Source organism: Cupressus sempervirens, chromosome 3 (genome assembly GCF_028749045.1).
Source record: "Cupressus sempervirens isolate cs-2001-9-10 chromosome 3, ASM2874904v1, whole genome shotgun sequence".
In the NCBI taxonomy this organism is placed as follows: domain Eukaryota; kingdom Viridiplantae; phylum Streptophyta; class Pinopsida; order Cupressales; family Cupressaceae; genus Cupressus; species Cupressus sempervirens.
This window is the reverse complement of record NC_143120.1, coordinates 707,651,655-707,723,743: the sequence shown is the minus strand read 5'-3', so window position 1 is coordinate 707,723,743 and position 72,089 is coordinate 707,651,655. Positions and strand designations below refer to the sequence as shown.

General features: G+C 32.6%; 1 protein-coding gene across 1 annotated transcript; it reads right to left on the bottom strand.

The window, feature by feature from the left end:
- Nucleotides 1-37,204: 37,204 nt before the first annotated feature.
- On the bottom strand, nt 37,205-46,231 carry LOC149568712 (immune-associated nucleotide-binding protein 1-like). The gene is made up of 5 exons (XM_089816763.1): nt 46,018-46,231; nt 39,293-39,567; nt 38,114-38,278; nt 37,867-37,944; nt 37,205-37,390 (listed from the first exon to the last, which is right to left on the bottom strand). Exons 1-5 carry the CDS (start codon nt 46,226-46,228, stop codon nt 37,205-37,207), a joined length of 915 nt encoding a protein of 304 aa, XP_089672889.1. The 5' UTR covers nt 46,229-46,231.
- Nucleotides 46,232-72,089: the final 25,858 nt, after the last annotated feature.

Below are 72,089 nucleotides of genomic sequence, written 5' to 3'. Positions count from 1 at the left end.
ATGATCATTTTTGGATCTATTTAATTATTTTTCTAGATCTGAATTATTTTTCATCTCTGCAATTTTTTTCCCCCAATCAAAGAATTTTTTTTTTGCAGAACCAGGCTACCAGATCCTGGCTCTGCAATTTTGAAATTATATAATTTTGCAGGGTATTATTTAATTAATGGGCATATACCATATTCTGGGCATTAATCCGTAGACCATATACCATATTCTGGGCATTAATCTGCAGACCGCAGAGCGAAATCCATACTGCAAATCTAGCAGCTAATTTCATTACACCGTCTTCCTCACCAAAACTGGTGTATAACTCACTAGACATGAGACTTCCACATCGGTGTGGTTCTTTGTTTACCATCTGTAGGCACTTTGTTTTAAACAACATCAAATTTGTTACTCCCATGCATGTGAGATATTACCAAAACATTCTAGCCATTGATAAATAATCCATACATTGGAAAATGAAGATCTTGGCGAGTTGGACACTGATCGCAGTCGTACTCTATCAACATAAAAAAACATTTGGCGAATGCTATTTCATAATCTTGTCACCCGTAGTGCTAGTGCAAACCCCATATACCTGCCACATGGGCTAATACAATCAGGCCACATGGGCACATATTTACTGCAGACATGGAACAAACCAAGTCAACCCTGCATAGAATAGTGTCTGCTAGCCTACTCAGTGATTGTGTAGTACAAGTCAAAACCACACATAAAGCACAGTCAATGCTTAGCTGTACACACTATCAGTGGACACATCAAAATTTGAGTCAACGAAACATGTCTCTATTGTACACTATGTGTAGGCACTATTAGCATTCTATACCCACATGGCAACATAGAGCCAGCAGGTTTGTACAGTAACCGTACCAAATTGTACATTTTTGTATAGGCTAACATTATGCTGATATCATCAAAGGGCCAAGTGCATTGATGTCATCTAGTTTAAGTGCCTAAATTTGACGGTTGTCTAACCATCATTCCAAGCAAAATTTGAACTATTGTGATGGTCATATGACTGTAAAATTTAACCCTATCTTTTGCTGATGCAACCCCTCTCCAGATTGATTTTGGTTTTTGCAGTCTGACTTTGAGAGGCCATAACTTAGACATCTGGACTCCAAATTAGGTGGGACTTTTTTTGAAATTGGGTAGAATTTCCTCAAGTTTTTAGTAGTGTAGCTCTTTTCTGGTTTTGGTGCATGGATTGTTCAGAAATTGCTTTTTTTGGTGACTGTACCTACATAATCTTGCATTTTACAACTTCAAACACTTCGTACGAGCACATATGGAGTTGAAAATAGGTTCCATATTTTTTGAAAGTGCATTATTTTTTGTGTACTTTCTAGATCCACAATCATATTGTAGGGTTGTGTGGAAAAAAGTGTCACTTTTAGCAATAGGGCCTTTCTATGCTTTGTATTGCTTCATAATTGTAGCACATTGTAAAGCTCCAGATTTTTAATTCATTACAAAGTTGTAACAAGAAAAATCAAAAGCCCATGAAGGCCAAAATTGGCAAGTGGCCTATTGTAATTGCACTACTGATAAAGCGCTCAAAGCGTCTATTTTGGGGGAGTTTCTTGATTTAGAAAAAAGGCGGGGGAGGGTGTTCTTGGTGTTGTGTTCTCTCTTTTTTGCACTTTTCTTTCATTTTCTGCATTATGGGCAACTTTAAGTTTCCAAAATTAACTCATAACTATGCTACATGGTCCATAAAAATGTGGTATCACTTAATGCATAATGGAGTTTCACAATATGTAGATGGTACTCTTCCTAAACTAGCAGGTGATAAAGTTTTAGCAAGTGATATTTCAGCTTGGGTAGTAATGGATAGGAAAGCCCTAGGTGATATATGTTTGGGGGTTGATGATAAGATCATGTACCAAATCAAGAAGTGTTCTACATCTAAGGAAGCTTGGGCTACCCTTGAAAACCTTTATGGTAAAGTGTTTGAAGAGGATGTTTTCAAAATTCAAGATGAACTTGTCTCCTTAGATCCTAAGTCATATGATTCCATACAAGATTTCATCATCAAGGTAAATGAACTAAGGACAAAGCTTACTGATTGTTGGAGTTCTATCAAAGATGACAGACTGATCTATCTTATTCATAACAAGCTGCCATCAAAGTATTCCAAATTTGTATCTTATTTTAACACCTCTAAGACTACCTTAGGGTCTACCTACAAGAAAGTCACTTTTGATGAATATGCTAATTTGTTGGATACTAAAGAAAAGAAGTTGAAATCAATGGGGATTCTCAAATCACCTAAGTCTAAAGCATTGGTGACCAACAATAAGAGTTCTCAAAATTCAGCTAGACAGTCTTCAAATAAAGGAAAGGGTAAGAATAAATTAAAGAAGGACAAATTAGAGGATGCAGAAAAGACAACACCCCAATCCAATAAATAAGTAAATAATTATTTTACTTATTACACTTACTTAAGTTTACTTAGTTTAATGCATTATTGTATTATTTTATTATTTATTTAGGTAAGACACTTAGGAGTTTGTGTACTCTCATAGAAGTCCGCAACTCTAATTATGCACATGGTGTCTACAACACTAGAGCTCGCATCATTCACTAAGTTGTCATGTTGACAACACAGTTATTCACACTCTTCATTTAGCACTTGTTGTCTACACCACTGATTTACATGCTACACCATTGTAGGCTTATCCTCACATCATCACACTTAATTCCGTACTTAATGGAGGATAACCCATATTTGGTGGACATGCGCTTGGTTGTATGAATTATCATGTTGCTAACTTCTATTCATTCTAAAAGCTCTCCAGAGGCCTTTATATATAGGCACTCCTGGTGTACTCTTAAGATGGCTATATGGGATATTGAATGAATATTGTCATTCTGATCATACTCTCTCTATTGGTCTAATGTGTGCTTGTGTTGAGTTCTTAATTCTTGGGTGAATTCTAGCCTAAGCCAAATTCTTATAGTTATTGATCTGACAATTTTTTTTTAAAAGGTGGAATAAACAAGGTTCTGAATTAAAAAATCAGCTCATTACATCTTTTGAGGACCTTTTTGGAAAAAAACATTTTTGCCACTACCCTACTTCTCAAAGGAGCATCGAAACATATAAAGACTATGAGGGACCAATATAGAAGGGGTCTAAAGGATAACCCAAAGTATGACTATCCTCCTATGAATCCACCAATGGAGTGGAATGAAATAATAGAAGATGCAAAATAGATAAGGCCACGTGATAAAGGAAATGAACCAAAAAAGGGCAAAAGAAGGTATGTCATGATACTACTAAGTAGAATGTAATCATGCACTAATTAATTAGTGATCTTTGTAAATATATAATCTAACATGTTTCAAACTTTTCATAGACTATAGGAAATGTCAAAGGCCACAAAAGCAAGACTACAAAAGGTTGGCCAATACAAACTTGGCTCTAGTGGCTATATGAATCTTTAGTCTTGACTTGTAATTGGTAGCAATAGAATTTCATATTATTATTATTTTATATAATGTTGCAAATAATTTTGTTTAGTCAAATCATACATGCAAAATTAATGATATTAAGCAAAACAAATAGGGCACAAAATTCAATGTAGAGCCCATGGATGAACATAAAAAAATTGCCTTGAAGTAAGGCTATAAAGTCGTGGCTACATGCCTACACCAAGAATCTAAAAGCCATACCCAAGAATTTGGTGCACCAAATGAGACATAGATAAATTGGTCAAATGAAAAGTAAATCAAATTGAATAGTTTATAAATTACTTTTTTGGTGTTAGTTCCAACATGAATTGATTGCATAACAATGCACATAACATTTCACTGCAGCCTCATATCCTATCACAAAACCTGCATGTGAAGAAGGCCATGATGTACATCATAGTGGTGGAGGTATTAATTTGCTATTGGAAATTAATTACACAATTATGAATACACTTTAACATCTTCAATTATAATTTGATGTGTAACCTTTTTTTGAATAGTTTACAGCATGTTGAACATCATGGTGAAGGAGTGGAGCATGTTCAACATGTTGAGGTGGCGGCGTATCAAAATGTTATTATACATGATGTGGCATTGTCAGGTATGAAAAATGCATGTTATGTTTTATTGGTTAATTAAATACTTGTAATAGTTAAGAAAAGAAAAATAGTATGCCAATTTAACTCATTTACTTGTTATTGCAATAGAGCCCCCTCTAGTGTAGTAGCCTCCTGCTCCTCAAAATAAGAGGAGGCATCATAATTTGACATTACATGTGCCACAAGAGGAGAAGAATGAGGAAGATATTGATGCTCCTATCAGCCTTTACCTTAAGAAAGATAAGAAAAACAAAAAGAATACATGTTTTTTTTGTTAAATGCTCTTTGATAAATTTTGTTGGATAATGAAAGAATGTTGTTTTAAGTAATTATCTATGAATATTGTTATGTGTTAATGAAGTCTTGATTAGTAATGTGTCTTAATGAATTTTATATCATATTAATGAATGTTATGTGATTATATTGATTGAATGTTATAGTTCATAAATGGATGAATGAATGAATGAATGAAGTATGTAATTAGATGATAATGAGGAGTTTAAATTTATGTTAGGGGGAGGGGGGTGAGGCCAAATGAGCTTCCACCTTCTTGTGGTTGGCCTTATTAAGTAGAGAATATTAAAGTATTCTCGAAACCAAGTGAAGCTCTAACTAACATACCAAGGATATCTTCATAAATAGCTAAGAGTTACTTTTATTTAAGATAGAGTTCTGTATCCATTCCTTTATCAGTCACTACTCTTTTAGGCTCCTCAGTTTCCTACTCTATCCTTTCTTTACTTCAAAACTATTACTAAAGTGATTCTTTTTCCAAAGTAGAAATTATTCTTGATCATCTTTAGCTTAGTTACCAAGCAGTATAATCTTGATCTTGATACCTCTACTTTCTTCAACTATTGTTCTATTGTATTCATTAGGTTTTCATCCCGTAACCATAGTTTTTCAAACTTGAAAAGATATTTTTTTGGTAGTGAATCCTCAATGATATTCAGCTAAAATGCAAACTAGTTTGAACTAGAATGAGGGAGGATATGGGCTGAGATAATATATTTAAAGTTTTCCCTGCTCCCTTTAAGGAAAAATCTATCTAATTTTTCAGCAAGTATATATCTTGTTCTTATTTTTCTTAATCTTATATTTCACCAATAGATAGGTTATTTCTCTCTCTTTTTCTTTTACTACTAGTTTCTTTGATTTGACAATATTTTGCATTACATGTTTAAGTTATTTGAGGGGGGAGAAGATTTAAAGTTTCCATTTTTTATCTTCTTGTTGGCGATGTTCTACCTTTAAATATTGGTGATCGAGTATATATGTAAATTTTTTAACATTATTATCCTATACATTATTTTATTAGTCTATTTCAAAAATGAGTTTTTTCTTTCTTAGACATTTATCATTTCTTTTTAGATCCCTACAGATGACATTCTAATTGAAGGGCATTCCTTCTCAATTGATGAATCTAGTATGACTGGGAAAGAAAATTTATATGCAAATCTCTCTTCTATTGTGTGAATGGAATGTTTTCAAGGTGATAGATATCTTATAAGTTTCTGATACCAATTGCTAGGATATTTTCATCATCTTAACTCCCTATTTTGAGTGCAGATTCACAAAGATCAAAAAAATCCATTTTTGATGTCTAGATGTAACATGGCAGATGGCTATGGAATAATACTAGTAAGTATTTATCTTAAAGAAACAGTGTTATGCTTTCTAATTGTGTTTAATCAATTGACATATTTTACTAGCTTATCATAGGTTATTGACCTATTGGATCAAGAACTGCAACAACAATCAACCTTGATTAAGTACCTTTTTGTAATTATTTGTTAACTATATTTCTATACTTTAATTAATACGTATACCAACTTTCTTTAATGCTCACCATTTTTGCTCACATGTATACTTGGCTCTAGGAATCTACAAATACAATACACCAATGTAAGTTGCAAAATAATCTATTGAATATCAATACAAATTTATGAAGACAATATAATAAAAATTTATGAATATCAATATTCCATTTTACATTCTCTCTTTTATGCTGATTTACTCATTCTTTAAATCACATTTGGGATTTTCCATTTATTTTAGGGGAAGTAGTAGCTTGGCATTTGAGGCTATGGATCTGTAGATTCTTTTGAGGAGTTCAAAAGATGTTGATCTTTAATTATTGGTGAGCATATAATAAATTTTGATATATATTTCTAAATATTGAATATATGAATTAATAGTGTCTATTTGAAGTACACATTCACTACAAAGGTGTTGTAGAGATAGTATTGGATCTCTGCATCACATGGATAGACAATAGTGGTGTAGCGCAAGAAATATTCTTCCAAGATTTTGTGTTGCTAATTATTCTTCACTTGTATTCTTTGTGGAAATGTTTGCAATTATCTTCTATCCCACTTTTAACCTTTGACCTCACAGTAGGGCATCAGTACCTCTTGTAATGGTTATAATTTATGGGTGATTATATGATCATTTGAACAATACATAAGGTGATAATCTTGTCATGCTTGCTAACTGATATTTCATTGTTAACATTACCATTTATTGTAGATTGGTTTGGTAATTGATGCTTTGTTTGGTTATCTCATCAGTGATAATAATTGTTGGATGGTCATACTACTTGTCTTATCATTTTTCTTGCTAACTTTATTATCTCATCTTTGTATGATTAATGATAAGGAATTGTATTCATATATGATCAATGGATGGATGCTATGATGTGATAACAATGGGTAGAATCTATGCAGAAGTAAGTTAGCAAACTTATCAATTATTAGCTATTATGGATTCCTTTGGATGTAAATAGTTTTATTGATATTGTTGAGAATGACTCAAAAACCAAGATGTTATCTAAGAGAGTGTGAAATCAAAAGGAAACCCACAAAAAAAATTAGAATGAAAGAGAACAACTTTGTGGTTTGTCATAATGAAAATTTGAACCTATATTGTTTTGTGTTACAAATAAAGTTTGTTAAATGTCTTCTAATGAACTATAGACTTATTTGACTTCTCAAACAAATATAGGCAAAGAAAGTTTACAACCAAGCTATTTATTTTTAAAAAATATCAAATATATTGGTGAATTGATGACTCATTTGGAATCTATAGCATCATTAGTGGTATAATTCTGTTCAATCATCAAGTTGTTCGTTAGAGTGCAATGGAATTTTCTTTAATGAAAATTATGGTGTGGCATGCTATTTGTTCTCAATATTTTGTTTCTTATTATCGTTGAGACCTTAATCACTAATCCAAGGATATGAATGTTGGAATATATGATTTAAAGGTACATGTACCAATCAAAGTGAAAGCATTTGTTATTGTAGTTTCCACATCATTAGGACAGGTTGCAAGGTACCCATAATTTTCTTCTTTTTGAATGATTTTCTTCCACCATTCACATGCTTCTTTGATGCCCCCCTTTTCCTTACTTTCAAACATGTGATCATTTAAGCTTGTGAGAGGCCATGTACTACCCACACATTCTAGTCCCCATGTTAGGTTCATATGCTACACATTTCATGCACACTATTAGTTTTCCCATTTAACATAGTAGATGACATTGTAGTTTATTCTCGTTGTCACCTTTCCTTAATGTTTGAGAGTGACAATTTGATATCTTGAGATTTTACTTTAATATTCATCAAATTGATGTTTCGTTGTGGGATCCATTCTCTTTTCGATAATAAGATTTTATTGAATTTCTTTTTAAATTACAACTAGTGATCATTTTTTAGTAATTCTCCTCTAGATTTTTTAAACTGATTTTGCTAGTTATATCTTTCAGGAAGTCTACTTGTTCTCTCTATGTTTCAACAATTTGAAGAAAGTACATTTACATTTATTGTGAAGACAGCACAAGGTGAGCCCTTGTGTCCCTTTTAAGAAAGTTATCAACTATTCTATAGATACAAATAGTGGCCAATAAGATTGTATTATCTTTTTATCTTCTTTATCCATGTTTGGTTAGCAGGCAATTAATTGTCAAAAATTATCATTATTGTATATCCTTAGATAATTTTGTATCCATGTTTTATATACTTTTTATGTAATACAAACAAGTTAACCTTCTCCTTGGAAGACAAGTTAAATGTTTTAACATTTAGTTGATCGTGTTTATACAATATAACAATGATAAAATACTCTTTTTTTTTTATCATAGGTAAATCGTCATGGGGGAATTCATCTTTAGAAAATGTTCTATGCTTGGGCTTAAAGTTTGTCATCATGATTGGTATGTATAGTTTTATGACATCATATCTGTTGTTGGTCAAGTTTCCACAAAATCGCAATAGATGATGCATCTTTTGGTATAATTTATTTATTTATTTTTAAATTTTTTTTTTCTATTTTGAAATTTATATTTCTGATTTTTTGGTGGATACCTAATGAAGACTATTCATATGAAAAACTTCACTTTGCATCACATTTTCATGATTGATGAAGTTTCTCTGCATATTAGCTTTCAATATTTTATGTTAGAGCATTCAGTCAAACTAAAATGGTAGAATCTATTACTATAAATCAAAGGAATAATTATATTCTTATACAAAAACAATGGAAGTTTTATCACCATGTTGAGATATTTTGAATGTTTTTAAACTTATAGTTCATATGGGGCTTCATATTTCAGGACTTTTCTTCATCACATTTGGCTAAGTGGAATGTTATATTTCTCGTACTATTGCTTTACCAAAAAGAGAGAGGAACAAATGCATTATCTATGGATTGAGCCCTACTTCAAAGTGTGAAACAAAATTTAGCTCTCTTGCATCCATTTTTCCATGGAGATAAGCAGAAATACAATGCAAAATTACCCCAGAAAAAGAACAAACCATCAAGCAACCTTTCTCTATAAAAGAAAGATAATTTTATAATATCTCTATGAATACTTTTCCCTCTCAGGATTTCTTTTTCTTGCAATGAGGGTTCACACATCCCTCAAGCATGCATTAAAATCCAAATATGACACCAAGGTGATGAGTAGTGTGCAAATTTAATGGTAGTTTAGTGCAATCATATGCTATTGATCATTCTTCCTTTTCAATTGTGGTTTGAGTGAGGAATTGGGATATTTGAGTCCCATATTTGTCACTTCTCCTAGTTGAATATTGTGAGTGAATACATGGAAGAGGCCAATAATGGCTTAATTTTATTAAGTGGTCCTATTGAGGTGTAGGTGGAAAAGAGTGTAGAGTGTTGCTCATATAATGAGTGCCTATCCTTGAATATCCAAGGATGCTATACACAAATGTGTGGGCTGAAGAGTTAAAAATATTGAAGACTACTTTGAGCTCCTATATTATCACTAATCACTTAGAAAAAATAAGCCATGTTTTAGTAAAAAAAAAGTGTGTAGGCCTCCTATCATGCAGGATGTGGCCTTTTGTATTAGCCTGTCCTATACTCATTGTTACTATTTATGGTTCTTGTAGAGTGGTTATCATTATAGTTACATTGCATACTTGATCTCATCCAGTATTTTATGCAACTCTGCCACCTTAGTAATAGTGATAATAATTCTATAGAATGTTCTTTTGGCTTGCCAAACAACCATAATTTCATGGGCGGAGTTTAGCTTTTTCACAATACTAAAATATAGTAATGTTAGAAAACAATAAAATTGCTTACATAGTGAAATGATGAGAAAAAGGTCAAATTTTGGTTTATAGTGATGTATCTAATTCAATTACCAAACTCCATAAATTCCTATCAAAATGATCAACATTGAATTGAACCATGCCTTAAACATACAATAATTTATTTAATTCCATCTATTAATATGTTGTAACTTTATTAAAATAGTTATTGCAATTGAACGACACAATGCGTTATTGCAATTGAAAGGCACAATACATTTTGGTATGAGATATTTAGCAAATGATGAACTAATGCTACAGGGAATTATGGGTTTTGACTAGGTAGGAGATTTTATAGTGCCTCTCCCATTTGACTTCTATATGTCATCCCGATAGATGCAACCTTGTTGATCTCTCCTTGAGATGGGATTGTGATTGGGACCATGAGTAGTCTATATAGCTGAGGTGATTGGATGTATGTTATTGTATTAGTTGCTTTGTTTATGCTTTTGGCTGATTTTTTAGGTTATGATATTATTTATGGTTTACTAAGGTTTGTGCTAGTGGTTACTAGGATCAATGTGGTATCATGATGTTGTTCTGTGATTACCTAGAGATGTGTGCAGAGATTACACTGTGTGCTATTGCCATGCTACACTGGACTAGGCTCCTATAGCAATGGTTAGTCATGTTTATGACTATGTTTGCTTATATGTTTTAAGTGCATTTCTTGTTGTGTAAACTATTATTATTAAATGCTTAAATAATTAGAAATGGATTATCCATGTTGGATTCATTGGTTATGTGCTGTGAATATTTACCTTGGTATATTTTAATTTGAGAGATACTTGTTACTCATGTTATGTTTTACATTTGAGATGACCTGAGGGTCAAATGTTATACTTTGATTTCAGTATCATAGATGTTAGAGAACTATGTTGTTCAGTTGATCATATTGCATAATCATGCCATTTTGAGATGACAGTGTGTTTTATGATGATATCTGGTTATCTAATATTTGGACATATCTTTGATTATGTTATGTGATGGATGTAATGCTATGGTTATTTACTTCATTCTTGCATTGTTATGCTTTATGCGAATGTGAGTGATGTAAATAGATTATTTTAGTATAATTGAATAAATGGTTAAATTAGCTTATTTAATGCATTTCTTGCTTCGACTATGTTATTATATGCAATTGCACTTGATAGCATTGTTTAGTGTGCAAGATTTATATCCCTGGTAGTGGCATATAGAGTTAGTGGATCAGCCATTCATATTTTACCAATGCCGTCCTTGTATGGTTGATGTATCCTTATTTTAATTGTTTAATTAATCCTTTCGATGATTATTAAATCTAAACTCATTTGCATTTTTTGATTAAACCAGTAAGCATGTTTGTGCATTTAGAGGTTTGCATTGTCACGAAAGTTGTTAAGGAAATTCTGTGATTTTGGGGTTTTTAGGCTTTATTTTGTTTTATTTTGATTTTTGGAAGCTTTAACATAAATGAATTACTATTACCAGGAATAACATGTTTTCATTTGGGTCAATTCAGGGTTTAACTAGGTTGGCTGGTTATTTTCCCTAATCAATTATTCACTCGAAAAGTGAATAAATATCCAAAAAAGAATTTAATTCCTCACTTCTCACTTTTGAATTAAAAATTTTGGGAGTAAACTCCAAAATCCTCTTCATGAGGATTTATTGCATTGTTCGTTGTGGGAGCTATGGGTGTGGGATCATCGCGAGATCAACCTCATTGGATCTAGCTCAGGGAGACCTTGGATTGTCAACATTTTCAGCTACTTTAGTGGGCTTTTTATTTTATGGTTTAGACTTTCATTTTTCCCTTTTGGCTATGAGGTGGGGCTCTCCTATTTTATTGTTTCTACTCCATTTCAGCTTTTGTTTCTAGTAACCATTTGTTAGGAGGCTAAGAACTAGTGTTCCCCTCCATTTTTGTATGCTAGCTCTACTCGATTGGGCGGGTATCATCATTTCCCTTTTCTCAGGTTGAGGGTTTAGGGTTTTGCACTATTATGCTAGCCATTTTTTCATACTAACTCCAAACCTAGATTTTATTTAATCTTTGTGGCTTTTGTGCCCTAAGACCAAATGGGTTTTAATTTCAAAGTTTTTGAGTTTTGAGGTTTTTTTGCCTCAGTTTGCGTGCCACCCAATTTTCTTAGGTTTTATTGGCATGATGTTAGTCATGGACTTGGATTATCCATAGGATGTTAGTCAGATCATTGTTTCACTTTTATGTTTGCATTGGGATACATGTCACATCCATAATCCCGACATCATGTTTGGTTGAGTGATTTTATACCTGTTGTTATGGTTTATTTTGGAATTCTGCTATTGTTTTGTGGACACTAGAATTTTCATAGAATCCATACTCCTAAATTGAGTTTGGTTGAGTGAGTTCATGATGTTTGGTCTTGTTGCATCATTATGATTCGTGTAGAGTCCATACTCCCAAATTGAGACCGATTGAGTGATTTCATGATGTATGGTTCTATTGTTCATTGGGATTTGTGTAGAATCAATCCTCCCAAGCTTGTTTTTAGTTGAGTGATATTTTTCTTGTATTCTCATCCAGTCCTTTTTATGATCTTTGTGATTCTGGTGTGCCACACACAAGTACGTGCTCATACATTTTTTGGGTGACTTGTGAAGACTGATCTTTTGTGGTACTTACAGGTGTTATGATCATTGGGGTTGGGTTGGGAATTTGTATTCCTATAGGAACTCATTGTTGGATGAGCATGGGTAAGCTGGGGTAGCATATGGAGGGGGATTCTATCTTGAAACCTGGCTATAATGGTACCATAGGTTGGGAGAGGGAGCATTAAGTAAGTGATTACTAAATAAAATGAGTGTGTGGTAATAAAACTTAAGATAATGAAAAATGTTCTATGCTTGAGCCTTTAATTGAGGGAATCGAATCTGCATGATTCAAACTTGAGCTTTTCGTTGCCAAGCAACTCTCCATGATGTCAGCCCCTACTTAGTAGCCATTGATTGTCTGACCAGGACCTATAGTTTATGCATTATCTATGTTCTTCATTTTAGTCATCATACTATCTGGCATGAGTGTTAGTCATGGAGGTTGTGCTTTATGTGTGTTTGTGGTTGGATCATTATCTCCATCAGCACAGTGGGAGTGGACCTATGGGCTCCATATGGTTGGGAGGTGTAGCTACCTACACCACTACTAGGGACCAGTGTACAAAGATAGTCTTTTATCCTAGTGCAACTATTGCTAGATGTTTTCACTTGGTACTTTAGGTTTTGAATTATGCTTTCTTGTGATTTATGCTTTCATTGGAATACTTGGATATTATGTTTAGATGATGTTATTTATTCGACGCATTCTTATATTATGATGTTTAGCATATGATTAGATGATGTGAATTGCTTCGTTGGAGTATTTATTGCTTTGGTTTAGCATGTTAGATTTTCTATTCAAATGATGTTTAGCATATGATAGATGATGTAGTTGATTTATTGGATTGTCTTATGCTTTACTTCTAGCATGTTAGATTTCCTTATTCTTATGTTGTAGCACATTTTAGTAGTGATTTCCTCATAAGATAGCTCTAACGATCTAGTTGGTAGTTTGGGATGTTACGCGCGGGGGATGGCTAGGACCCACGATGGTCTTATGATGCTATTAATGGTTGGGAGGAACTGCGTACTTAGTTGGTTGTTTTGTTCATTACAGTGTTGCTTCAGTTTATTGCAATATTTTTAGTACATTGTGATGTTTCTTTCTGTACTTTCCATTCACTTATTATTAGATTGTTAGATTGTGTTTTTGTCCTTCAGTATTTTGTTTAAGTGTTTATGCCTTGAATTTTAGATCTAGTACTCTCTAGTGTGGAGGTTCTGAACTCTATTTATCTCTTTAATTTGTCCTTATAATTATTCTTGCATTCTTGGGTTACCATGCGTCAGCATGGGGTGGTACATTTTAGTGTCACACACCAATAGAGATTTGTTGTACAATTCCTGATTGTATCACATGTCTCTTAGAGAAATGTCGTGTAATACTTTCTAGTATGGTACCTCCAATGAACAAGTGTTGTACGATATTTGTAAAGTATGCACACCCTTAGATAAGTGTTTCCCAAACCCTGAAAGTATCACATCCCTTCTTGTGAAAGGTTGTGTGATATTGAAAAGTATTGCCTAGTGCTAATTTAAAGTATTGCCTGGGTTTTGGAAAAACTTGTCTAGGCAGATAGAGGGCACTTTTCAGTTTGACTCAAACTTTTTGGGAAGTGTTTCATCTACCCTCTTAGGTGTTCTTCAATCCTTTGGCATTGCATTTTGAATTTGGGATGTTTTATCTAAATTCGGTTGTGCATCTTTCATAGTTTGTTATTTTTGTTTAGTTGTGGCATTTGGAGATTCCTTGGTTGCTCAGATTGTTGGTGAAGTCTTCTGCTGCAATCTTTGTGATCCTTGTATGATGTTGTCATGCACATTCATAAATGTAAAATAATAATCTTGGATTGAATTGAATCATTATTCCAAGGATCTCTAGGTGGGGCATTACATCTGGTATCAGAGCCCATGTTCAAAATTTGGGATCTTTGTGTATATGTTGCCCATATGGTTGATGCTACATTATGTGAGTGTGAGTGTGAAATGTCCCTTTTTTGATTTTACATGATATTTCACACCTCTAATCAGATTTTCAAGATCAAACAACTAATATCACAAAGATCCACCAAATTTCTCAAGAAACCCCAAATTGGGTATGCCAGAAATTGTGCCAAAAGCTTCACAGCTTCACCTATTATTAATAAATCTGAAAGTGGACATTTTTACAGAAATTTTAGCAGCATAACAGCCTACAAAATGAAATTTATAGATCCATATAGCCTTTACACAACAGTTCAAATGTAGGACAAAAACTATGCTCATCGGGCTCCCGAAATTAACACAAAAATGCCTGAAAACATCACAAAAACACTAATAATCTATCTCAGAAGTTTAATCACATCCCAATACATATATTCAGCTCTATTTTAACACCTTAAAGTCTGAAATACAGAAGCAACCCAAACTGATATGAAATACTCAACAGAAAACACCAAACTCATACAAAAAACACACCTGAAACCCACAAATCTGCACTGTTCAGCACATAGGCAAACTCTGTATGAGCATGTACATGGAATGGCTTCAAACTCCCATCCTTAGCCTTCCTAGAAAGCTGCAAAATCCCATTCTTGGGTCTCCCTGGAAACCTGTAAACTCTCGTTCTTGGGTCTCTTTCTCCACAGGTTTGGCAGCCTCTGAAGAATAACAAAGAAATGAGCAAAATCAAGTTCTGGAATCAGCCCAAAATGCCTCCAAACCCCTTAAAAGGGGGCATAACCATAACTCACGTCCAAGAGAGGTTAATGAAACATATTTTAATAATAATTTTTATTTATTAGTCCAACGGTTTCCAAACATTAACCCCCTTTTTTTCTGAAAATTCACTTTCTTGGGCCTGCCTGCCTTAGCAAAGATTATTATTTTTTAATTATTTGAAAAGGGGACATGACAAGTCCTCCCCTCCCAAACATTTCTTGTCCTCAAGAAATGGCTAAAAAATAAATCAATCAATCCACCTGGATCCCAAATGTAGTCATGAACTATACTACTACCAATTAACACAAGCTCCTGCAATATGACCAAGAGGAATCCATAATCAAACTTACAATTATAGCTCAACCAAACTCCAAAATCACCACTACCACAGTAAAAAACCCATGAGACACAAACTCTTAGAACATCAAAACCCAAGTAAAGTGGACAAATCAAACTACCAACATAGTAAATACCATCAACACATCCCACTGGCCTATACGGAATGTACAATCCAACTCTGCAACAATGGTGAACGCTCTCGAATGAAACTGTACCAAGTATGGAAAATCCACACACTGTACAACTCCTACAGTCAACACAACTCTGCAAATCACTGACTACTATCTCATAACCATAACTCCCATGCACTGCTGATGGTGAAAAGACATTACAAGATAAAGAGTAAGAAATGGAATCCAAACCAAATTTGCCTGCCATCAACTCCTCAAAACAAGGATCAAATGCTAACTAATGTACATACCTTGCAATATAATGTTGATTAAAAAACCCAACCTCAGTCAACAGCTCACCATGAACAAGTGATACAACCCACTATGACTGATCACTAGCTAAGTCAGGAGATGTCATAGCCAAAGGAGTAGAATCAATAACAACACCCACTGAAGCATCACTCCCAAACTCTTGCTCTAAGTCACATATTATCAAGCTGTCAACTCCAAAACCTATCACCATGTCATGCGCATCAGAACTCTCATCTTGAGGCATCAAACTATCCCATAACTGATGATAAGCACTAGGAACCAAAGTACATCTCTGTATCATCATCTCATCAACATGGTCATCAAAGGTAAATTGATGAGCATACCTCATAGTGTAATGCCGATAGAATTCGCCAATCTCAGTTAGTGGCTCAGACTGTAATCTAGATGAAACTAACTACAATTGATCATTAACCATGTTGGAACTGACTACTACCTCTGAAGATATCACCAAGGGAGTAGTATTACTAGCAGGAACCATGCCAACTACCGACTCACCAACATCACACATGATCTTTGATACATCTCTAGTCTTCATGCCATCAGTACTAGAGGCCACCACCATGTCAGGCATACAACAATCTGCTACAACACCCAACTCAATTGAACCTGACTCTAGTGAGAATGAACCTGATATGCCAATGTTAGTATCAAGGATGGATGCATCCCCATCTCCACTGTCTCTGACAATCTCGGCCATGGACATCCTCGGATCACCAAACACCACAGCTTGTGACTGTATAGAACAGGTAAAGACTGTAGTCACTCTAACTCCATGGTCACCTTAGCCAAATGAAACTGTGACTCCTTGAAAACCAACTGTGTACTCTCAAGAATCTCAGAAGTCACCTCAAGTTGCTCAGTAAGCTCACTCACCTCATCTTCCTTGGCCAACAATGCATCATATGTTGTACTGCCCCACTCCATAAGATAATATCTGTCGGCTACCAACTGCATATAATTCTATCTCAAAATCTGAATAGCCTCCCATAAAGAGTGGATCTCTGTCAAGGAAAGATAACCGCTTCCTGCTCATCACTAGTAGGAGAACCCCATCCATAAACTACTAACAATTGACGAGAAGCATCAAAATGTTGGCAAATGATAGCAATGTCTCGGTCACTAACTCTCAACTGATTAGACACATGATGGCCCTGGCTTGACTGTCTCCGACAAACCTCCTCTGATGCACTGTTTAAAGGAGTATCCTCAAAGTTACTAGTCTCTAGAGTATTACCATCCATATCCTGTGAATCAAATCTAAAGCTCATATCAACATATGGAGTATCAAAAACATTAGCATTGTTGTCCAACTCCTCTATACCCAAGGAAACTAAGTCTTCAAAACTGCCCACTGCATCCTCTTCGATTTCATCAATGCCAATATGATCCTGGGACTCATCTATACACACTGCCAAATATGAAATATCATCAACACATTCTAGCAAGTATGGTCGACTAGATATATGAACAAAGCCCAACATTGGTGTATAAAAACTAATACCAACATTGGACAAGATACTGGCACAAGAAAAGACAACACCGTGTAATCTGCTAATCAAATCCATGATAGAACCCAAACAAACACTGCTACCAAAAAGTGTTAAAGATCTCCAGTCAACTGAATCCCAAACGCCAATATAACAATCTCGACTCCATAGCTGTAAACTAGAATCAACTGGTAACTCAAGAAAACTCCTCACCTGAGTAATATGACCAATACCAACTAACTCCACATACCTATCATGATGAGATAATGAAGTCACAATACTATCTTTGTTCACCTTCAGCTGGCTAGACAAATCATGTGAAGTACTACCAGCCTCAACCTCATGTAATGAAGTATCTAACTGTGTCTGGTACTCTTTCTCAGCAAAGTCATGAATGCTCAATGTCTGCTCATCTCTACTAGGTATCTCACCATCCTGCACAACAACATCCTCATAATCATCATTTGAACCCACTACACTGTAGTCACTGCCTGTTGTAACTATACCATCCTGAATACTTGTGGCATCACCCTTTGACGACCTGTAAAAAATTGTCTCAATTTGAGTATCAAGTTGACCGTTACTATCAATCTGTGTAATATCCTTTCCCACCACCTCCTGTGGCAGAGTAGAATCTGAGACCTCTTCCTGGCTATAAGCTAGTTTCTCAAACTCCTCATGCAAGTTCTTGGGAATTCTGTCATCTGTCCTATGAGAAAATCTGCCAAATAGAAATCCAGTCAACTTATCCACCTTAGCTGCGTCAGACAACATGTCATTCATTATACGGTGGTGCTCAATCAACTGTTCAGACATGTCATGGCTTATTTTCATAAGTTTATCTCGAATGTCTAAATAACCATCCTTTCTACTGTTTTGACTCTAGATATCAATTGTCCAAGATCGTGTCCTCTGAGACTTTGTACTATACCTGTCCATTCTGGATAAAGTAGAGTGTAACCCCAATAGGATATAACTTCTTCAAACACCAAGAACTAACATGCAAATGATTAGAAGTAGCATGCAACCATAGATTTTGACATGCAACTGATTAGAAGCAACATGCAACCACCAAATTCACCAAGAACTAACATGCAAATGATTAGAAGTAGCATGCAACCATAAATTTTGACATGCAACTGATTAGAAGCAAAATAAAATCATAAATTATGACATGCAATATCTGGGTAGTTGTCAAAACTGACATGCAAGATCTGGGTAGTTGTCAAAACTGACATGCAGGATCTGGGTAATTGTCAAAACTGACATGCAAACTTCTACAACCACCAAATTCATCAAGAACTAACATGAAAATGATTAGAAGTAGCATGCAACCATAAATTTTGACATGCAACTGATTAGAAGCAACATGCAACCATAAATTATGACATGCAAGATTTGGGTAGTTCTCAAAACTGACATGCAAACTTCTACAAACCCTCAGGCTGACAAGATCATAGCTCTGATACCACTGAAATGTCCCTTTTTTAATTTTACATGATATTTCATGCCTCTAATCAGATTTTCAAGATCAAACAACTAATATCACAAAGATCCACTAAATTTCTCAAGAAACCCCAAATCGGGTATGCCAGAAATTGTGCCAAAAGCTTCACAGCTTCACCTATTATTAATAAATCTGAAAGTGGATTTTTACAAAAATTTTAGCAGCATAACAGCCTACAAAATGAAATTTTCATATCTGTATAGCCTTTACAAAATAGTTCTCAAATGTAAGACAAAAACTATGCTCATCGAGCTCCCGAAATTAACACAAAAATGCCCGGAAACACCACAAAAACACTAATAATCTATCTCAGAAGTTTAATCACATCCCAATACATATATTCAGCTCTATTTTAACACCTTAAAGTCTGAAATACAGCAACAACCCAAACTGATATGAAATACTCAACTGAAAACACTAAACTCATACAAAAAACACACCCGAAATCCACAAATCTGCACTGTTCAGCACATAGGCAAACTCTGTATGAGCATGCACATGGAATGGCTTCAAAATCCCACCCTTAGCCTTCCTGGAAACTTGCAAACTCTCGTTCTTGGGTCTCCCTGGAAACCTGTAAACTGTCGTTCTTGGGTCTCCTTCTCTACAGGTTTGGCAGCCTCTGAAGAATAACAAATAAATGAGCAAAATCAAGTTCTGGAATCAGCCCAAAATGCCTCCAAACCCCTTAAAAGGGGGCATAACCGTAACTCACGTCCAAGAGAGGTTAATGAAACATATTTTAATAATAATTTTCATTTATTAGTCCAAAAATTTCCAAAGATTAACCCCCTTTTTTCGAAACTTCAATTTCTTGGGCCTACTTGCCTTAGCAAAGATTATTATTTTTTAATTATTTGAAAAGGGGACATGACAGAGTGTCTTGGTAAGAGCTCATGATCTTTGTTGCTTTAGTATCTACTTGTGATGGACTTTCGTGTCTAGTAGATGTGACTAAAGCACTGTGAGGAAAATGAAGTGGGTCTTCCTTGTTTTGTAGACATAATCAATGTGTCTAGTTTGGTTGGTTGCTTGTGTGATCCTATTGGATGGAGCCACTGATTGGTGTCCATGCATTGGCTTAAGTGCCTCGTTTTGTCTCTTCTTGTGGAGTTAGGTGCATTGCTTCCCTATTTTCTCCTAATTGTAAGTAAACAAAGTAATCTTATTTGTGATTCTGTGTTATGTAAATATAGTAATGAAATGGTTCCCTTCATTGAAAATTGAGTTTTTATTTTGAATCATTGCAAAGAAGTGGGTTTTGCATTTTATCCTTTGTGTTAATGACTTAAGTCCCCAATATAATTGCTTCATAAGCTTATGGAAATTGTGTTAAAATTGATGGATATCTAAATGTTACATTGTGTGGAAATTATTATTTTCTATGTATGCATGGGGTTACTACTAGTATACTACTTGACGTGTTTGAGTGTGTTCTCTAATGTTGTTAGGATGATGTACTCCTTAGCTTTGTGTGGTGATTTATCAGGCTCTTGTGTAACTATTCCTAGTCATCACATGTAATGTGATTTGTTCGATGCCTTATTTTATTTGACTGGAGCTACTTTCCTCATGTTGTTGGGCTAACATTGGTTTTTAATATTTTTCCTTTCTTGGACTAGTCATCAAATTTTCTCTATCACTCTCTTTGTGATTGTTGTCACATTCGACTTATTGTTGAATTGATATCTTTTGTGATTTAATATTGGAGTTGGTAATTCCCCCATTTGGGCTTTTTGCTTTGGTTCATGATCATTATTTTGAATGTGTTTTATTGCTGCCCAGTTGTGTGTTGTAACTCTATCATGTTCATCTCGAACCTCTGGTGGTACATACAAGGGATAATATCATAGAGAACATACTAGTGTATTTATTATAGATGTAAGATTGTTAATGTAATTGGATTATTTAAATGATGATTAAATGCAATGTTATTCTAGAAAGAAGTTTGAAAAGATAGGTACTTGTTTGGGAAGTGACTCTTGAATCCTTTCTTTGAAAACCTTTCAGTTTCATTGTGCATTAGTGCTTATGTTATGTTCAATTAATGAAATTATGAAGGAAAATTAATGATGGTTTCATTGTGTGAATTACCTTTCATTTCATGTCTTATGTCATTTTGGGCATGTGTGCTCTCGAGTAGTTTTGGATGTTTTATCCATCGCTTATGTCGATAACTGAGACAATTTAAGTTGCCTATGATGTTTTGTTTGGAGTAGTGATTTAACTCTTAGGTATTAGGCTTTCTAATCTCCATCATGTTGTGGTCCTTGTTGGTATCTTTCCAATGCTTTTTGAACGGGGTCAATTAGAGTCCGAACATGAAAGCTATGGCCTCTAGAATGAAGGCAATTTTGTGCTAATTTGAAATTCCACACGAGAATCAAGTGGTCATGCACTCTCTTGCTTGGTTCATTGCATTTTCTTGCCTAGTTTAGTGGGAAACTTCACGTGAGATTGTGTTAATACAAAATTTTTCCTGGGGAACAACAAGTAACTCTTTCACACTTCTAAAGGTGCAAATTGATGTTCTGAGTACCCTTTATCATGTAGAGGCCAATTTAATCATGACATATCACATTTATGGCCATTGGAGAAGTTCAACCCTTTATGTTATTCTTAGGCAGGTGTTAACAAATCTTCATAATCTACTAGGTACTTGTTGGGATCCATGTTTGGGTTTGTGTGTTCCCTATCATACTATCCCACCTTGGTGAGAAGAAGTGTGGTTTGTGAGCATTCCTTGTTTGAGGTGGATGTTGCCTTGTCATTTGAGAGTGACTCAGTCTTTTGATGAGTCTAGATCTTCCTTTTGGGATGTTGACTTTGGTGCATCTCTACATCCTTTTCTATCTTGAGAAAGTAGGCTAGCATGGTTATGCCCCTAGCTTAGTTAGTGTTGGATGAGTATTTTGATGGTTGGTAGAATTGTGAGTTTTCCCCAACACATCTTGGGCTGATTTCATGTAGAGGTTGAGAGTGACTCCCCCTCAACTCTAATGCTCTGTAGTTTTGATTTCTCTAACCTTGTATCTTATAAAGGATTATCTCATTCAAGTTGCTCTTTGATAGCTAACTTGAGACTGGAGATTGAGTTTAGTAGTAGGTTGGGTGTGGTATTCCCAACATGGCGCTAGAGGGACATGGTATTGTTAGACACATGTTACCATCTTATGAGTTGATATAAATTTATTGCATGAGTTTTTCCATTAATAAAATTCTTTGCAACCTTGTAGAAAGGTGATATCTTGTCTAGTTGGGTTATGTAACCTTAGTTCACAGTGATAGTTGAGAATTTTGTACCATAGAGACTATGTGCTCCTATGCTTGGTGGTTAGTAGTGGTGAGTATCCCTTTTTGGAGTGTGTAATTTTGTTAGTAAATCATTATCCTCTATGATCGAAGGGTGAGTTTATGTGGTTTCAAGGATGCTCATGTGTGGCATGATAGTATTCTTGGGAATTTGGGAAGGTTATTCCTCATGAGTCCAACTCTTGTTGGAAGTACATAGTGTTTTGACCTTGTATTGTGGTCACATGGTAGGTGCATGTTTAGTTGGCCACCTGTTGATGAGGTAGAGTAGCTTTTTCCTTACCTTGTATTGTTGACTTATGGCTAGATGGGTTTTTCCTAAGCACATAGGAAGTTCCTTGTTGGAGGACCTTGTGTTTGTATGACACCCATTCTCTTATGGTTGACCTTTTTGGGGGTCGACAAGATGGTTTGAGAACATTGGAGTAATTTGGGTTTGCCTTGTGAAGGAGCCGATGAGTCATCCCTATTGCTCACTTTTTGCACTTGGTGTGTTTGGTTTCTATTCTTGGATTGCAAGCTTCCAAGAGTAAGCCTAGTCTTTAGGGGGATGATTTAGTGCCTCTCCCATTTGACTTTTGTAAGTCATACCAATGGATGTAACCTTGTTGATCTCTCATTGAGATGGGATTGTGATTGGGACCATGAGTGGTATACACTATTGAGGTGATTGGATTTATGTTATTGTATCAGTTGCTTTGCTTATGCTTTTGGCTAATTTTTGAGGTTATGATGTGATCTATGGTTCACTAAGGCTTGTGCTAGTGGTTAATAGGATCAATGTGGTATCATAATTTTGTTATATGATTACCCAGAGATGTGTGTAGAGATTGCACTATGTACTAAATCACCATACTACACTAGACTAGGTTCCTGTAGTAGTGGTTAGTCATGTTTATGACTATGTTCACTTATATGTTTTAAGTGCCTTTTCTTGTTGTGTAAACTACCATTATTAAATGCTTAAATAATTAGAAATGGATTGTCCATGTTGGATTCATTGGTTATGTGTTGCGGATATTTACCTTATTATATTTTGATACGAGAGATACTTGTTACTCATGTTATGTTTTACCTTTGAGATGACCTGAGGGTCAAATATTATACTTTGATTTCAGTATCATAGATGTTAGACTACTATGTTGTTCAGTTGATCATATTGCATGATGATGTCATTTTGAGATGACAGTGTGTTTTATGATGATATCTAGTTATCTAGTATTTGGACATATCTCTGATTATGTTATGTGATGGATTTAATACTATGGTTATTTACTTCATTCATGTGTTGTTATGTTTTACGCAGACGTGAGTGATGTAAATAGATTACTTCAATATAATTGAATAAATGGTTAAATTAAGTGGTTTAATGCATTTATTGCTTCGATTATGTTATTATATGCAATTGCACTTGATCACATTGTTTAGAGTGCATGATTTATATCCTTGGTAGTGGCACATGGAGTTAGTGGTTCAACCATTCATATTTTACCAATGTCATCCCTGTATGGTTGACGTATGCTTATTTTAATTGTTAAATTAATCTTTTTGATGATTATTAAATCCGAACTCATTTGCATTATGTGATTAGACTAGTAAGCGTGTCTATGCATTGTCGTGAAAGTTGTTATGGAAATTCAATGATTTTGGGGTTTTTGGGCTTTATTTTATTTTATTTTAATTTTTGGTATCTTTTCCATAGATGAATTCCTATTACTAAGAATAGCCTTTTTTTTTTTGGGTTGATTTGGGGTTTAATTAGGTTGGCTGGTTATTTACTCTAATCGATTATTCACTTGAAAAGTGATTAAGTATCCAAAAAAAAATTTAACTCCTTACTCCTCACTTTTGAATTAGAAAGTTGGAGAGTAAAACCCAAAATCCTCTTTGTAAGGATTTACTGTGTTTTTTTTTTTGGGAGCTATAGGCATGGGATTTTCACGAGATCAAGCTCGTTGGATCGAGATCAGGGAGACCTTGGATTGCCACGATTTTTGGCTACTTCTGTGGGCTTTTTATTTTATGGTTTAGATTCTCGTTTTGCCCTTTTGGCTATGAGGTAAGGCTCTCCTGTTTTATTGTTTCTGCTTTGTTTCAACTTTTTTTTCTAGTAGTCATAATAGGAGGTCGAGAACTTGTGTTCCCCTTCATTTCTATATGCTAGCTTTACTCGGTTGGGTGGGTATGAGCATTTTCCTATTTTTCAGGGTGAGGGTTTAGGGTTTCGCACTATTATGCTGGCTATTTTTGCATACAGACTCCAAAAATATATTTTATTTTAATTTTGTGGATTTTTTACCCTAAGACCAAATGGGTTTTAATTTTGAAGTTTCTAAGTTTTAAAGATTTTTTGCCTCAATTTGGGTGCCACCCAGTTTTCTCAGGTTTTCTTGGCATGATGTTGGTCATGGACTTGGATTGTCCGTAGGATGTCAGTCAAGCCATTGTTTCATTTTTTATGTTTTCATTGGGATGTGTGTCGCATCTATACTCCCAACGCCATGTTTGGTTGAGTGATTTTATACCTATTGTTATGGTTTCTTTTGGACCTTTGTTATTGTTTTGTGGACACTAGGATTTGCGTAGAATCCATACTCCCAGATTGAGGCTAGTTGAGTGAGTTCATGATGTTTGGTCTTGTTGCATCATTGTAATTCATGTAAAGTCCATACTCCTAGATTGAGGCCGGATGAGTGATTTCATGATGTATAGTTCTATTGTTCATTGGGATTCATGTAAAATCTATCCTCTCAATTTTGCTTTCAATTGAGTGATATTTTGCTTGTGTTCTCATCTAGTCCTTGTACTATGATCGTTGTGATAATGGTGCACCACACACAAGTAAGTGCGCGTACATTTATCGGGTGACTTGTGAGGTCTGATCTTCTGTGGTACTTCTAGGAGTTATGATAATTGGGGTTGGGTTGGAAATTTGCATGCCTACAGACACTCATCATTGGATGAAAATGGGTAGGGTAGGGTAGCATATGGAGGGGGCTTCTATCTCACAACATGGAAATCATGGCACCATAGGTTGGCAAAGGGAGCTTTAAGTAAGTGAAAAGTAAATAAAATTTGTGTGTGGTAGTAAAACTTAAGATAATGAAAAATGTTATGTGCTTGAGCCTTCCATTGAGGGAGTTGAATCTGCACGATTCGAGCTTGGGCTTCTTGATGCTAATTGAGTCTCCATGATGTCAACCCCTACTTAGTAGCTAGTGAGTGTGTAACCAGGACTTGTAGTTTATACATTGTCTATCTTCTTGGTTTCAGTCATCATACTATCTAGCATGAGTGTTAGCCATGGACATTGTGCTTTATGTGTGTTTGTGGTTGGATCATTATCTCCATCAACATGGCAAGAGTGGACCTACGGGCTCCATGTGGTTGGGAGGCATGGCTACTTGTACCACTACTAGGGACCAATGTACAAAGATGATCTTTTATCCTAGTGCAATCATTGTTGGATGTTTTCACTTGGTACTTCAAGTTCTGGAGTATGCTTTCTTATGATTTATGTTTTCATTGGAATGCTAGGATATCATGTTTAGATGATGTTAGTTTATTTGATGCATTCCTATATTATGATGTTTAGCATATGATTAGATGATGTGAATTGCTTCATTGGAGTACCTATTGCTTTGTTTTAGCATGTTAGATTTTCTATTCGAATGATGTTTAGCATGTGATAGATGATGTGGTTCATTTATTGAATTATCTTATTCTTTACTTCTAGCATGTTAAATTTCCTTATTCTTATGTTGTAGTACATTTTAGTAGTGATGTCCTCATAAGATACCTTTGACAATCTAGTTGATAGTTTAGGATGTTATGCACAGGGGATGGCTAGGACCCATGATGGTCTTATGATGTTGTTGACGGTTAGGAGGAAACATGTATTTAGTTGGTTGCTTTGTTCATTGTGATGTTGCTTCAGTTTATTATGATGTTTTTTCAGTACACTATGATGTATCCTTCTATAATTTCTCTTCAGTAATTGTTAGATGGTTAGATTGTGTTTCTGTCCTTCAATATTGTGTTTGAATGTTTATGCCTCAAATTGTGGATCTGGTACTCCCTGGTGCAGAGGTTTTAAACTTTGTTTATCTCTTTAGTTTGTCCTTAGTGTTATTTCTTGCATTCTTGGGTGACCATTTGTTAGCATGGGGTGATACATTTTAGTGTTGCACACCTAATAGAGATCTGTCATACAATCCTTGATTGTATCACACAACTCTTAGAGAAGTTTGGTGTGATACTTTTTAGTATTATACCCCCATTGAAGAAGTGTCGTACGATTCTTGTAAAGTATTGTACGCCCCTTAGAGAAGTGTTGCCCAAACCTTGAAAGTGTCGCATCCCTTCTTGCGAAAGATCATGTAATATTGGAAAGTATCGCATAATGCTAATTTAAAGTATCGCTTGGGTTTTAAAAAAACCTATCTTGGTGGACATCGAGCACTTTTTAGTTTGACCCAAACTTTTTGGGAAGTGTTTTAGCTACCCTCTTAGTTGTTCTTCAATCCTTTGGCATTGCATTTTGAATTTGAGATGTTTGATTTGAATTCGTTTGTGCGTCTTCCATAGTTTGTTGTTTTGTTTGGTTCTAGCATTTGGAGATTCGTTGGTTGCTCAGATTGTTAGTGAAGTCTTCTATTGCAATCTTTGGGATCCCTATATGATGTTGTCATGTGCATTCATACTTGTAAAAATAAAATATCTTCGCTTGAATTGAATCCTTGTTCTAAGGATCTCCAGGCAGGGCATTATAGATGCATGTTATAGGAAGAAGACTTCATGATATTGCTTTAGAATAGGACTTTTTTGACTTTTATAAGTTTAGTTTTAGATAAACTAGTAAATACTAAATGCTTGATTATCTTTTGGACATCAACATGAGGTAATGATTGATTTTCATTTTTTCCATGTAATCCTAAAATATTAGTAGTGCTTGATATGAAGTTTCAAATGTTCTTAATTAAGTTGTGTATTGGAAGGACCATGAGAATGATGATGTAGGGAAGGAGGTAGAAGATGTTGATGATGAGATGAAAAACATTGAAACTCTTAATTATGATGATCTGGATAGTGTTTCAAAGCTATGGAAGACACAATCCTATATTGATATCATGCAAGTATGTGCAGAACAAATACAAAATATATGAAAAGAAAATAAGCATATAACCATTGAAAACTAAATAACTCCTGCAATATTGTGAATTCGTCTTAACCATTTGAAACTAGAGTTGGCATAATAATTTCCCAAGTGAGAAAATCATTTTGTGTAAGATTATTGGACTGAAGATGATTTAGAAAAAGTGAGATTTATCCTTGCTATGGACTCCCCTATAGATGTTAGTGGACTTAACTCTTTCTTGGACACATTGGGTACTTCCAAAAGTTCATTAAAAACTTTTCATAAAGTTCCTATTGGTTGGATAAGTTGACTTGAAATAGCAAGACATACGCATGAGAGATTGCATAAGGAGATGCCTTCAAGGAGCTCAAACAAAGCTAGTGTATATGTATGTTTTGGCATATCTGAATTGCCACAAGGATTTCTATGTTTACATGGATTACCCCTTCTCCCCTTGAAGAAAATCACAGAGCAAGGGCACAGAGATCACAAGGTCATGACACGAAAATGAAATATAATGATCACAAGGGAACGACAATAAAATCCTAGATCTCCATTGATCTCCACCAAAGTTTAGAGCTCTCCACCCTTGTTCAGAGATCTCCACCTTCTTTCGCATGCAACTCTCCACAATCAATCAAAACAAATGGGGAATGATTACTGTCATGTTTTATTTTCTTTTCTTTTTTATAATCTATAATCCACAATGCACAAGATCTCTTTATATATACATATATATATATATATATATATATATATATATATATATATATATATATATATATAGAAACATATACATACATACATACATACATACATGCAAATAATAATGCTGAAATCACTGTTGAAATGAAAGCTATCAATGATCAAACACATATAATAGAGTTACAACACAATGTGAAGTTGATTTTAGATAAGGTAGAGACAAATATTCAAAAGTTTAATAATCAAAATTTAAGGCATGAGAGAAAAGGAGGAGCAACATGTTAGAAACAACATCTAGAAACAACTCCTTACACTCAACTCTTTACTAAAGTTATTCTTCAATTCCTTGTATATGCAATTTTATCACCTTGGAAAATTGTATTTGATCTTGCTAGCTGGGAACAACTGATTGTTCATTTTATTGTACCTAATCTAATAACAATTCTACAAGAATTTGTAATTAACCCAGCTAATCAAAAACTAGACCCATTTAACTGAGTTATGTCTTCTTTCTAAAAATATCTGCTATGATATGCTTATGTAAGATTTCTTGCGAACTCTGCCCACTTTTCCTAGTCTACATTATTTTTGTGGAGGATCTTGAGGTAAGTCACTTAGCAAAAGTTGAGTGAGTTTTATTGTTTTATAATTTGGATTCTAGAATATTTATGTAGCTGGATGAATTTTTCTAGTTGTGCTAAGATGTAGTAAGCACCTTAAAAATATCTCTAAATACACATGTTTAGAAGGAAATATAAAGAAATACCTATTTAGAAGGAAAATAAAATAACATTTACATAGCCCTTAAAGAAAATAATAGAGATAGGTCATGACAACAAAATTGTAGAGCAAGGGCACGAAGATCAGAAGGGCACAACATGGCAACAAAATCGTAGAGTATGGGCACAACAACAAAATTTTAGAGCAAAGGCATGACAATGAAATGAAGAGATTATAGGGGCACGACAACAAAATCATAGAGCAAGGGCACGACAATGAAATGAAGAGATTATAGGGGCACGACAACAAAATCATAGAGAAAGGGCATGACAACAAAATGCAGAGATTACAAAAACAAAATCAAAAAGCAAGGGCACGGAAATGAAATGCAGAGATCACAAGGGCATGACAATGTTCAAAGATCTCCACCCTCATTCAGAGATCTCCACCCTCTTTTGCATGCAGCTCTCCACAATCAAAACAAATGGGGAATGATTTTTTTTTTTTAATATACTCATGTGGGTGTCGCAATTATGACACCAATGTCGTATTGCAATGGCGTCAGGGACAACTACAAAAAAAAACATGAAAATCACCACAAATTACACCACCATCGCAAATTGTCGTCGCAATTTAACTCCAAATGTGGTATTCAATTTATCTAAAAATGATCAAAATTATCGTTTGAATTTCAAATGGTAAAATAACGTATGTGGAATATATACAAAATATTAGTTTTGAATGAACACTAGAAGAATGACCTAAAATATACCTTAAAGATTAAGAGATTATTTTGAAGTTCATTGATAGTAAAGAAAGCAACTCTTTTTTCTTAGTGTTGCTTCTTATTTTTTTGTTAATTATGTTGGTAATATGTTTATTTTGTTTGGGTAGTTTAAATGTAACTATTGTTTCAAGGATAATATGTATCTAAAGAGGAGGAACTATGATTGTTGTGTTTTATTTTTCACTCTGACTAATACATTATACTATATATTAAGTAACTATTATGATAATTTTGTTGGTAGTTGCATTAAGATTATCTTAGATGTAGATACTATACTTTATTCTTATTAAGTTACTATTATAATAATTTTGTTGATAGTTGTGTTAAGATTATCTTAGATGTAGATATTATTTTTTATTCTTATTGATTTTTATTAGTGGGGTTTTTATGTTCTTTCCGGTATAATGACACAAAGAAGGAGATCTTGTTTTATTTCTTAATCTATTTTTTATTGTAATTGGGATCAATGTACTCTCCTCAATTATTTAATAAAGAACATTAGTTTTCATCATATTTAAACTCTTTTACAAATATTGATCATATTAAAACCAATAGTTTCTTAACTAAAACAGTTGATTTCAATGATCTTAAACATTAAAATGATGGGCAGTATATTGTGTTGAAATTAACCTATGCTAAGAGAATGCAACCACTAAACATATTGCAATAATAAGATATAATAAATATTACAAATTTATACAACTTGAGGATTAAATTATCGCTCTTGCAGAATGAGATTGATATCTAGAATAATCTTTTAATGTACGACCACAATTGACATTGTAGAAGATGCTTGTAAAAAATTATGAAAGGAAATTTGGACATCATTATGGCCTTCATGTTTGGCTAGGTTTTATACTAAATAGTAAAGAATGGAAGAGGATGGGAGGATTGTAGAGAAAAAGTTTAGTGGATCCATTAGTTTCATTCAAAAGTTTTGAATATCATATGATTAACAATAATAGATTATCAAAGATGAGCATCATCAAATTGGGACAAAGTCTATAGACCTAAATTAAGGGGAGGATTGAATCTTAGGAGAATTGGAGACTTGAACATAGCCCTCATGGCTAAGGTTGGTTGGAGGTTGATCTAGAACACTATTGGTTGGTGTAAGGTCATCCAAGCTAAATATTTGAAGGATATCTTCTTCTCCCAAGAAATATTCAATAATGACTTTCATGTTGGATCTAGAATCTAGTAGAAAATAACTAAGAGTCAGGAGCTTCTAAGCAAGGGTGTGAGATGGATTGTTGGGGATGGAAACAATATTAGATTTTGGGAAGATAATTGGTTAGGAGATTACACCTTAGTCATTCTTGCTTTAGTTAAATTAAATATATTTTTAACACTCTATATAGATGGAGGTTGAGTAATTATGTGGATAACAATGGAAAATGGTGTAAGTTATCTATTAATGTCCACAATCAAAATATAACTAGGGTTGTGGAGGAGTTCTAGGCTATCATTGAGAGAATTTGTATCCTAGTCTTCCCGAGAGAAGACAACATTGTTTGGGGATTGAATACCTCTGGTGTATTTAGCATTAAATTAACCTATTACACTATTATTGTCCTTGAGGTTGGTACTAAGGGATGGAAAAATGTTTGGAATAGTTTTACACTTCTGAAGATTAACTTCATTTGGTGGATTGTGCTTCATGGCAACATTCTCTCTATTGGCAATCTTAAAAGAAGACGGTTACATAGTCAATTGGTGTGTTCTATATAAGGAGGAGGAAACCATTTATCACCTCCTCATTCACTATCCTTGTGCCAAAGTGGTCTAGAAGGTAATTACAAACATGTTTAGGCTCATTTGGCTTTTCAATTATGACCTCCAACAATTTATATCTAATTGGAGTTGCACATTTGACCACTCCCTCGTCAAGAACCTATGGAAAATTTCCCTCCTTATGGACCTCTAGGAAGGTTTGGAAAGAAAGGAACAATCATATCTTTAGAAATAAAGTCCCCCCCCCCCCCCCCCTATTGTTACTCTTTGCATTGTGATGAATCTCATCATGGACTATTGCCCTCATTAGGGATGTAAAACCCCTCTGGTTCCTCCCTCCAATGGAGATTGAGTTGTGGTTGATAACTAGGCAATGCTTTGCCTTGTCTCTAGATTTGTTAATTCTAACATTATGACTAAGAAGCTTGTTAAATGGAAATCCCCACCCCGTCCTAGTTCAAACTTAACTTTTATGGGTCCATCTGTGGTGGTGTTGTAGTGACTGGGGAAATCATAAGGGATGACCAAGGTAATATTATGTTGGCCTATGCATGGAGATGTGGGATGAACTCTGGAAATGTGGAAAAAGCCATGGGTCTATTATAGGGGATTAAAAATGCTATCTCTATGTGCTTGGTAGAACTGGTTGTGGAAGGTGACTCACAACTCATCATTGGGGCTGTTGGGGGTCAAACAAATGTTAGTTATATGTTGGTTAGTAGTGATATAAAGGCCTTAATTAGTAGGTTATGTAACATGGCCATTCACCATATCTATTGTGAGGGGAACTGGGTAGCAGACAATCTTGTGACGTACGGTCATGACACCATAGACATGGAACTTTGGAGAGTCGTGAAAAGATTGCCAATGAATATCAAAAATATTATAAATAGTGAACATTTAAATTAATAGATTTGAAACACTTATCTTACATGTGGCAACATGGAAGGGCCCTTTCTGAGGTGGCTACCTTTTGGCAGGTGAAAAGTACATTTTAAATTTGAATGTAGTTGTTGAAGTTATAATTGCCCTATATTGCATTTTTTACTATCTTTATTATTTGAAAAAGTGGCTCAATCTTCGAGGATATATTTTTAAAAAAATTTTTAAAATCATTTTATGTTCTTCTCCTGCATCCGAAACATTGATGATAAAAAAACTCTACACAATCAAATCTAGAAAGCATATCTCATTCTCATGGATTGTGGAAATCTAATAGATCTTAAGAAAGGACAAGCTCTCTTAATTATAATGAGCTCCATATTTTTTAAGCAAGTTGGGATTATTTCCCTTTATGGTGGTGTATTGTTAGGAGTTATTACTCCTTGTTGATTGTTCTCTTTGCCCATGCAATTGATACTTGTGATGTTGACTTCATTTCCTCATATTTTCAATTTTTAAGGACTTGTTTTATTTGTGAGCAATAGACGATGAATTTATTTATCAAGTGTTGGGTGTTTTTAGTTGGTGAAGGAAAGGTTAAGTCAGATTCCTTTGAAGAATTGGGTGTGGATTTAGGAGAAAGTGCTAGTATAGGTGGGGATCATGTTCATATTGAGTTGAGTGAGATCAAGGAGAGTACTAAAAAAAGTGAAGTGGCTTGGAATTAGTTGTGTGAAGGGGGTTTGGTTTCATTCATGAAATGCATTAAGGGGCATGATGAAAATGTTTCCATGTAGTTTGTTAACTCATGGAATGATTGGAGTGTTACTATGAATGGATTTCATTCAAAATTAATGAAGATGTCATTGCTAGAGCAAGTGAGCTCTCCCGCAAAGGTAGGAATGGTACAAGCAAACTAGGGTTTTGGATGAAGCTAACCTAAATAAGCTTTTTCACCTAGGTGAAGAGTCGGTTCAATCATGTGGTGGGTTTGAATGTAAAGCCCTTCCACTATCATGATATGAGTTATATTTTACTATCATGCATTACATTACATTGGGAGGTCATTTCCCCTTTTTTACTACTACCATTTATGCATCCTGAATCACTTTAGGAATAGGGACCTTACATCCTTCCCCTTCCTTTTGCTACATTCTATGGAGGACAATGTTTTGAAAGTCAGAAAGAAAATAAAGGAGGGAAAATCTTATATGGTGTTGCATCAAGCCTTCATGTTCTACCTTCATAATTTCCATAGGGCTATGTGTCTCCCTTATACCCATTAATGTCTAGCTCCTTCAACCCAACCCACAACCATCATTTCTACTCCTCAAATTTTTGTTGGCTCAGCTCTTGATACTAAATGCCCAAATCTTGCCCCCACCTACATGCTTGAGCATATTAAAATGGAAAAAGATTTTGATTCTGATGCTGAGATTGAAGTGGGTAGGAGAAGATTCTCAAGGTAAAGAAAGAATTTGAAGTAGGGAAAACCTAAGGAGCAACAAGAGTGCACCATTAGTTCAGACTCTGCAAGCAATGGAAAAAGTTTATAACCCACCAAGAGGCAGAAAAGGAAGGCATATTGTGGTAAGTATATAGAGGATGATAAGGATTACACCATAAGTGAAGATCCTTAGATGAGTGGTGAATTTAGTTGAATGGATAGCCAAGTGAGCTTCTTTCCCTCTCATGTTTCTTACACTCTTAAAGGAGATACCCAAACTGATCAGGCATATGTTACTGGAGGTGCCCATAGAAACTCATATATCATAACCTCCCCTTCCCATTAGAGTGATAAAGGAAATAGCAAAATTGAATGTGAAGGGAGTAACCCAAAGGTGTCCCTGGGGATTAGTACTCGAGGATATGTTGAGCATAGGGTTGAGTTGAAGACTGTCAAGAAGTGATAGGATAATCTTGACCAAAAGTTCAATGATGTGACCAATATTATGGTCAAGTAATGTACTTGGTGGCCACCACCATTCACCTCCTGCATGCTAAAAAGGATGGTCTTGTTGTCTCTTATGGATTTGATACTATAGCCTCCCTATATTGGTTCTTAGCAACTGAATGGCTCATGTTCTACTAGAGAAAAATAGATAAGGAGACAAAAGAGAGCTAACTCTCTTAGCTTTATCATATTATTTTTGTCAAGTGCTCTGCACAATTGGGCTTTTTATAAGTTTATAACTGGAATCTTGTTGTTTATACTCATTATCATTACTATGATTATGTATATTTTTAATTTCCAATTTGTTAGTTAGCCTATATGTCATAGTAATTATAGAATGTGGGATACATTAATGTGGGGGTTTCTTATATTAAGAAAGGGTGTAAGATGAAAATGTGTTGCAACTTTCTATTGTCTTTTTAGCCTGTTTCTATGTCAACCTCCATTTTTTACTACTTTTTAATTTCAAAAACAATCATTACATATAAAATGAAAGGAGTATTTTATATTAAAAATAAGTGGAGAAGGACCCAAACCCATTTCATATCCAAATACAAAACCTTTGAAATAATGAGTTGTTTCAAAGATAAAATAATTGAGTTACCCAAGATGTAACTAGGGAAGGATTAAACAAAACAATGAACCATAGCATGATACATCTACATCAAACCTCCAAACCAAGACACCAAAAGAAAAAGAAAAAAAACTATGTAACCAAAAAGTAACATATTAGAGATAAGAAACCTAAATAGCTAGAGAATGCATATTGGCATATTTTTCCTTCTTCGAAAAAAATGTTGCACCAAAATTGTCTTATGAATATGTAACCATGGGAGAAAAGAAGGAACCTCTTTAGAAGCCCATCTTGATGATACAACATTGAACAAATATAGTCAAAATAAAGAAGGCCTATGAGACAAACCACCATCATTATTTGCACAACTTTACGAGAGAATAATTTAGTAGGGTGAACATCATTAGAGAAAAAATATTTCAATGATCAACCCTATAGGGAATGGTAATAGGGTAAACATAAATAAAGGAAACATCGCCAACATGAACAACACTTGGGTAACATTGGAATTACTATCATACCTTTGAACGCAAGATATCAAAAACTAAAATAGATTAAATGTAAATAGATTTTTGTTCGATGATCACTAGATGCATAAAACATTGGGTGCATGTTCTTAGAAAGCATTACTTTCCTATTAAAAACAACCCAAAAATCCATTATGGGAATAACTCCTAGCAACTAACAACTTTATTATTTTATTTAATCTAATTGAAAACTACCCTAAATTAATGAAATATGCCAACAATGTTACATCAACCTACTCGAAAATAAAGTTGGGGAGGAGTACTCCAAGATATTTTAGGTGCTCAAATAATTAGGCAAAATTATAAAATGTTGTGGCTAATAATTAGTCTACCAAAAGGAGGTGGGTCAAAAGAATCACAAGAGCAACACTAGGCTAAATCTTCTTCATCGATAGGAGATTCTTACAACTAAAAATAATGCCTTCATGGTCAACCATGTACGAAGGGAAATGTTGCACTTGTATGACAACCTCATTTAGAAGAGCTTTCAACAAATCAATCTCAACAAGAATATAAGAAAAAGATGTTTGCAGAAAGTTAGTCATGATATTATCATTTATCCACCACAAAAAAACCTAAGGCATTCCCAATCACCTCAGAAATTTTTTTACATTAATTATAAGTGTGATAGGGATGTCTCACAAAAATAGAGTAAATAAAAATGCATCTAAAATGGGGATTAAGAAAGTGGGAGAAAAAGTCAATAAAAGAGAAGACATGACGTTTAAATCCACTTACCAACCTCCACAATGGCATCCCTATTTGTAATAATAATAATAATAATCTTAGAATAAAAGGAAATTTCAATGTTACCTATAATTAGTGGAAGGCAATGATCAAAAATCTCATGATCCATGTAAAAAAATAGTACAATAACTCAAATCCACTGTAAAATCTCAACTTATGAGTAGAACTAGTAGAAATGAGGGAGAGAAACTTCAAGACTCTTTAGCAAAGAGGGAGAAAATACAATATCGAAGTTAAAAGGGTTGTGTAACATGTCTTTCTACTCCTTTCTAACTGTGATGTAGAGTGATTACAACCCTATGAAAAGATCCTCTACATATAAGTGCTTGAAATAAATTTTATGATGTATTACGATACTAGATTTGGAAACCATCCTATATTCTATTATTTCAAATGCCAATACAATATTTATAGTATGGTGCATCACAATAATAGATTTGGAAGCTATCCTATAGTTTATTATTTCACGTGATGACCCTAATGATAGACACCCTATAATTAATCTAGCCATCTTATTTCTCAAAAAATAAGATACCTATATACATTGAGAAATCGAGAAATAAAATGGCATCTGGAAGCTTTCCTCAAGGATGGGCTAGTTGAACAACTCATGAATTCTAGATTTCAATCAAGATGACCCAGGTATTATTAGAACATGCGTACAAAATAAAATTCGGTATGATTAGATTATATGCAAAAACAAATGACAAGATGTGTTTTGCTATATTAAAATATCCTATAATTATTAATTTTTAAATAGTCTAAGAAAATACTAGACTTTAAATGTAATCATTAAATGTTGGCATGCACTTCATGACTAACTTCTAGTTTGTATCATAGATTTTCTTAACCATTTAGAAACAAGACATGTGAACAAAATTTTAATAACTATTATATTTATAAATTTTATATCGACATAAATAAAAAAGAATGATAGTATATTACATATTATATTCGAAAGCAAATAAACACCCATATATTAATTGATTAAATTAAAACAATTTTATCAATATCTTTTAAGAAATGAAAAAAACCTATTCGATCCAACTTCAATTACAAATAGCCTTGTCCTAAGAACACGGCTTGAATTAAAGCAACTATCTGACTGCTAACATCTAAATATCAGGAAACAATACGCTAATGTAACTTAGACATCTATTTTAGAAATAAAATGTTTATCACTATTTATCTTACGAAACTTTGGAGATCATTAACAAGTAAAGTGAATTGAGTTCAGATTGTTTTATGCTTATCGATATTATGGATATCAATATAGTGATGTTTGGTAGCTACTGCACCTGTTTTTTTAAACAAAAATATATATAAATTTTGCTTACATGACAATGCACCATTGGTTTTTTAGCGCTTCATATTCATGATGAGATTTTTTCAGGTCCTCATGTGATCGTTTCAGCACCTCGTTGGACTTTTTCAGTTCCTCCTCAAGATTGCGAATTTTTTCAGCTGACACAGAAAGTTCTTCCAGTCGAGCTAATAAGACACGTTTGTTTTCTTCCATCTGAATACACATAGAAAGCAATACAAATAATTTTAAAATTCCTACAAGGGCTCGTAAAATTTAGTGACCATCTTCGTATCATTTCCCATTCGTCCAAAGTACTAGATGGTTGAGATTCTTGATTTCTATATATCACAATAATCTCATTGAAACCTTCTACGAAACTGGAATTGGTAACCAAAATTAAATAAATCATATACAAGGAAAAACATTTGAACCTCACGTTCAGTTTAAAACCATGTATGCTTTACAAAGAGAGATTTTTGTATGATTTCCTGTTTAACTTAAACACCTTCAAAGTAGAAAGCAAGCAACTTGCTGAATACTTGAATGACAACTAATTTCTTCAACTTTCACGAAGGATACAAATTCGTAAAACAAGCTGCCTTATAAATTTTAAATTTTCATTGAAGAACTAATTTAGCAACATTTCTGACATATAGTTTCAAGGCTTTAGGTATGATCATAGGCTTTACCATCTCACATAGGTGTGCTAGCTGTTCCTCCCTATGCTTTTCTGTTTCTTGTTTGGATAAAGCTTCCTTTGATCTTGCCTGGGAAAAAATAAGAGATTGAGTAATTTGAACGGTTTAAACATCACACACTAAGTTTCAAGACTAGAATTATTAGATAGTTAAAATTGACTTAATTTTATAATCTAAAATTGAAATGTTAATATATATAATTGAAATGCATATTAACATGACAAAGTTTCAAACGCACCTGAGCTTGGCGGAACAGCTCATTGGAATAAGGTTGGCCTTGTTTGTCCTTCATTATATTGTCAATATGATCCAGCAATTCGGCTCTATTTCTTTCCATTCCCTCTTCAGATGAACTTTCATTATTGAAAACCACCATCCTCCCCTTGCATCGCGATATAATATCCTATATGAAGCTTAATATGATGACTTGTGAGGATGAGAGATGTTTGAATTTTTTATATTAAAGTGATGTTTGAATTTTTTGTCGAAGACTTGCTTTTACAATACTCAGCATTTGGAAGACAGTGTTTTGCATTCTTGTTGTTACTATGTCAAACTTATAAATACGGTAAGTTCAAAGAAACATTGGAAGATAACTTTTTAATGCTTAGTTTGTTATCTTTTAAATTCATCATAAGTGCATGAAGATGTGTCTCCAACCATACACCAATAACTCATTGCAGACATCTCTACTTGAAGGAGGCATATAAAATAAATATTCTTAAATTTTAAACATGAGAATCTTACATTTTTAAAGAATTAATATAAAAATAAAAATCAAATCAACATTTTCCAGTTTCAATATGTAATATGAACTCTTTCACTTTTGTTTGCTTAATTTTTAAGTTTTGATATTTCATTTAAAAAGTTTAATGTGGCCATAGTTTAAAATTTCATATAATAAGAATTTATAAATTGTATTTCTGTGTAATTTGGTAAGATCTTAAAGCTAATTTTTAGACTTTCCAACATTTAAGACTAGCCCAAAAAATAATACTTTAGATGATAATAGAAAAGAAGATAACAATTAACATGACCTACATATGTTGCAACAGACTCATTTCCCTTAATTATCAAATTTATAAAATCATCTCCAATCATTCTCATCTCGTATTTTTCCAAAAACTGTCTAGCACTTTCGAGAGAAACCTTAGAATCACTGCAACTGTATTCATATTTCTGTTTTTTAAATTTTCGTCCCATATAACAATTTTCATGTTTATAAATAATATTAGTATCATACCGGATTTGAAATATGAAAGTGAGATTAAGAAAACAATAAAAACATTTCAGATTGAAACTTGAGTCAATCATCAGTATCGAGAAGTGCGTTGATACTTATCTACTACAGTTTACTAGTTCAGACAGAATATAAGAAGAATGCGCTAGAAAAAAGTGTAGAAAACAAAAACCCCACCTTGAGCTTCTGTGGAAAGTGTGGGAACTTTTGCTCTAGTGTCAAACCCTCTTTCTCCCACTTATCACCGCAGGTGAAAATAAGAAGCATGTAGTCCACTATTTCTGATCCAAACAACGTCTGTAAGTTATCTATAACGGACTCTTCCTCAGTGGTGAATCGCGTTCCAGCAGCAAGCACTAAAACAATTCCATGAACTCCATCCTTCACAAGCTCAACGCATCTTACAATTTCTTTCCCAAAATAATCTGGAGATGTATCTGTATCAAATAGCCCTGCAAATTTCTAATTGCATAAGAACATATAATATAATTTCTCATTGTGTTGTGAACTCTTGTCTAAATATAGACCTACTATTGATATAATAAGACAAGTGGTTTTATGATTGCACAAACATAAAAGAAACCTTATACATAAGATAATGTAAAAGAAAAGAATGTGTCACGCTGAAAATATTTAACATTTGTATGTGACGTTGAACAATGATCTTTGACTAGTGGGAAAGAGAATTCTTAATTATTTGTCGTCTGCTCTATTCTATACGGCATAACAGTTGGCTACAGTCTTATTAGAATTTGTTGATCTAAAGTTCTTTGACAGCAGTCAATAAAATAAACAAACTATTATTAATTATTAATATAATTATATTAATAATAATCCTTAACTTTCATCACATTTCTCATAATAAAATCAAAAAATCTGTTGGCGGTAGTGGTTAGTTATTAACTTTTGTCATTACTAGCAGACAGCCAGCCCACGTCCAGCCCAACTCTGTCGTCCAGCACCGTCCACATTAAATCACATAGCAGACACTCTGCCATTCCAGCCACCCACATTTTTAACATATGTAATATTATATTTAATGTAGTTTAACATGTGTAAAATATGTTGTGTGTAGAGAGTTCTCATACCCTCTATTAAAAGAGGTCTTATGTAATGCATTTGTGCAAGGCAGTAAGGCAATAAAATCAGTTATTATCTCTGTGTATTTGTCTCTCTTTGCCTTCAAATTGGTATCAAAGCATGAGAGCTGGGCCTAGGAGCAAAAGAATTATGTGTTGATATATATAACTGCTGTAGCAGTGAATGAAGCTTCTAATGTTTTCTTGATTGCAGATCATTATCAGCTTCTAAAGTTGGAGACTAGTGGCTGCCAAGATTGAGAGTAGAGAAGATCCCAGTTTAATGTTTGAAGAAGGTATGAGCTGATTTCTTGGAGTGAAGTCTAATATTAAAAAAAAAAAAATTGTTAAAAGGGGAAAATAAGCATTATAATGTTGTTTGTTTAAGCTATATGTCATTGGCTTAGACTTGTTTGGTGGATTTGCTTTGTAAAGCAAAGTTTAAAATTGTAAGGTGCAGTTGTAACTGTGTATTAATATGACTTCAGGAAGTAGTATAGCTCAACCACAAATTCCAATATTTTTTGATAAAAATTATGAATTTTGGGCTATAAAAATGAAGACAATATTTTGTTCTCAAGGCATATGGGATCTTATTGAAAAGGGTTTTATTGAACCACAAGATGAGTCTACATTAACACAAGATGAAAAGGATAAATTACAAGATAACAGGAAAAAGGATGCTAAAGCATTGTTTCTAATTCAACAATCTTTAGATGAATCAATTTTTCCTAAAGTTTGTGCTGCTAAAAAGTCTAAAATTGCATGGGATATTTTAGAAACAGCATATCAAGGGACATCAAAAGTTAAGATTGCTAAATTGCAAACTTTAAGGCGTGATTTTGAAAATTTGAGTATGAAAGATTTAGACTCAGTTGATCAATTTCTAAATCAAGTAATGAATGTGGTTAATCAAATTAGATCATATGGTGATGATTTGATAGATCAAAAAGTTGTTGAAAAGATACTTCGTTGTTTGCCTAGAAAATTTGATGCCATTGTTGTTGCCATTGAAGAATCTAAAGATTTGACAATACTATCTATTGATGAATTGATGGGCTCACTTTTATCTCATGAATCAAGAATGAACAGAAATAACAATTCTTCTTTGGAGAATGCATTTAGATCGCAGGTATCTTTTGGCAGAGGAAGAGGAAGATTAAACTACAGAGGAAGAGGAAGACGTAGAAGCATAGATGGATGTGGAAGTCCAAATCAAGAAGAGAGAACAAATCAATCCATTCAGAGTTCTAATAGAGGACGTGGCAGAAGTTCATTCCAACACCCATCATCAAGGTTTGATAAATCTCGAATTCAATGTCATTATTGTAAGAGATTTGGTCATATTGCAAGTGAATGTAGAAAGAAACAAGAGGATATTGAAAAGAATGGTGCTAATTACTCAGATGTATCTGATAACAATTCAGGAAGTTTATTTATAACTTGTAATGTTGCTCAAGAAAGCTCTAGTGATATATGGTTCCTAGATAGTGGATGTAGTAACCATATGACTGGAAATAAAGATTTGTTTGCTAGCTTGGATGATTCTGTAAAATCTGAAGTAAAGCTAGGAAATGATAGTAAAGTCTCTGTAATGGGAAAAGGTGTTATAAATGTCTTGACAAAAAATGGAGGAAAAAGATATATTCCTTATGTGTATTTTGTGCCTGGATTAAAACACAATCTCATGAGTGTTGGTCAACTAGTACAAAAGGGTTACAAAGTTTCTTTTGATAATGATGTTTGCACAATCTTGGATAGAAATCCTAGTGGCAGGTTAATTGCAAGGGTCAACATGACACAAAATCGAATGTTCCCCCTCCAGATTCATTGCATTCAAGGAGGAAAAGAAGTTAGTTTCAAGACAGTATACTCAAATCAGTCGTGGCTATAGCATTTGAGGTATGGTCATCTTCATTTTGATGCTTTAAGCTTATTACAAAAAAAGAATATGGTGAAAGGATTGCCTCAAATATTGAAACCACCAAGTTCATGTGAAAGTTGTATTTTGGCAAAACAACATAGAGAAAGCTTCCCAGTAGGAGGTTCATATAGAGCAAGAGCACCATTGGAATTAGTTCACACTGATATATGTGGACCTATGAAAACTCCATCTTTAGGAGGAAGTATATATTTCCTAACATTTATTGATGATTTTAGTAGGAAGATTTGGATATACTTTCTCAAACAAAAAAGTGAAGCTTTTGAAAAGTTCAAGGATTTCAAAAATTTGGTTGAAAAACAAAGTGGTCACTACATCAAGGTATTGCGATCTGATAGAGGTGGTGAATTCAGTTCTAATGATTTTCTAGAATTTTGCAGATTTCATGGAATTAAGAAGCAGTTTACCACAAGGTACACACCACAACAAAATGGTGTAGCAGAAAGGAAGAATAGAACCATAATGGAAATGGAAAGGAGTATGTTGAAGGCCAAAAATCTAGCCAATGAGTTTTGGGTAGAAGCAGTAGCATGTATTGTATACATTTTGAACAGGAGTCCTACAAAGAGTGTTAAGAACACAATTCCACAAGAAGCATGGAATGGTAAGAAACATACAGTATCCCATTTTAGAGTTTTTGGCTGTGTTGCTTATTCATTAGTTCCATCTGAATTGAGAAAGAAATTGGATGATAAAAGTGAAAAATGCATCTTTATTGGCTATAGTGAAGAATCAAAGGCTTATAGATTGTATAATCCTGTTTCAAAGAAATTGATCATTAGCAGGGATGTTAAATTTGAAGAAGAAGATTCATGGCATGAAAATGATAACAAACAAGTCACAAGAGGAGCACCAATATTACAAGGTGATGATGAATTAAAGGAACATGGGACTCAATCAACACCCAACACTCCACCAAGGAACTTTGTGCAAGGTGCCTCACCTCCAAGTTCAAATGTAAGTAATAAATTTGATTCAACATTCTCAACACCAGGTTACAAAGGTAAGAAGACAAGAAGCTTAAAAGAAATATATGATCAAATAGAAGAGAATGTAGATATTTACTCAAATTTTGCTTTATTTTCTTGTGATCCATTGTATTTTGATGAAGCAATTAAAGAAGATAAATGGATCAAGGCAATGGATGAAGAAATTGACTCTATTGAAAGAAATAACACATGGGAATTAATGGATTTACCTAAAGGAAAAGAATGTATAGGAGTCAAATGGGTTTACAAAACTAAATTTGATGAAAAAGGTGAAATTGTTAAGCACAAGGCAATACTAGTTGCTAAAGGTTTTTCACAACAATATGGAGTTGATTATAATGAAACATTTGCTCCAGTTGCTAGACTTGACACAGTTCAAACTATTTTAGCAATAGCAGCACAAAATGATTGGAAAGTGTATCAAATGGATGTAAAATCAGCTTTTTTGAATGGTTTTCTTGATGAAGAGGTATATATTAAACAACCACCTGGTTATGAGGTTAGTGGGCATGAAAACAAAGTATATAAACTAAACAAGGCACTTTATGGTTTGAAACAAGCTCCTAGGGCTTGGTATAAGAGGATTGATTCATACATGATAAGTAATCAATTCAATAGAAGTAACAATGAGCCCACGTTATATGTTAAGACTAATAAGGAAGGTCAGATTTTGATTGTATGCTTGTATGTTGATGACTTAATATTCACTGGAAATCTATCAGTAGACATGTTCAAGTCAGAAATGATGAAAGAATTTGAAATGACAGATTTGGGGTTGATGAGATATTTCTTAGGTATTGAAGTTATTCAATGTGACAAAGGTATCTTCATTTGTCAATCCAAGTATATAAAGGATGTTTTAAAGAGATTTAAAATGATGAATTGCAATCCAGTGTCAACTCCAGTTGCAACAGGAACAAAACTTAGCAAGGAAGAAAAGGGCTCAAATGTTGATCCAACTATGTTTAAAAGACTTGTTGGAAGTTTAATGTATATGACAGCTACAAGGCCAGACATCATGTATAGTGTCAGTTTAATCTCAAGGTTCATGGAATCACCACAAAATTCTCATTGGCAACTTGGAAAAAGGATATTGAGATATATTGCAGGAACAATGGGATATGGAATTCTATATTCCAAAGCTAACAATTTTGGTTTGATTGGTTATACTGACAGTGATTTTGTAGGTAGCATTGATGACAAGAAGAGCACTTCTGGATATATCTTTCACCTTGGATCAGGAGCTGTATCATGGGCATCAAAGAAGCAACCTATAGTGACAATCTCATCAGCTGAAGCCGAATATGTAGCTGCCACTTCCACAGCATGTCAAGCAGTATGGATGCGTCGAATTTTGTTCGATCTTCACCATCATCAGGAGGAACCAACGCCAATTCTTTGTGATAATAAATCAGCAATATCATTATCTAAAAATCATGTATTTCATAAGAGGAGCAAACATATTGATACAAGGTACCACTTCATCAGAGAATTGGTCAATAATGGAGAAATCCACCTTGAGTTCTACAAATCTGAAGATCAATTGGCAGATATATTCACTAAGCCATTACCAAAGAATAACTTTGAATATCTGCGAGAGAAATTGGGTATTACTGATGCAAAATTTGTTAATGACAAAAATTAAGGGGGAGTGTTGGCGGTAGTGGTTAGTTATTAACTTTTGTCATTACTAGCAGACAGCCAGCCCACGTCCAGCCCAACTCTGCCATCCAGCACCGTCCACATTAAATCACATAGCAGACACTCTGCCGTTTCAGCCACCCACATTTTTAATATATGTAATATTATATTTAATGTAGTTTAACATGTGTAAAATATGTTGTATGTAGAGAGTTCTCATACCCTCTATAAATAGAGGCTTTATGTAATACATTTGTGCAAAGCAGTAAGGCAATAAAATCAGTTATTATCTCTGTGTATTTGTCTCTCTTTGCCTTCAAAATCAAAGGTATAATCTCTGCCAGCGATATAATTTTCACTTTCGTACGTCTCAGAAAATTATAATTTATTCCAATCACAAATTATCACTAATGACGTACAAGGCTTCCACATTCGAGACTCTCATATTTATCTTCATTAGTCACTCAATTATATGGAGCCCTTTTCAACACAAATTCATTCCCGATTTAATCATATTATTAGAATAAAAACAGTGAACATTATTTTATTTTCTTTGCAATATCTATTTTATTTTCCTTCTTTGACCTTACCCATTTTTCATTTCATGACCTATGTAGACTTAGTTTTTATTATCATCAGAGTTTGAAACAATAGTTGCATTTTGAAACACTAGATATTGATACGTTGAAGGGTTTCACAGCCGCAGTGCGCCTGCAATGCAAAACTCAAAAGTGGTACACAAAATTTTATTTGAAAAATTAGAATTAAATTTGTAAAAATAAAACCAAAAAAATAAATTGAAAACAGTGTTTACAAACCCAGTTTAAGGGTCTAATCAAACGTAAACCACAAAGCTAAAGAGAAACAGTTTTCACAAGGCTTGCTCTCAGCATATATAAGACCAGTCACTAGCCTGGTTAGTATTTTTTGCCATATATTTTCCACTAATGCAGTGTAAGTTATACAAGAATGTAAGGAATGAGATGGCAGAAATCTCTCATAAACTATGTTTTCAATTTGTATCCGATAGTTTAATAAACCGCTGGAACCCATTGCTATCTTTTACGAACTGTAAATAACAATTGAGAGGCTATGACCAGATCTTACTTAACAAAAAAACACACTACCTAATATGACCCAAAAAAATCCCGAAGAGACATAAAATTAGCAGAGCCATAACTGATGAATAGAAAACATTGAAAGGGAGGAGGAAAAAGAAATGAGAGGAAGGGGTGATAATTAAAGTCACACCAGGAGTATCGACCACGTTAATGGTTCTGCCATTCCGGAAAGTTGTCTGTAATTCACAGTGCTTCGTTACAGAGGATTCGCTGCATTCTGACTTGAAAGCAGTTCGGCCAAGAATGGAATTACCAGTTGAACTTTTTCCATTTCCACTTCGACCCATCAAGACCAGATTTGTGACCAGGCTCCTCCCATGACTAACATCATTTTCTTCCATTTTGCCTCCCTCCGTTTTCTCTTTCCGTTATAATTTTCTCCCTCTGCCCACTCTTTCTACCTCTACTTCTGCTTCTCCCTCACCCTACAAATTTGACAACAGGAGGAGTGATGAAGAGAGGGCAATGGCTACCCAGCCAGTTATTTCGACTGGCTGGGTATGATGCCGTTTATCGGCCTCCGTCTTTTGTCTGCCTCTCCCGTCAGTGATGCACGGATTTCGCCACAGTGCCATGTACCATCGTGCGTATAGTCTGACACCTGCCCAGTCCATCATTTTAAAACTTTCAAACTGTTAAAGGATTTTTATTTAATTTATATATTTTAGTTTTAGTCAATCAAACTTTCTAAGCATTTTTAATAAATTTATATATTTAAGTTTTAATCAATCAAAACTTTCTAAGTATTTTTAATTACATTATATTTTAACTTTCAACTTTCAAGTCAAAGTTTGTCTTCATAACATTGCACTATATATATATATATATTATTAAAATTAAATTAGGTTTTAAATTATTATAGAATGTTTAATAAATTTAAATATTTATACTTATGTTATCTTGTATTACTTTAAAATTAACAATTTCTATAAATTTATTTTACATTATTTTACTATATTGAAGTTTGACATCTTATTTGTTTTAATTATTGGAATGTAACTAAATATTTAATTAGAAATATATTAATTTATAAAAAATTAAAATGTATTGTTTAATATAAACAAATAAATGAAATAATAAAAATTAAGAAAACATCAATCTAAATATTAAAAATTAATTAAACATCAAATTAAAAATCTAAATTAAATTTTCTAAATATTAAATTTCATTAGTGAAATATAATAATAAAAGTTATAAATGAAGGTAAAAACTAGAAAGGTCAAATTTTAACATAAAAACTTAAAAACTTCAAACTCACAAAATGATGTTTATAAACTTCTAATGATAAAATATTAAAAATCTATTTTTAGTTTTTTATACAAAATTTTCAAAAATATATATATTTAAGTATTTTATCATAAGATTATAAATGTTTTTATGATCCTAAATTTTTGTAATCAAAGTTGATATTTTATTTTATTATTTTACCTTTTTATTGTTATAATTAAATGTTTAATTAAAGACATTTAAGAATATGTTTATTTTTAAAAGATTAAATGCATAATTTTATATTAAATTAAATTAAATAATTAAAATTAAAATGAGCAAATAATAAATTGAAAAAAGAAAAAGAAATATTATATAAATATGATAATTTGAAATCAATGTTACATTGATTATGTGTAGATGTATATGATATTCAACATTGACAAAATAATGAAATAAAAATTAGGTTCAAGATTGACATTAGAATAATTATTAGAAGTAAAGCTCTAGCTTATCATCATATTAGGTTAGATTTAATGTCACGTAAGATTAAGATTTGAATTAGTATAAGATAAATAATGTTAGGTTTCAATTGAAATGATGTTAGAAATCAATTGACTTAATATAATTTTATATTAAATTCAAATAAATTATAAATATTTGAAATATTAATATTTTCAAATTGAAATTAAATTTGTTAAATTTAAAGTAATCCAAGTTAAATAAAATATGAATACTTAAGATTCTAAAATAATTTTAAAACTAATTAAATGTTACATAATATTAAATTTTAATAATATTTACAACCACTTCAAAATCTATTTTTAAAATTTGTATACAACATTAAAAAGTTAATTAAAAAAAACTTTAAATATACAAATTAATTAAAAATCTTTGGAAAATTTTGAAGTTTTGAAGTTTTTATGTTAAAATTTGACTTTTTTCATTTTTACCTTCATTTATAAATTTTAGTATTATATTTCATTAATGAAATTTAATATTTAGAAAATTTAATTTAGATTTTTAAAGAAGATTTTAATTTTTTGAATTATTTTATTCTACTTATCTTTTGTTTTTAATTTGATGTTTAATTAATATTTTCAATATTTAAATTTAATATTCACTCTATATTTTCTTAATTTTTATTATTTCATTTATTTGTTTATATTAAATAATACATTTAAGTATTTAAAAATTAATATATTTCTAATCAAATATATAGTTACATTAGTTAAAAGAAATAAGATGTCAAACTTCTAATGTAGTAATACAAGTTAACGTAAATATAAACATTTAAATTTATTAAACATTCTATGATAAATTTAAAATCTAAATTTAATTTTAATAATATATATAGTGGGAAAAACTTTAACTTGAAAATTAAAATATAATGTAATAGTTAAAAAGTTTGACTGATTAGAACTTAAATATATAAATTAATTTAAAAACTTTCTAAAAGTTTAAAAGTTCTAAAATGATAGAAAATGCACTGGCCGTATATCTGGGCCTGTGTCAGACTGCTAGGAATGCACAATATTGATTATCAATAGTGCATGGCACGCATACCGGCTAGTGCAAATATGTTGCACTGAAGCCAGTGCCAAACTTTACTATACTAAATTAAATATGTGCAATCATTGTAAATAAAAGAATATAATAGTTATGAAAATAATTTATAAGTATGAAATTTTTTGTACAAGTCAAATTTTGATATTGCTATTAGTTGAAGGATTCAACTAGGCAGTTTTCATAATAACCATAATATTCTAATAATAATAACATTCTAATAATAATAACCACATAAATTTGAATAAAAGTGTTTATTGTTATTATTATTAGAATATTATGACCAAATGTTAGGACTATTGAGAGGGACTTCAAAGTCTATGAAATAAGGTTTTTTTGTACGAGTCAAATTTTGATATTGCTATTAGTTGAAGGATTCAACTAGGTAGTTTTCATAATAACCATAATATTCTAATAATAATAACATTCTAATAATAATAACCACATAACTTTGAATACAAGTGGTTATTGTTATTATTATTAAAATATTATGACCAAATGTTAGGACTATTGAGAGGGACTTCAAAGTCTATGAAATAAGTTTTAAAAGTTTTCAAAATAAATTAGTAAGTTTTTCAGATTTCATTTGGCTTTATGAGATTTTAGTTTTTCAGTTGAAGAAAATTAAATTTTGATGAATTTTTTAAATGTATGTATTTAAGTAATTACTTTTCAAAAATATAAATGTATCTAACATCAATAACATTTTAAAATATATTTAATAGTGAAATAAAATGATTAAAATTATTTACAAAATTTTATGTTATTAAATAAATGTTAATACTTCAATTTCAATAATTTAGTTTCTATTCATTTACTTAAGTATAATATATTATCTCAACTTTACAACATCTCTAATGCTAAGAAAATGATTGATGATTTGTCTTAATAAATCATAACTCAATATATTTGATTATAGCATTAAAATAATTTAAAAACTCAATAAAAAAAAAATCTATCTTTTAATGATCTCAAATGAAAACTTCACTATCATAAATAATCTTTCAATTTATTTATTAAAATGCATCACATAACTATTTACTCATTAATTTATTCAAGAGTTAAAAGTAAGATAAACTATTTAAATATTCTTGAAAACTTTCTTTTTCACTGTGGTTACTTTTTTATTGAACCAAGACGAAATTGTACATAGTTGATGTATTAGGATCAGTGATATATAAGATAAGATACATACAATATTTAAAATCTCCTAAATATGCTAAAAATTATATTAAGTCAATTGATTTCTAACATCATTTCAATTGAAACCTAACATTATTTATCTTATACTAATTCAAATCTTAATCTCACGTGACATTAAATCTAACCTAATATGATGATAAACTAGAGCTTTATTTCTAATAATTATTCTAATGTCAATCTTGAACCTAATTTTTATTTCATTATTTTGTCAATGTTTAATATCATATACATCTACACATAATCAATGTAACATTGATTTCAAATTATCATATTTATATAATATTTCTTTTTCTTTTTTCAATTTATTATTTGCTCATTTTAATTTTAATTATTTAATTTAATTTAATATAAAATTATGCATTTAATCTTCTAAAAATAAACATATTCTTAAATGTCTTTAATTAACCATTTAATTATAACAATAAAAAGGTAAAATAATAAAATAAAATATCAACTTTGATTACAAAAATTTAGGATCATAAAAACATTTATAATCTTATGATAAAATACTTAAATATATATATTTTTGAAAATTTTGTATAAAAAACTAAAAATTGATTTTTAATATTTTATCATTAGAAGTTTATAAACATCATTTTGTGAGTTTGAAGTTTTTAAGTTTTTATGTTAAAATTTGACCTTTTTAGTTTTTACCTTCATTTATAACTTTTATTATTATATTTCACTAATGAAATTTAATATTTAGAAAATTTAAAATTAGATTTTTAATTTGATGTTTAATTAATTTTTAATATTTAGATTGATGTTTTCTTAATTTTTATTATTTCATTTATTTGTTTATATTAAACAATACATTTTAATTTTTTATAAATTAATATATTTCTAATTAAATATTTAGTTACATTCCAATAATTAAAACAAATAAGATGTCAAACTTCAATATAGTAAAATAATGTAAAATAAATTTATAGAAATTGTTAATTTTAAAGTAATACAAGATAACATAAGTATAAATATTTAAATTTATTAAACATTCTATGATAATTTAAAACCTAATTTAATTTTAATAATATATATATATATATATATATATATATATATATATAGTGCAATGTTATGAAGACAAACTTTGACTTGAAAGTTGAAAGTTAAAATATAATGTAATTAAAAATACTTAGAAAGTTTTGATTGATTAAAACTTAAATATATAAATTTTTTAAAAATGCTTAGAAAGTTTGATTGACTAAAACTAAAATATATAAATTAAATAAAAATCCTTTAACAGTTTGAAAGTTCTAAAATGATGGACTGGGCGGGTGTCAGACTGTACGCACGATGGTACATGGCACTGTGGCGAAGTCCGTGCATCACTGACGGTACGGGAGAGGCGGACAGAAGACGGAGGCCGATAAACGGCGTCATACCCAGCCAGTCGAAATAACTGGATGGGTAGCCGTTGCCATGAAGAGAGTAGTTAAACAGCACCAAATCACAAGGAAATATTTGGTACGTGTGTTGAGGAAGTGACGGCGAACCCCGCGTGAGAGATGATGATCATCCCACTACCCAATTATGATATTTTATTAAATATAAAATCCCCCAGACACGGAATCCCCAGAAATTACCTATTTTTTGAAATCCGCAACTAGCAATTGCATCTGTTGGGGGCACTAGTCGGTACCATTTCCGTCAGTTTTCAATTTGTAGCAGAAGGTGATTATTTGACTTGCATGTAATTTTTTTTTTTTTTTTTAAATATTTTTATTGAATAGACTTGCATGTACTTAACCATGCTTACCCTTTAATTTTATCCTTTCTCGTTTGATTTTACTTTTTATTTTATCCCTCTTTTGTAAAAGTTGATGAAGTAATAATAAATATATTTATTTTTTATTGGAGAAAACTAATAAATTACAATTTCCATAGGCATCAATGACTTGACAAAAATAAAAATCCTTTAATCTTGTTATTTAAATTGAAGCGATTCTTTGTAGCTTGCCAACGTGCCCAATTAAAGGAGTTGAAATCATAGACATCATTAAAGTCGTGTACCCCTTCCTTGAAAAGGTACATAGCATGCTTAGGAAAACTAATTGCCTATGGCTGCCCCTGATATTGTATAAGTCTATTCCACCAAATAGAGGATGGCAAAACTAAAAACATGTTGTAATGAGTTCCTTCTCCAATCCAAACAACTACAAACAATCCTTCAAGCCTTCCAAATGGATTGTAAAGGAAAAGAGCCTTTGAGACGAAAGAATGGAGTAAGATCGATCTTGTCCAACCATCTCACATTATGCCACTTATTATTCCTGTCAGCAAGAGCAATCCTGTTTCTCACCAATATCACCAATATTAATTACAATATATTAATGAATGTTAAAATTGTGTATTTAATATGATTTTAACATTTATAAACATAAGTTCTCTATGACTTATAAGTTCTTTTCATTAAACTTTATAAATTTATAAATTATTGTTTAGATTGAAAAGAACTTATAAATCATAGAGAACTTTATAAATGTTAAAATTATATTAATTACTATTTAAAAAAATATTATTTGTTAATAATAGTTTTACAATTTAGAAATGAATAATATGTAATTTTTTAAAAAATGATAAAAAAAAAAAATCTATTATACTTTCTAAGAATATAAAAAATAAAATAAATTCTAAATTATTAAATATAATATCTTAAAATATCATATTTTTAATTTTTTTATAATGATATTATATAAGTAATTCAAATTTAAAGATTTAAATTTTTATTATTTTTAATGAGTTATTGTTCGATTGTATTTAATGTTGAGAATTGTGTCTCAACCTTGCAAGCTTTTTCCGAAAAATTCTAAAAATTTTAGAAAATTCTAGAATTTTTTTGTGCTAGCTTTCCATATGTTTATGAGTTGCAAAAAGGTATATGAGTTGTTAAAATTGTGTAGTCTCTAGAACAATGTAGAAGGGCTATTTTTAGAGTGTAAACAACTCATTATATGACTTTTATGGGAGTCTAAATTAGAGGACAAAATTATGAATGAAAATGTTATTCTTGGAGTTACAAATTACAAGTGGGTAACATGTGGCATGGTTGTTTTGCCCATGGTTTTGGCCCATGATTTTGTAAAATGACAAATGATCTCCAAGTGGCAAATCACTATAAAGGCAGGGCTTGGGGAGGTGTTCGAATCATCGAGTTCAGTTTGCAAGACTGGTGCTAGAAGGAGTCTTTCTGAGTCCAAGTCGAAGTTCAAGTTATGGTAATGCGTTCTTGTAAGAACTTGCATTGCAAGTGTATTGTAATCCTCTAGATTTGAGAATACATTATGCAGGTTTTAGGGGTGGGGATTTTCTCTCAGAAGGGTTTCCCCATGGTAATCATTATGTTATGTGTTTATTTTTATTTTTATTATGTTATTATGCATTTCTTCAGATCTCTACTATAGTTAGTTAAATTTGCATAATCATCCCCTCAAAGATTAGTGTAGGAAGAAATTCTATGCACCTTAGCTTCTTTACAAGTGGTATCAGAGCTTGGCCAGTTTTGGTTCTATTTGTTGGGTACAAGATTTTTTGAGCTAATCAAGGTTTGAGTGGGAGCTTGTGTAGAGGTTTTCATTTCTATGTTGCAAGATTGCAAAGATGGCAATCACATCAGAGAAGATTGATGTAGAGAATTTTTCTGGGACAAACTTTGAAATGTGGAAGCTGAAGATGGAAGATCTATTGATTAATCAGGATCTATGGGATGCAGTTGATAAAAAAAAAGCTGAGGCCCATAGATCCAACTTCAACTATAGAGTATGATGTGAGAGACAAAAAAGCTAAAATTTTCATTAGATTGTATCTTGCAGACTTTATATTGATTAATGTTCATGAAGAACCTATCACGAAGAAGCTTTGGAAGAAGCTAAGTGAGATCTATCAAACGAAATCACTTGTGAACAATATTTTCTTGAGGAAGAAGTTGTATTCCTTGAGAATGGAAGAAGGTGGACAGATTTCTAAGCATCTCAAAAGTCTTAATATATTGGTGACTTAGTTGACCTCAATTGGGATGTCGATGGATGAAGAAGAAAGGTGCCAAATATTGCTATGTTCATTGCCAGACTCATGGGATTGCCTTTTCATGGCCATAGGGAGCACTTCAATTGTCTTGAAGATGGAAGATGTTGTTGGTTCTCTACTTTCTAAAGAGATGAGAAGAAAGGTCTATCTAAATTCCAAAGAGGCTTTGACTGTTTGAGGAAGACCAAAGGAAAGAGGCAAGAACAAGAAGCAACATGGCCATTCTAAGTCCAAGAATAAGGGGAAATCAAAATCTTATTGTATGTCCAAGATGATCTATTGGAATTGTGGCAAACTTGGACACTTCAGAAAGAACTACAAAGAGGAAAAGAAAAAGAAGAAGAAGCAAGATTCTGATTCTGAGTCCAAGAAGGAAGATGAAGATGTTTTTATCGCAACCTTGGCCACTCATGCAGGTGATAATGCATGGTTGATAGACTTAGGTGCATCTTTTCACATGACTCCTAATAGAAATTGGTTTAGTAAATATGAAAAGTTTGATGGTGGTAAGGTGTATTTGGGTGATAACTCGATTCTTGATATTGTTGGTCATGAAAGTATTCATGTGAAATTTTGTGATGGTAGAATTAGAAGATTTGATGGTGTCTTGCATATCCTGGGACTAGCGAGGAATTTGTTATCTATTAGTAAATTAATAAATGTAGGTGTGCATGTACAATTTTTTGAAGAAGGTGTGAAAATGGTGAGAGGTGCTACGGTAATAGCAAGAGGAAGCAGATTGGGTACATTGTACCAGCTTGATGAATGCATGATTGAGTGCAATAGTACTTATGATAAGATTGTGAAGAGGTGAATCAAGGGTACCCAAGGGTGCTCTATCTACTGGGTAAAAGTACAAACCTGTGTCACCTTTTATAAAGAAACGTGATATCAGAATGTGACAGTTCAACATTAATGACAAAAAAATGGTATTTGTGTTTAAAATATGAAGATGATGTAAACTGATGAAATGTGTAGAATTGTATGAATTTTATGCCTATACTTTTTATAATTTTTTTGACTATGAATTTATTCATTTTATTTTATTTTGAAGTCCCTTTTTTAATTGTAAAAAATATAGGATGTAGTTCGCATCAAACAAGTATGCGCAAATCATCTTTTTTTGTTCTGATTTGAAAATATTTTATAGATGACATGTATAGCTAGTGAACAAAAAAATAAATAATTATTTTTTATGCATATTTTCTTTGTTATAAGTACTCAAGTTCGACCTTGTTAGAATCCAACAATTTTTTCCTCCCGTCAAAACTTCCCTAACAAATCTATACCTTCTTGAAAAAAAATTACATATTCGTGAAGAGGATTCTCTTCTCTAGTGATAAATATAATTTTATTTTATTTTTGATATGATTTACTATTTTTTTACATTTTTTGAGAGAGCATCTTTTGAAATGTTGAAATATCAGCTTATAATATTTTGAATTATAACACATTATAACTAATCAAAACACTCAAAAATTTATATCATGATGATATTGAATCTGAGATCTATAAAAGGGTATATTTAGTTTTTGAAAAAAAAAGAGTTTTGATAGAGAAATGAGATTTGACCAAAACAAGTTTTTGGATCACAAACGATGACACAGATCTATGTTTTTACCCTACTGAATCAAAGTTACCTGTAGAGAAGATTATGTTATAGCATTGAAGACTCAACCACATAGGTGAGAAAGGTCTACGAACATTAAAAAATAAAAACCTTGTTGATGGGTTGAATAACTGCAATCTTGATTTTGATTTTTGTGAGCATTGTATCTATGGTAAACAAAACTCTGTTCAGTTTTACTCAATATCTCGTAAGTCCTCATGTATTTTGGATCTAATGCATTCGGATGTATTTGGTCTAGTTGATGTTCCTTCTATTGGTAGATTAGTTTATTATGTTTCTTTCAAATTGATGATTTCGGTAGAAGAATATGGGTTTATTTTCTTAGAAGTAAAGAAGTTTTTAGTCAATTTAAAGCAATGGTTGAGTTGTAGACTGGAAAGAAGATAAAGCGTTTGAGAATTGATAATGGTGGTGAATATTGCTCCAATGATTTTGACACATTTTGTAAAGATTGTGGTATTAAAAAAGAAGACAACTCCATATTCTCCATAAGAAGAATGGAGTTGCAAAAAGAGTGAATAGGACCTTGATGGAGGCTAGGAGTATGCTGAGTGGAGCTAGAATGGAACAAAGTTTTTGTGCTGAAGCTGTAGCCACTACCTGCTACCTGATAAATAGGTCTCCTACATTAGCTCTTATTGATAAGACACCAATGGAAGCATGGTCAGGCCACAAGCCTTCAGTTAGAGATTTGAAAGTTTTTGGTTGTGAGACATATGCTCATGTGCCAAAGGAGAAGTGGAAAAAAATTGGACAACAAAGTTGTCAAATGTATCTTCATCAGATATAGTTATGGTGTGAAAAGATACAAGCTTTGGGATCCTATTGCAAAAAAGGTATTTTACTCCAGAAGTGTTATTTTTAGAGAAATTGAGCCTTATTCTGTTATAGTGCAGCCAGAATAGATAAAAGAAAAGAAAGATGTGATTCAAATTCCTACTACACCTAAGGAAGTTGAATTGAGGCCCTTAGAAAGACAAGTTGTTGAAGAGAGCTCTACAAGTTCTAAATCATCAGAGGAAGAGGGAGAACCTAAACTTGAACCCAAACCAGATCTTGTTCGAAGGTCTAGGAGACAAAGGAAAGCACCAGAAAAGTATGGATATTCCCTTGATGATTGGAGGTGTATATTTTCTTTGAATACTAATATTGATGAACTGAAATCTGTAGAAGAGGATCTTGGTATGAATGATTTAGAGTCCTGGAAGATAGCCATGGAAGAAGAGATAACAACTCTTAAGAGGAATGGCACATGAGACCTTTACCATTTCCTGAAGGATAGAAGCTTGTTGGTTGTAAATGGGTGTTGAAAAGGAGGATGGTTTCTGATGGAAGCATTGAGAAGTATAAAGCACAATTGGTTGCAAATGGTTACTTCCAAGTTGTAGGAATTGATTATGGTGAAATTTTTTCTCCTGTAGAAAAAATGACATCCATTCATTTTTTACTTTCTATTGTAGAAGTTTATGATCTAGAAGTTGACAAAATTGATGTGAAGACAACTTTCCTTCATGGATATTTGGAGGAAGAAATTTATATGACACAACAAGAACACTTTGTGGTGAAAGGTAAAAGTCATTTGGTCTATAAATTGAAGAAATCCTTGTATGGCTTAAAACAAAGTCCTAGGTTTTGGTAGCAAAAGTTTGATACATATGTATTGAGTTTGGAATTTGTGCGATCCAAATCTGATCACTCTATATACTACAGGTTTGATGGTGATTATTTCCTAGTTATTACCTTATATGTTGATGACATATTTTTTATTGGCGAAGGAAAAGGCTTGATTATAGAATTAAAATCTCAACTCTTAGAAAAGCTTGAAATGAAAGATCTTAGTGCAACAAGGTACATTCTGGGAATGGAGATTATAAGAGGTAGACAAAACAAAAAGCTTTGGCTAGGCCAGAGTAAGTATGTTGGTAATATTCTAAGAAGATTCAATATGTAGGATTCCAAACCATTGAGTGTTCTTGTTACTATGGGAACAAAGCTTTCTATCTCACAGTGTCCTTCATCCCCATTAGAGATGGAAGAGACGAGTTGAGTACCATATCAGAGTGTTGTTGGAATTTTGATGTATGCTATGGTCTATACAAGACTAGACATTGTCTAAGCGGTGGGAGTACTTCCTGTTATATGTCTAATCTAGGAAGAACACATTGCAATGTAGTAAAAAGAGTTTTCAAATACTTGTAGGGTACCTCAAAGTACTCTATATGTTTTCATGGAATAGGATATGAGCATTCCTTGGATATTCAAGGCTATGTGGATTTAGACTGGGCTAGAGATGTTGATAGAAGAAGATCCACCATTGGATATGTGTTTACATTATTCGGTGGTGCAATCAGTTGGATGAACAAGAAATAATTTGTGGTCATTTTGTCCACTACAGAGGTAGAGTATATGATAGCTACTCATGCCTACAAAGAAGCCATCTAGCTTAAGAGATTGTATTCAGATATAGAGTTCAAATAGGGTGCAGTGACAACTTATAGTGATAGTTAGAGTGCAATCTGCCTAGTGAAGAACCCAACATTTTATGCCAGGACCAAGCACATTGATGTACAATATCATTTTGTGAGAGATATAGTCGAGGATGGCAAGGTGAAGCTGGAAAAGGTGGAGACTTTGGTGAATGTTGTTGATGCATTAACTAAGCTTGTGAGCGCAAAAAAGTTTAGATGGTGTTCGGAGCCTATGGGCCTCTCAGCCCCTAGCAATTAAGTCCATGACACTATGGATCCCTTGACTCTTGCAAGGTGTTCAACAAGTGGGAGAATGTTGGAATTGTGTCAACCTTGCAAGCTTTTTCCATAAAACTCTAGAAAATTTAGAAAATTTTAGAATTTGTTTGTGGTAGTTTTCCACATGTTTATGAGTTGGAAAAAGGTGTATGAGTTGTTAAAGATGTGTCTAGTCTCTAGAACAATGTAGAAGGGCTATTCTTAGAGTGTAAACAACTCATTATATGACTTGTATGGGGGTCTAAACTAGAGGACAATATTATGGACAAAAATGGTATTCTTGGAGTTATAAATTACAAGTGGGTAACATGTGGCATGGTTGTTTTGCCAATGGTTTTGGCCCATGGTTATTTTAAACCAAAAATAGTTTCCAATGGAAAATCACTATAAAAGTAGGGCTTGGGGAGGTGTTTGAATCATAAAATTCAGTTTGCAAGACTAGTGCTAGAAGGAGTCTCTCTGAGTCCGAGTATAAGTTCGAGTTGTGGTGATGCGCTCCTATAAGAACTTGCATTGCAAGTGTACTGTAATCTTCTAGATTTAAGAATACCTTGTGCAGGTTTTGGAGGGTGGGGTTTTTCTCCTAAAAGGGTTTCCCCATGGTAATCATTGTGTTATGTGTAATTTATTGTAATTTTTATTATGTTATTATGCATTTCTTGAGATCTTTGGAATATTTAGTTGAATTTGTATAATTGTCCACTCAAAGATTAGAGTAGAAAGTGATTCTGTGCACCTTAGCTTCCTTGCATTTAACTATACTATGTACATCAAATATTTAAAATTATTTGAAATGAAAAATTAAACATCTTAAAATTTAATATATATTTAAAACTTTAGAAACTATATTTATTTAAGTTATTTAAGAAACTCATAACCATTATTCCACAATCATATAAACTCATAACTACTTAATTTATAAATTTATAAAATATTTAAATTTTGAAATCTCTTCAACCAATTTCATTTCTATGTTAAAACTAATATTTTTAGAAGAGAACGGTGCTCTCTAATGTATTGCAACAATACTTGTCAGTTAATTTTGTTCATTTTTAGTTGTGCTTAATAAGCTCATCATAACTATTACACATAAAATTCACCTTTCCTAGCTTAGGGGGAAACTTAATATTTTTCAAACTCAATTTTCATATTCATTAATTAATTGTAAAAATATTATTAATTAATTGAATACTAAATAAGTTATTTTTTAAACTCAAATTTAACATTATATTTATATTATATTTTGACATTGTCATTGCTTTCATTTATGTACTATAATTGTATAATCAATTTTATTTCTAGACTATATTTTTATACTTTAATTTTTAATAGTAATTATTATAACTATAATTGACAAATACTAGCCAATATGTGGCACTTTTTTATATACGATATTGTGTAATTCTCATTTGTACCATTTCAATTGATTTCAACATATTAGAAAATGTTGTATATGTAAATACAATTGAAGCAGGCATAAAAGAAAGAAAGTGTCAAATCAATGTTGTGTTTTCTACAATAGATAAAAATTAACTTGAATCTTCACAAAGAAGTCACACTCTTTTTGTATTTCATTAGGTTTAAATAGGTACATACTAAATGCATTATAGAACTTTACATATTCCACCATTGGTGTCCATAAAGAGCGAAGTGAACTATAGAATTCAAGAAAGATGAAATGCCAAAATTCATATGAGGAAATAAAGTTTTTCTTACATAGCAGATACTAAAATCATAAGACAATAAAATAACATGTAAAATACTTGAGTATATAAATCGAAGAAGACAACAAACATATATATTCAACTATCAATTGACAACTACAACTTGGTAGTTGGAGGAGAGAAAATATAGTCACAAACAAAGCATATTATGTATTGGTTGAAATTTGAATTCCATTCATTAGACTATAAAGTTATTCAATTTTAAATATAACATCATTGAACTATGTTCACTTAATGTAAAAACAAATTTGAATATTCGCAAAATAGAAGTTATTAAAGTTTCATGTATGCTAAAATTTTGTTGTAGAAAGTAGTATTGTAAGAGAAACAAAACATCTAATTAGAATGAACTAAAAGTACAATATTGTAGGAAAATGTCAAATTGCTAGATTTCTCAAGAAATCACTAGGTTGAAGTAAAGAAGATTTAAAATTAGAAAGGGTTAGAAAAGAAGCATGGCTAAATTTAAAGAAAGGAATAACATGATCCATGTAAAACTATTAATGAAGTGTCTAATAATATTGTACAATTTCACAAATTGGAGTTTTCGATGAAGATCAATGATGGAAGCTTTTATTACAGTTTTTGGCTTGGCTCTTAGTGTTATCTCTGACACCAAATAATGAATTGTATTCATATGAGTTTTGGGCTCTTTGTAATTGCAATGTTCTAAATTTGAGATTCACAATGACAAGATTCATTGGTGTTGATAGATACTCTCTCTAGATGATGTCTTTCTTCTTCTTCTTCATTCTTTTTGTATCAGGCAATGACTAAAGTTTTTATTTTCTGGGTCTTTTCTCCAGGAGCTTTTTTTGAAGAAATCATTATTAATATAAATATAATGTTTTCCCAGAAAAAATGGTACAAATTCTTTTTTTATAGCATTAAAGAAAAGATATTACTATTTTAAGTTTTAATATAACGTGTGCAACAACTGATTGTACTTTCATCATGTAGATATCTTAAATTGTTCAAAATTCAGACTAAATAGTTTTTTACTCAAAAGTTAATAATATATATTTTTATTTAATTTAAATAATTAATAATGTTTGTTATGCTTTAATCTTTCTAAACAGTATTATATTTTATTAAAGATAATTTTAACAATTAAAATTTTGTTAAAAAATAAGAAATTAATATTAATATTTTAGTTTTCTAGATATAATTTAATAAATTTTAATATTTACTATGTTAATATTGATATTTTTAAAATTTAATATATTTTTTTAATTAAGAAAAAAATTAGATAATATATATCATTATATCTACATATTTATATTTATTTAAATAAATAAAAATATTAAAAGAAAAAGTAATAAAAATATTATTTTTGTACTTTTATGTTAGATCTTGACATTACTAATAATCAAAATATTCCAAAAGTCAACATTTGATTTTAAAATTATTTTATTTTATTTTTTGTTGCTTATGTTGTAATTTTGATTATTTTTATTAATAATTATAAAATTACAATTTATAAATTAGTAATATGATCATTTTAATTTGAATTTAAAAATATTTATTATATAAACATTCAAAGAAACTCTTTTATAATTCAAACATAAGAGCATTGAATAAAACTATAATTTCTCATTTTCTATTTTAAAAAAAATTAATACAAAAGCTAGAGATAACATGGACACTTTCAAAAAATAAAATTTAGTCATAAAATAATATAAATAAGTTTAAATAATTCCAAATTATATTATATTTATCAAAGAAACAAGATTTTTTAATTTTATTTCTACAATTATTTGTATATTAATTTTTAAAAATATTTTTCTTCTCAATATTTTGTACAATAATAATTAAAAATCTTAAATAAGTGTTAAATTATAACTATGGTATATTATTAATTTATTTAATAATATTTAAAAAAATTAGTTGGATTTTAAAATGTTGTAATAATGTATCAATACAAATTATGTAACAAATTAATTGAATTTACTTGTTTTTTTTATTCCATCGACTAGGGGAAGAGATCTATTATTGAGGGGGGTCTAATGATTGATACGAAATCATTATAGATACCCCTAATTATCACTTTTAAAAAGGCCCAAAAAAATGATAACATGTGTACCAATAGTTGCTAACACGTACTAATAGGTGATCACACATGTACTAATAGTTGATCATTTCTTAGCTTTCTTAGTTGTTGATTGGTCCATTTGTACCAAAAGTGCTAGTTTTTTTAAGGTGAGTGGCCATTGGGGGGTGGCATAATGAGTATCGAGTGATTGTTTTGAAATGGCAATTTTGACTAGTTCGCGCTCTATGACCTCTAGGGGAAACAATCCAATAATTGCCCAGGCTAATGTTGTGCACCTACAGTTCTGAATATGTATGTCAAAATTTGACAATTTTTCGGTGAACCTCCTAGGTGAGTGAAGAACTTAAAGCTAATCTTTTGGCTTTCTAGAATTTGCAGAGCTTTTTCTAGAATTCATAGAGTGCAAGGTGGTCTAAAAGTGCCATTTTAAAATGTTCACCCAATACTTGCCACTAAGATCCCCCAATAGTTGGTATAGTAACTTTTTGGACAAGTGGACCAATAAACAATCAAGAAAACTAAAAAATGAAAAGAAAGTGAAAGGTTATTGGTGTTCACGGTGATTTGTTTTGGCATGTTTGTGTGTAGGTACAAGGGTCTTTTTGGGCAGCAATTATGGGGGTGGGGAGGTAATAGTTAACGTGGTGACATTGTGTACATGGGAATCAATTGGCTTGTTTCCCCTATAGAGAGCTTTGTAAAATTAAAAAAAATCTAAACTTTAGCTTTAAGCTCTTTAATCAACTTTGAAGGTGCACCAAAAAAAATGTCATATTTTGGCATACAGATTAAACATTCTAGGTGTGCAAAGTTAGCTTGAGAGGCTACTAGATCTCTTGCCCTATCTTAAAATTTCCTTAAAAATATATCTAAACATTTTGCTTATTCAAAATGATTGATATTTATCTTATCACTATCAAATAAAAATAAAAATTAATAATAATATAAATATAATAATAAAAAACATCTCTAATTTAAATAATATTTATTGTATTATTTTACTAAAAGCTTATAATTTAACATAATACTCCAAATATAAAAATATAAAATATTTATAACTTTTTATTAGAGGCGTCAAGTCTTGTAGCAGTAAAACAAGCCACATTAAGAGGTTATAACATATTGTATGCATATTTCTAGTGTGTGAGAGATCATGGGGATGATGGGGTATGATATCTTATGGAAGCATGTCATTGGACGGTTGCAAATATGTTGCACAATATCCATGCCACTAAAATGTATAATTAAATGTGCAATTTCAGTTACCATTGATCCATTCACTCTTTGATATGCACTATTGGTGTTGCTTTTATTTCACACATCTACATTGACAATAAATCAAATAAAAGGAGAATTGTGATGAAACAACATCGAAGGATATCAAGATTTCTATGGAGCGCACGGGGAAGGGTTTTCAGCGCATAGGGAAGGGTTTCGGGGGCATGTGCAGGAGCAAGGATTTCGAGTGTAACAGGTCTCAACACACTGGTTCTGATCCTATTTTCCAGGAACCCTCTTACATATTTTCATCCACACCTTTTGTTCAACCGGCTCAGGATCATGATTTCAGTCATATCTTCTTTGCTACACTAGTCATGCAACCAATCGATCCCAAATCTAATCCTTTTCCACTTTAGAGATGTTCTTTCAGAGATATTAATTCAAATAGGGTTTTAAACACTTCCCATAAGTCAATCTTCAAAGGGAAAGCAGTTGTTCAACCTGCAAAGCCATTTTTCCTTAACCCTAGATTTCATGATTGTTGATCATCGACAACATCTCAATATCTAGTGGCTACTAAACCTGGGCTCTCTCCCTTTTTTGAAAAGGGTGAATCTTCTCATTATCGACAACAGCCTCAATTTTCAAATTCTCTTTGACGGGATAATCCTTTGCCTAACAATCCTTCAACGGCTCATTCATTTCAGCAGCCTATTAATTTAGAAAAGGCGCATCATAAATCTACATTTGCTCAAAGGAATCATATTAGGAAGAAGTTCAAAAAATAGCCATTATTTGATATTTGTCAAGGTGTCCCTCTTGGCCATTCTATTCAAATACAAATTGTTTAGATTTAGAATGGTCTGGCTCGACAGAAGCTAGATTCCAAATTGGATAGAGCCCCCCTTAAACCAAATAAGATCTAGAGGAAAAAAGATCAGGGTAAGATAGATCAAGGTTATCTTCACGTCACACATAAATCTACTTTTCAAGATAACAGTCAAAAGGAATCCTAGAATAATGTGGATTGAAATTTGGATCAAGATCTGCACTCTTCCCACCAATAGGTGCATGTCACTTTTCCAAACCAAATATTAGAAAATTCGGTGTCCACTCTTCAGCAGAAAACTCTCATTGGTAAGTTTTCCTCTGATTCGTTACCTTTTTTAGATATTAAAAATTGGGCTTTCAACCTCTGGTCTGGACTTATAGATATTTTTTATCATGATTCTGAATCGAATTTCTTTATTGCTATCTTTAATTCAAAATGAGAAAGAGATGCTGTAAATAGGCAAAAGGGTTGGTTTTGTCAGGGTGTTGGATTATACACTATGTTGTGGATACCAAATTTTAATCCCAAAGATATCCATATCCAATTTTATCCATATTGGATTTCTTTTCCTTCTTTTCCATTGGAGTACTGTGATCCTAAGATATTGGAAATCATAGCTAACAAGTTGGGAATTTTTCTGAAACATGATTTGTTTCCATATGAATGCCCTCATTTGGAAGCTAGGGTGTGCTTATTGAGTAGCAAATCTTTTCCTCAATCTATAGTTCTCATATCCAAATGGGGAAAATGGACACAATTGGTTAAGATGCAAGATTCTTCTGTGGTTCTAAAATCCCAAGATAATCTTGGTCATTTTAGCTATATGTGCCAACCTGGTTGAGATAATGTGTTACAAGTCTATCAAGACCATTGTTCAGATCCTAAGGCTTGTTCTATGAAAATTTTAGTGAAGAATAGCAACATCTCTGACGTAGTTATCATGCAAAAGGCTCCAATTTATCCAATAGATAACTCTATTCATGAAGAGATTACACTTGCAGCTCAAGTTTTGTTAGACTCATTCCTAGTCTTTCTCCATCAATTTTTTTGGCTCTTTTCTCTTCTCAAGAGTGTGTGTTGCAATAGTAAATTCCTCATGTTGGAATATGCCCCTTGTGTGCGATCAAATTTGTACCCACTGAAAATTCCTCAGCAAAGTGTATCTGCAATGCCTTTCAGTTTGATCACCTTTCAGAACAGAAGTTTTCCACTGTTAATATTAAGGCAGCCCATATGGCGTCTTTCCATTTATCCCTCTCCTGTCATATTGACTTTTATTTCTGATCAAATCTTATCTGAGATTACTACCTCTATCATTTTTTATATTGCAAAAGAAGAAGGCTTGCAAGATGAGGACTATAAATCACCTATGATTGATAATCTGCTTCGAGAATTTTAGTTTTGGAACAATTTGATTCCTAATTAGATGTTTGACAAATTGACAGTTATTAAACATTCTGACAATCAGATAGTTCTTAACAACTTTTCTCAAGACTTTGATGAAGGAATTATCAATTCAGTAGTTGGAGACTCCATGGGTTTAGAGACCAATATTTATCAACTAGTGCAGAAATCTACAATTTTGTCTCCTCTACATTCTCAGTCTCAAGATTCTCCCATGCAAGATAATTTTAAAGTTCAGCCTTTATCTATCTTGCAGACACCGTCTACAATAACTCCTCCTTCTAAATTACCAAAGGCTAGAGGTAGACAGAAGGGCTCCAAAATTAAGAAAGAATTTGTTGCAGGTATTCAAACTACATTGGATGATAGTTGTACTATTGTTAGAAGATCAACAAGGAGAAATAGGTGTTCTCCTTGTCATCAATGAAGATCATCTCATGGAATGTCATAGGCTTAAATGCCTCTGACAAGAGACAAAGAATCAGACAAGTTATTGATTCTTTAGAGGTAGATATTATTTTATTACAAGAAACCAAGTTGACACAAAATAATTTTGATAAAATCATTGCATCTTGGAAAATATGGAAAGCATTTCATATGCAAGGTTTGGGTGCTTCTGGAGGTTTAGCAGTCTTTTGGAATCCTCTCATAGTTAACTCTCAGCTTCTTCAACAAGAAAGTAATTGGCATTTGATCCAAAGAACAACATTTGATATTTCTTTTATCCCGATTAATGTATATGAGCCTACATCAACCTTGGAGAAATCTTGTTTGTGGGAGTCTATCACACATTCCCTTCAACTGCTAGATCAACAGCAAGTAGTTATTGGTGGTGATTTCAATTCTCTATTAGATCAATTAGAAAAAATTGGTGGAATTATCCCCCCATTAAAAACTCTTCAAGATTTTAATTCTTTTGTGGAAAATAACAATCTGATGGATATTAATCCAAATAATGGAGTCTTTACCTGGACTAACAAGAGATCTGGTTTTCCCAATATTGTTGCTTGTCTAGATAGATTTCTCATATCTAAAGATTGGCAGCTAAGTTGTTTAGATATTTCATCAAACATCCTTACTTTTCTAGGATTTGATCATTTTCCTATTTCGTTAAATCTCAATTGTAATAACAATTGTTCTGATCAACGCTTTCACTCTTCTTTCAAATCTGAAAGCATGTGGCTCAGACATCAAATTTTTTTACACAATATTCAACAATGGTGGAATGAAGTTCCTTTAGAAGGACAGAAAATGCATCACTTTGCAATGAAATTGAAACATATCAATCTTGATTTCGTATTTGGAACCAAAAAGTTTTCAAAAAAGTGTTTCATCAAAAGGTCATAGTCAAAGATCAGCTTGAAGAATTTTATAATTAGATTATCCAAGAGGGCATGAATGAAGAAACACATTCTCTCCAAAAGAATTTGCAGGAACAATGGGAGGAAATGTTTTCTAGAGACAAAAATCTCGAGAATTATGGCTTTAGGATGGGGATAGAAATACTTAGTTTCTTCACAACTTAGCCAAGCAAGAAAAGAACTAACCATACAATTTTTCATATCAAAGATGCCTCTAGTACCCTCCTGACTAATGAACAACTTATCAGGAATGAAGGCGTTAAATTTTTCAAGCATCTTCTTGCTCCTGATGTTCTCCCTTCCCCTTCTGCATCACAAGTTGATGAACTCCTTGATTCCATTCCTACAGTGGTTTTTGATCAGGATAATGATATTTTGATGGCTCCTTTTACTATTCAAGAAATATGTAAAGTTATCTTTTCTTTTCTGCCTAACAAAGCTCCTGGGCCAGATGGTTTCTCTGCACTGTTTTATCAAAGTTGTTGGCAAATAATTGGTTGGGATTTATGGCCGACTGTGGAAGAATCTAGAAAGTCTAAATCTATGCTAACATACTTTAATACTACAAATATTTCTATCATTCCAAAATTGAGGGTCCCCCAAACTTTTGCGGATTTTAGACCAATCTCCTTATGCAACTTATCTTATAAGATTATTACCAAAGCCATATATCTTAAGATTCAACATCTTATTCCATGTGTTAATTATTTCCCTAGAGCAAGGTGGATTTGTGTCAAGCAGGGAAACCATGGAAGGGGCTCTTGTGGCTCATGACGTTCTTCATTCTATTAATTCAAACAAGACTTCAAGTTTTGTCATCAAACTGGATATGATGAAAGCATATGATAGATTTTGTTGGAAGTTCTTACTACAAGTACTTGCCAAAATGGGCTATTCAAAAAATTGGTGCAAATGGATTAAGGTTTGTATTTCAAGAGCTTGGTTTTCATTGATCATTAATGGAAAGCTTGAGGGTTTTTTTCCTTCTACTCAAGGGATTCGACAAAGGGACCCTTTATCTCCAGTTCTGTTTATTATTATGGATGAAGCTTTTAGTAGGACCATCTCACATCAACATTTGCTTAATAAAAGGAAAGGAGTTCTCATTTCAGGTACAAACATATCCACTACACATTCTCTTTTTGTGGATGATACTCTTTTTTTTGGCTTGTCAAATGTATAGGAGGCTCACCAGATTTTGTATAAACTTGACCTTTACTCAGCAGTGTCTGGTCAGATGGTTAATGCTCAGAAATCTAAGATTTACTTTTTCAATACTGTCAAATTGGTTTCTGACAAAGTTAAACAGGTCTTGGGTTTTTCAAAAGATTTTTTACCTTCAGTCTATTTAGGTATTCCTTTTTTCATGGGTTCAAATAAGTCTTTGTATTGGTCTTCAGTTATTCAACGTATCCAGAGTCGAATTGCATCTTGGAAAGTTAGATGGTTGTCACTGGCGAGAAGAATTTTGTTGATTAAATTAGTTTTAGCTGCTATCCCTAACTATTTTATTGCTTTCCTTAAGATTCCATCCAAAGTACTAGTTACAATTCAAAAATTGATCAAAGGTTTCCTCTGGTCGAGTAACCTGGATGATTCTCAAAAGATTTCACTTGTCTCTTTACAAGATATGTCACACACTCCTAATGTTGGAGGGGCTGGAGTCCATGATCTTTCATTTAGAAATGAGGCATTTGGTGGGAAATTGATTTGGCATATGTATTCTAAGTCTCAGCCCATGTGGTGTAAAATTATGCAGCAAAAATATCTGGATAACAATGATCCCTCTAGAGTCTTAACAATTTCTAATCCACCAAAAGGATCGATTGTTTGGGACTTTATGATAGCTTCATGCAAAATCATAATTGACTATATTTCCTAGGAAGTTAACAATGGACTTAGTATTAACTTTTGGAATGATTCCTAGAACGGTCAAATTCCCCTATCTAAAAGTGGGATTTCTTTGAATATTATTCATGTTGCGGAAATCCATTGGGGGACCCAGTTGAATCAATATGTGGAATATGTTTCTGAATTTTCAAATAAAATAGTTTGGAAAGACCCAACTAAGTTGCCTCTTTCATTTTCGAAAATTAACTAATTTCAAAATGTTCTTAACTCAAGATTAGTCTACTTTTTTGATGCCCAAGATCGGATTTTTTGGCATCCAGCTAAGGATGGTAAATATTCAGTGAAAGAGGGATACAAAATTCTACAACATAATGATTTGAATAAACCTACATCCAGAGATTTTTCATTTTGTTGGAATTTGGTAGTTCTACCTAAAGCAGGTTGTTTTGCATGGCTGGCATTAAAACACAGGATTTTAACTAGTGACAGACTGAATAGACTACAAATTGCTAAGCCATTTAAATGTGTTCTTTGTAAGGAATAGGATGGAACTATGGATCATTTATTTGTTTCTTGTTCATTTTCTTATCAATGTTGGTGCTTTATTTTGAGCAAGCTTAAGTATTCTACTCCCTTGCCTAATAATCTCTGGGATCTATTTCAAGCCTGGCCAATTCTTTATCAAAAATCATTGTTTGCAAACCTATGGAAATGTGTTCTAGCCTTGGTAGTTTGGGCTATTTGGTGGGAAAGAAATAAACATATCTTTAGAAAGGAATCCCTTCCATTAGATATTGTCTTATATGGTATTGAAAGGTCTATCTCAAAAGTGACTAATTTCAGTTTGAAAAGGACTAAATTTAATCCGATTGTGACTCATTGGGATTCACTGCTTGTCCAGGAATGGAAACTTTTATTTATCCCTAATGGGTGGAAGATTAGTCCATCACTAGCTTAGATCTTACTCAGGAAGAACAGTTGGTGACCTCCTTCTTCTGGTTTTTGGAAGCTGAATTTTGATGGTGCTTCTAGAGGTAATCCTGGTTCTTCAAGATTTGGGGTTTGTATTCGAAATTCCTTTGGTAAGGTTGTAGCAATCAGTGTATCTCCTCTACCTATTGACACAAATAATATTGTTGAGGCCCATGCTTTGTTGGCTGGGCTCTTATTAGCTAAATAAGGTTGTTTTAATAAGCTTCATATTGAAGCGGATTCTTTAGTTATAATTGATGCTTGTATTCATAGACGCATTATTTCATGGAAATTGAAGTATGTTCTCAATCAAATCTGGAGACTCCTTGATGAATGTTTGGAAGTTTGCCTCTCGCATACTTATCATGAAGTGAACAAAGTTGCAAATTTTTTATCAAATTTGGGATGTGATGGGGTTACTGTTTCCACTTTTCATTCTCTACCTTTTATCGAGCAACATAAGGTCTTAAAAAATCTTATTCATGATGACATGGTAGTAGCTGATAGCAGTATTGTTTGAGATGAGCAAGTTTTCTTAAGATGCTGAGTAATTTTTTTTCATGTGCCGAGCTATACATTTTCCTTCAAGAGCTAAGCTCCTTAGTAATTTTCATTATGAGCCGAGCTTAGTCAAATTTTTAGCTGCCGAGTTCTTCATATTATAGGTGCCGAGTTATTCTGCAGTACTGTGTGTACTAGATATTTTTAAGTGTCGAGTTGACATTATTATAACTGGTGCTGAGTTCTATTTGAGATGAGAAATTTATCTTAAGAAGCCGAGTAATTTTGTTTCATGTGTCGAGCTATGCATCATTCTTCAGGTGTTGGGCTCCTTAGTATTTTTCATTGTGAGTCAAGCTCGGTCAATTTTTTAGATGCCAAGCTCTTCACGCTACAAGTACCGAGTAATTTTGCAGTGCCGAGAATATAGGATCTCTCAAGTGCCAAGTTGGCATACTAATAACTGGTGCCAAGTTCTTCAGGCTTCAGGTGCCGAATTCTTTAGTAGCACCGAGTATTCAAGATCCTTTCAGTGACCGAGTTGGCATAAAAGTAACTAGTGCCGAGTTACTGAGTCTTTATTCAAATGCTGAGTCATTGAGTGTTTCTAATGCCAAGTTATGCTTATCAGATGCCGAGTTACCCTATTTATAAGTTTGTGTCGTATGCAAATGAATTTAATGTTGCATGATTTTATTCAGAGCATTTACACCGATATGACTTTCAAATTGCTTTTTGCAGGATCCAAATCTTTTATTATCTGATGATATTCAATTTTGAATTCATGTTGGTTGATTGCTTCATGTGAACAAATCCGAATATTTAAGGAGTAATGTTTGTAGTACTATTTATAGGTAGGATTAGGACATCACTAGAGAGATTAAATGACAAGTTGCAATTTGATTATTTAGTAAGACTTTTCGCATCATCTTCAAAAATATTTGCAAAGGCTTAATTAGGAAAATACAGTCTCTAAGCTGAGAGTATGTTGAAAAATGAATTCTGGGTGGGATACTGATTTGGTTTGCGCAACATGTCATATGCAACATCATTTAGTTATGCCAAAAAAAATATTCAAATTTGGCTACAACCAGCATTAGATGAAGTTGTGCTTCCTAAGCATATAACAGATAAGGTGTTGTGTCAAATGTTCACTTTGAACTCACACTCGGTCAGTTTAGCCATTCGGTGCATCATTGGTGAGGAGCTTCTCTATCCCTCGGCACTTGTGTTTTTATATCCCTCCCAGGTCATATCTATTTTCCTTTCCAATGCCATGGACCTTCTACAATCTTCAGAGTTACTTCAAGGATTGGCTTATAAGGTAATTCTACCACATTTCTTACTGGATTATAAGTTGGAGATGGCCATGCAAAAATATGATTTATGGAATGGTATGGCTTTGGTTGGTGGTCTATTTTCACATTTTCAAATTCTGCAAAAAAATGAATTTTATATTATTTTTGAGGCAATGAAGAAAACCATAAATAATGGCAATATCAATTATTTGAAACAATCTTTGCCTTCTGATCCACAATTATTGGGTGAGAGGGTGGTGGAAAGAATCCTGTCAGTTGGAATGGCCATGATTTACTTACTATCGGATCATAATGCTCCATCCCCCACTTAGCTAAATGCATTGGCAGTAACTCCACAACCACTGGAACAGAATCTTTGGGATTCTATCGGTGTGCCAAATTCTGATTTAGATTGGCTAGTTCATAGTTTAGTTGCATGATTTGGCTACGGAATTCCCTTTGTTGGTCTCTGGCACCTCTGTTTGTGTTCTTACAGATTGGGCAGATTTGCAAAGCATTGTTTTAAGGGTTCATCTCGGGATTACCCTTCTTTCAATTAGGGGTATCTCTTATATTGCTACTCTAAATCTATTTGCTGCCATACTTA

Excerpts from the sequence above, each read along its gene's own strand:
- LOC149568712 (XM_089816763.1), bottom strand. The coding sequence starts at position 46,228 with ATGGAAGAAAATGATGTTAGTCATGGGAGGAGCCTGGTCACAAATCTG. Across the intron at positions 39,568-46,017 it reads TAACGTGGTCGATACTCCTG|GGCTATTTGATACAGATACA; the intron begins GTGTGACTTTAA and ends AGAAATTTGCAG. Across the intron at positions 38,279-39,292 it reads ACTTTCCACAGAAGCTCAAG|GATATTATATCGCGATGCAA; the intron begins GTGGGGTTTTTG and ends AGCTTCATATAG.